Source organism: Nipponia nippon, unplaced genomic scaffold (genome assembly GCF_047370975.1).
Source record: "Nipponia nippon isolate SJK-2023a ecotype South Korea unplaced genomic scaffold, ASM4737097v1 scaffold_5, whole genome shotgun sequence".
NCBI classification, from domain to species: domain Eukaryota; kingdom Metazoa; phylum Chordata; class Aves; order Pelecaniformes; family Threskiornithidae; genus Nipponia; species Nipponia nippon.
The window spans coordinates 65,321,717-65,384,642 of NW_028262369.1; the positions used below are offsets into that span (position 1 = coordinate 65,321,717).

A 62,926-nucleotide genomic window follows, 5' to 3' on the forward strand; every position below is an offset into this window, starting at 1 on the left:
TCTATACGAAAACCTCAGAATTTATTTCTGTACAAATTCAAGCACACAGATTGATACTCCAATACCTATGGGAAATAGTAGGTGCCATGGATAAATATAGCTTCATAATCTAGTTAGACTCTGGTTTAATATCCAAGGGGAACATTCCAGAAATGTTCTTAGAACTTAAATTTTCCTTGAACAATCAGGTGACGTTCTGTAGAAATTGAAGGGCAGCGTTAGTGAAAATAAGGGAGTCATCAAGGGTGTTCTCTGTTTTTGAAAGGATAAACGTAAGAAATACAGAGAAATGTTTATTGTGGTCAAATAGGCTGAAAAATTTGTAGAATTCAATATGAAAGTGGCTTCAAGTCAAAGACCATGATCAAATTTCTCTTATTTTTTCCTTGGCTATTTAAATGTGAACACTTACCATGTAACATTTATTAAGTTTCATGTAAATTAAACAATTACTGTGATGAACATGTAGGCATTAATACAGAAAAGAGAGTGGCAATAAAAAAATTATCTGCGTGCGACTTTGGTAAACAGTTAATTTAGTTTAATTCTCATTCCATGGCTGAGAAGGGTTTGGATCCAGTGTTTGATCTGTTTCTACATTTCTGTTGAAGAGAGCCAGACAAATCAGTCCAGGTATTATTAGATATTGTGGTTCTAACTTATGTCCTGAGCATAACTTCCTGAGAAGAAAACCTTACAGGCCCGTGCATAAAAATTTGAAGCATTTTGTCTTAGGTTCTGGGATAGCACAACAGGAGGTGGTTGTCTGTTGATTGTAGCTACTTGAAGTTTATAAACCAAATAACCTAACCTGTTAAGTAATATGATACTGGATATGAAAACCCAAAACTGCGTGAAATAATTCTGCCATCCCAACACAGACACCGTGGAAAATTAGGGGTTATTTAATTCATGCACAAAAGTGGTGTGTAATTCCTTTGAAATGTATCAAGATGTTCATACCTTATGAGTGTATAAGACACAGAAGAGACCCTCAGGGTACGTAGAAAGTGGCATCAAATTATTTAAGATCTCTTCATGCTTGCTTCTACCTCTTCCACCTCAGGTGACCCCAGCAGAAGAGGGTCTTCCAGTTTAAGTGCAAATATATTTCAGACAAATTGGTTTTGAAATGAGGCCCGATACCTATTAGATTAAAAGGTAACCTCAAGCTGCTCTTATTTTGTTATGCATGCAGAGACATGGGTCCCTTTTTTGGGATGACAGCTCATGACGTTAGTGAATTATTGATAGGAGGGATAGTTCCGTGGGTCACTGTAATCTCAGCCACACTTAAGAACAAATGAATGAGCGCTCCTGCAGTTAATGATCTGGATCAAATTAATCAACTGAGAGTAGCAATTAGTTTGGTCATTGTTTTAGCAGAGATGCACACTGTAACAGCTTTCTGCATTCACTTTGGGGTCTCCCAAACTTGTACTTAAAGCTGCATTCCCAGCAAAACTACATTCATAACAAAACCTGCTTAAGCCGTCATATTTGGAAAATAAGTTTGTGTGTTCTGACCCTATTCTCAGTGAAGTTTTGCATGGTATAAAGAAAGAACTAGGCTTAAAAGGGATTAGTAGTCCCAAAATTTCTTTTTTTTTTGTCTGCTATACCTTCTTGTTTGAGGAGCAAACAGTAAAGAAGAAGGTCATACTTGTTCTGCATTCCTTTCAAATATTGTAATGACAGCATCGAACTGAATTATTTCAAAAGTTTTAGTTTGGGAGATTGGTGCTTCTGATTTGGGATCTTTTCTTCATGTTTTTTTTAATGTTTGCTTTCTCCCCAGGTCACACAAAATCATGGTGTGAGGCAGAGATGGTGAGAAAAGTGCTTGAACAGAAGTGTTGCAATTTTCAGGCCTTCCTTTCATTAACTCTGATTGCACATCAGCAGAAATACCCAGGTTTGCTCCTCCACTTCTGGGATTCTTTCAGTTTGTGCATCCACTTCAGGTACTTACCTTTTATCTTTGTTAGGGAGCACTAAGAATTAAAAATCCTCTTTGGGCTGTACCCATTGACTCCTAATTAACATGAAAAAATGCTTTACCACAGAGACTTTATCACAGGACTTCTTTTTTCATGTGCATATATCTCACATACAGCGCACACTAACTATTCATATACAGTCTCAGCATGCATTTCGTACACACACGAAAGTTCCAGATGTGCTGTGTATCTTGTTTAGTTGACTTTATTCTACTGTAAAGCCAAGAGAAATATTAATCATTCATTGACTGTTAGGGGATGGGTCTTCTTCTCATGTTTCAGTAAAGGGGGTGGAAAAGTAAAGTAAGCCAATTTTTTTCCTATTTAAGGCCAAAGCTGGGGAATGCTTGTGGCTGAGTTCTGTACATGGCCCGGTGCTGGAAGGGCAGGGAACAACCGATGTTGCTATTTTGAATAGATTTTTCTTCCCCCCCCATTTTTATTTTTGCACAGAGAGTCTCATGTCTAATATTTAGACATGATGAGCTTTGTGCAAAAAGTAACTTTGCTCATTCTTGCCGTGTTTCAACCCTCAGTTATTTTGGCACAACAAGACGGTGAGTAATTCAAGCTTCTTATGATTTAATGTTTTTATTTTATTTTTATTTTCACCAATGATTTTAATCGCTTGTAAGAAATGTGTATTCACAAATCTCACCAGAACACTTTTCCTTCACTAAATCAGCAGAGTCAGATATTTAATGCTGAAGCTGAAAGCTGCAGGCGTTTGCATTACCATCCCAAAGGTTTCTCTTAGCTTTGCTTGCTTCTGTGGTTAAAAGGACTGTACAGTGCTGTCTGCCTTAGCTGCATTTGTTCTTGTTCTTACTTGTTTTCTATTACAGACACCAGAGAGTTTTTAAACTATTTCTTTTAACTCTTGGAATAACATTTTAACTGTTAGCTCTGTGCTGCCTGGAAGTTGTCACAAGCAATAAGTCTTTGCTTCCAGCTTTTTTACTTGGAGTTCTCCTTTGTACTTGTGTGTTTTCCACTGGCAGCGTGGGGGTTTGTTTAAACAATTTGTGTGCAGAAAACAGCCTTAAAATTCTAACCAGTTTTGACGAAACGGTTTTTAAAACTGATATATGAAAATATGTCAGCTTATGGGATTTTTACTTTGACATAAAGCAAGAGGGTAAATTAATTCCCTCGGCTGAAACAGTTTGAATTGTGCATCTGCAGGCTGTTTCGGTCTCTCACGAGACTGATTCGCAGCTGGTGGTATCTGGGAGTCCATGCGAGTATGTGTGTGCATGTTTTCAGAGAGTGAGAACACTAAAAACCAAAGGAACATGGAATTTGGAGGGAAAAAAAATTACTTTGTATACAATAATTCAACTTAGAGCGAAGATAAGTGTGGTATGAGTATTTAAGTTAAACAGATGACATTCCACAAGTACAGCTGACCTTTTTTGGATGTGCTCTGTTCCTGCTTGCCAGACATTGTAAACCCGACCTTCCTTAAGATAAAACATGTTTCTTTCTTGTCAATATAAAAGATCTGCAAAGTATTTATTCCTGCATTGAGGCAATGAATAACTTTACAAATAACTTGATAAGCAGCAGCCAAATAAAATGTAGTGCAGTAAAGGAAAGCCAAATGCCTTTAAAACCACACCCCGCCCTAGTCTGTGTGATACAAATCATGAAAACGATGCCATTTCATGGCAAATCTGTCTGCCTCAGCAGACCTGGAAAGGCACCTCTGCCGTGGGGGTGACTGTGAGTCCACCAGCAGGCTGCTGGCAATGGAGCAGTTGAAGCTCAAGGGGCTCTGTGCATGAGCACATCAGGTAACATCATCTGCAACAGCAGCGTGCCCAAATACCAGCTTCCCTCACCAAGCACAGACACAGGCTGAGCCTTTTAAAGTAAAGTATCTGAAAAAAACCAATGCATATAAAGGTATTCTGTAGAGAGTAAACATAATATACTGTGAACTGATGCTTTTCTGTTTCTGCTTTTCTGGTATATAAACTGTCTCTTCAGTAATCCTCAGTGAAGAAAATATAAAATTTGAGCAAACATGTGCTGTGAGTTTTCCCTGCTTACAGCAGCAAATAATATACATATTGCATATATTTAATACGCAATATGTATATTTTTATATATATATACATTTATATATATATATATCTTCAGAGGGATAAGGACAAAGGCACTATCCCATATAAAAAGAAGGAACATCAGCTTTATTTCTCCCAACAAACAAATCCCCCCTGAGCGCCAGGTCTCTTTCCCTCACTCTGGTCATATCCCTGGACATTTCTGAGGTGCAATATATATTAGACTCAAGAAATGGTAAATTTCACGTGGAAGAACAGTATACGAACAAAGTGTGAGGGAGTATTCTCATTTCTCTGCCACATTCCTGTTTCATGGTGTAGTAACATTTCCTTACTGGGCTAACTTCCACACTGCTTACAGGGATGAGGTTACACAGAGAGACTGATAAAACACTAGTTATCCGTTAAAATATTGAGTTCTGTCCTCTCTTTGGAATGTTCCTCTCCACACATTTGAATATGCTTTTCTCAAAGAAAACAATAATTGAAGGAGTTGATTATTAGTATCACTAATTCATGTGCAGGGCAGTGATAGACTGGGAAGCCAAATTTTCCACGATTCAAAAGAGAATTTCCAGACATGCTAAAATGCTCTCTCTTGTCAAGAAAAACATTTATATGGTTAGTATCAAATGTAAGTCAATATAAAATTTTCCTTGGGAAAGCCTGCCAGGAGACAAAACTTGGCAAGATATAAAGGAAACTGCTCAGTATACACTAAGTTTAGGATAGTCAGAGGTACCTCTGGGCTATGTGTTTCTTTGTCTTGCTATAATAGCTAGGAATGGAGATTTGAGTACAGCCTCAGGTTGAGCCTCTTCAAAAGCTCCGGGTCTGGATATTGTGGAACAATAAGTTGTCTGTGACTTCCATGAATAAAAGCTGTATGTCCTGGTAACCCACTAGGATGCTTTTAGCCTGCAAATTAAATCATCTTGACACAATTCAGGTTTTCTGATGTATGTCAAGTTAATGTAAGGCGTTTGCAAGCCCTGACCATGTTCAAGATAAAATGCCTCCTGGTGCCTGACATGACATGAAGCTGGTGCTTCAGACATGACAGATGATTCAGATTCCAGCAATATATGTTCAGTTCCACCACTTGAAGGCACCTTTACATCCTGCATATTAAACTACCAAAAAGTGTAAGAACTTTACATGCTTCTTTAGGAAAGAAATCCATCCTCTACGCAGCCAGCACAATTTGGGCAAGCATTTGTTAGCCTTACAGCTTGCATTCATCCCATTTATCTTGAGTTTGTAGAGTCAATCAAGACAGCTACTTCCAGAAGACAGCATAAATTTTAGCTAGACAGACTGGAGGTATTCAGCACGTGCACAGCCCCGTTCACATCAGTGCCAAAAGGGAGGTCAGATGGATTTGGGCCTGTCTCAGCTGCATCTGAGATGGGTAAAGGACATCTCAGTCACCTGGAGCATGCCACTTCTCATATGTACACCCCATAGTCCTTGAGGAACTTCACTGAGGTCATCAGGAAAACTCTACTGCTCTAAAAACAGTGTGAGAGCAGAGCCAGAAACCCTTCATTATTATTCCAAATAATTTTTTGCTCTAATGTAGTCTAGTGTTTTCCTTGTAATGTAAGTATTATCTTGGATGTTTGGTCAGGAAGCTAATTTCTGAGGTAATGACTGAATCCTAAAATATCTCTGAGAAGACTTGTTGACCTTTCATATTACTTTCAGTCCCAAATTACAGTTTTAAAATGAAATATAACCATTACATGCAGGTTTCAGGAGGCAGCATGCAAAGAACCGTTTATGCTGAGCACCCACTTCTGATCCCCCAGAAAAGAAGGATGGTATTTTAGGAAAACTGATAAACAGCTTGGTTTAGCCATTTTTGCTTTCTTCTTTGATTAATTGGAAAGAATTAGATAGGTAATGAAGTAGATGGGTACTGCACAGATGCAGTATATTTGTGAGACTGCCAGACTGACATTTTTAACACTTACCTATATGCAACGTTGCACATATGCATTCTTTGTTGATAAATTAGCTAGTTTAAGGGTAAGGGTAATGCTAATGACAGTCAGAACTATCTTTCCTCAAAGGTTTTGGTAACACAGAAAAGTTGGCTGCCAGAGTTTTGAAGGTAAAACCAGATGACGCATGTCTGTGTGCCAACAGATAATTACACCATCATAAGTAACCTGGACTGTGTGAAGGTATGAAAGATCAGGGGCCTTTTGCTCTTCTTCCATTTTTCCTAATTGTTTTTTAGCAAGCACATGGCATGCAAGGTTATGCTTAGGAAAATTGAAACATTCCTTTCTGGTCTGGAAAATTCATGCTAAATGAAAGCCTGGGGAATCCACCCCCTCTAAACATTATATATAATGTTCTTGGAAATATGACAAATTTCATAAACACATTTTAGATCACACATCACTGGAAGACATTAGCCTTAGGAAAATGAGACCATTATATATCCCCTTCATTATTTTCCAGATTAGTTTTTGATTTGAGACCAAATCTATGTAGACTGATTTTTTAAAAGAGGAGGTGGAATCGGAAACATCCACTGCTTTATTACAGGGGGAAGAGGCAGAGGTAGAAGGGCGTTGTCTCTGGCATGAACATTACTGTTGATGCCTCAATCAGAGTCATTACATTTGCTCCCTTCTTAGTGCTGCAGATTACAAGCAGATCCTATTTTCTCTTCCAGCTTCTGTCAAAGTTTTGAGGGTTGCAATAGGCAGCCAGGTGTCACTTGCAAAATCTTAGCTGATGCCAGCCTTACACAACAGCTGGGTGTTAGTTTTAATTATTGCTATTCAAGAGTAAGAAAGGAATGAATTACTATCACTTTTTTGTTTCACAGACTGGCTGATAAACCAGACTGACATAGATCTATTAGTCATTGTCCCAGTTATGTGCTAATGTTGTTCAAATCTTGTTTTAATCAGAAATGTGCAGAAAATGGGACATACCTGGATTCAGAATTGGGAAGGTATGCTGTAGGTCAGTAACGGAAATGATGCAGACTGTCATTTAGCATTTTGGATTAAAAGCAATCTCTTCAGAGTTCAAAGATTCAGCCTACCAGTAGGGGGAAACAATAACGAGGCATGCTTTCCCAGGCTAGAAGGCACCGTGAAAACCATATAGCTCTTGATGTTTTTATGGTAAATTAGTAGTCTGGAGAAGAGCACAAGCCACAACTGCTCTAACAGTTGCAAGTTTTAATTTGTTGTTTTGAAGTTTTCATGGTTTAACCCCAGCCAGCAACTAAGCACCACACAGCCGCTCACTCACTCCCCCACGGTGGGATGGGGGAGAGAATCGGAAGGGTAAAAGTGAGAAAACTTGTGGGCTGAGATAAAGACAATTTAATAGGTAAAGCAAAAGCCGCACACGCAACCAAAGCAAAACAAGGAATTCATTCACTACTTCCCATCGGCAGGCAGGTGTTCAGCCATCTCCAGGAAAGCAGGGCTCCATCATGCATAATGGTTGCTTAAGACAAACACCATCACTCCAAACATCCCACCCTTTCTTCTTCTTCCCCCAGCTTTATATGCTGAGCATGATGTCATATGGTATGGAATAGCCCCTTGGTCAGTTCAGGTCAGCTGTCCCAGCTGTGCCCCTTCCCAGCTTCTTGTGCAGCCCCAGCCTACTCGCTGGTGGGGTGGGGTGAGAGGCAGAAAAGACCCCGACTCCGTCTAAGCACTGCTCAGCAATACCGAAAACATCACTGTATTATCAATGCTGTTTTCAGCACAAATCCAAAACATAGCCCCATACTAGCTACTGTGAAGAAAACTAACTCTATCTCAGCCAAAACCAGCACAGAAGTAATAATTTGTCATAACCCACAGAAGTGGAAATTAGTGTAATTGTCATGTCCATTAATACTCCAGATTATGCTGTCCTTTAGTCATGCTTGTTTAAGAAACTAGGCAAAAGATCTCAGCTAAGAAAAGGAAAACTGTTGGCCATGGTAAAGATATGTTGTTAACAAAATGAGTTTTCTTGGCCTTGAAGTAACTGGGTTAGATTCCCACATCATTGCAGAAGTTTGATGTGATGGAGCAAAATTCAATTTATTATTGGCAACACCCAAAAAAATAAAACTCAGACTTGAAAAGGGTATAATAAAATCTTTTTTGAGTCAACATGACAACTGTTAGCTCATTCTCCTTGTGGTAGCTTGGTAAATTGTAGATTGCGCAACTTTAACTTGGTTTAGAGTTCAGTACCTACTACCTGTACATCCACAGTTTTGAGATGTTCTGAGTTTGTTTTTGGCAGATGATAAATAACCTTCAACCCAAAATGGAACAAAAATTTTCGTGTCATCATTTTACCTGCTGCAATACTTTACCAGCCTACCCCTCCTTCGACACATCCATGATAATATACCCTGTACAGAAGGAGAACTAGGCACGGATGTGATTCCTTCTCCATGAGTGATGCACGAAGTGTTATTTTGCTTCTGTACCTTCAGGTCAGGCTGTGGAGAGGAGTGTGGATGGGTGCAGAAGAATGCTGCAGCCCCTGGCCCTAAGCATGCCGCCGATCTCCACCCCAGGGGATCCAGTGGATTCCTCCAGGGGAGAAGGCTGTTTGGGGCTGTGCTGCTCACGGTGATGTTATTTCTGTTACAGAGATGCCGTGTGGTGAGTCACTGCAGTTGGCTTCCCATGGCCATGCTGCTGCTAGATATGGGATCCAGTGCTCTCGCTTAGTTACTGCTGCAGGACAGCTACTCCTCTATGGATTTTCTTTCTTCCATTGAACATTTTGATGCACAGGGTTTGTGAAGCTTTGCTTTCTGTCCTCTCCATGGCTTACATGACAAGAGATGCTTTGTCCCTGGAAAAATCTATAAGGAATTCCCACAGAATTTCCTGGTCTTTCTCCATTCAGTACAGTCAGACACTTTGTGTTTCAGGGAAATAGGATTCCCATATTTATGTGTAGGGACCATGCCATTAATATTTCTCACATTGCTTTGAGACTGTATAACGATTTCAAAGATTAGCCCTTATGTTGCTCCTGGCTGTGGCTGATGAACTGATAATCTCTACAGGCAGTAAAATATTACAAGTTACAGGAGTCAGAAAGTCTCTTCTGTAAGTATAACAGAGATAGAGAGGTGTACTTACCCTACCTCAAATGCCGGAAGAGTGCAAGGAGGAATGAGTTCCATTGGTGACTGTGGAGCAATACATCTTTCACACCGAGGCATACTAAATTATATTTTGCATTTATAGTTTCAAGCAGTCATTATTTTTTCTCGTCTTGTATTTCATAGGAAAGGTTCCCTCCATTTTGCTTTGAGAAAGCCTACTTCCAACCACTGCTTTTATTTATTTATTTTCACTTCAGAGCCAATCTTCTTGTCTCTGAGTTTGCAAAGCTGAAGGCTCTGCCTGTTTCATGTCAAAATGACAATGGAAAACATGATATAACCCCCTCCAACAACAACCGTTTGTTGGCTTTAGTTTGGATAAACTTCAGCTCTGGGACTTCTGGCTTTGTTTAGTGAAAGTACAGCAAAAGAGATTCCTTTCAGATTAGCTAAGAGACTACTTCCATTTTCCCTCATTTACGTCAAACCCTTCATTTAAACATGAACTATCAGAATGAGAACGCTACCTCCTTTAACAATGTCTGCACATTTTTGTCTTGCTTTGATTCACACAAGTACTCCATGAAGAAATGTTTGCCAGGGAGGAGAAAGTATGCACAGGACATTGAACAGGAAGAATGTGATAATAATGGAAAGATATATATTTTAACGAATGTGTTTTGTTATTTTGAAAGCCTAGGCTTTCTCTTACAGCTAAAGGGGCACCCAAATGACTCTCAAGAAATGGGGGATGTGACTTGTAGATTTAAGACTTTAGCTGAGTTTGTACCAGAATGGCCTTCAGCATAACACCAAGCTATCCATGGCCACAGGAAACCCATCCCTTTCTGCTGCTCGTTTTCTCTTTCAGTCACTGTGCATCCCACTCTGGAGGGTGGCACAGACACCTCTGCTCTCCTGCCAGGCCGCAAAAGATTTCCTTCCATGTGCAAAACTTCTGTGGGCTGCTATGGTGGCTTCAGGCACCACTTTATTCCCAGCCCCAGCACTGTGAAGGGCAGCAGAATCACAGGAACACGCCGTGCAGATTTGCAGCAATTCAACACTGGCAGTTCTTGGAAAACTTCTGGACATAAGTAGTTCCCACTGAAATTCCCCGCAATTCATGCCCAGTGACCGATCAGTGCATTAGCAGACTGTCTGCTGCAAGCATCTCTTTACCTCTCTTTCCCTTTGTGCTTCTTCTCTCTCTTTTCTTCTGTCGTCTTCTCTCTCTTTTCCTTCTCTCCATTTTCTGTTAGGAAAAGAGGCAAGGGCAAAACTGCAGCTCCTTTTTCAAACAGACACAGGAGAAACAATTGCTCACCCGAACACAGCTAATGGAAAATATGGGAAGCATTGCTCATTGTTCCTTTGATGTTCAGTCTAATAGCCACGCTGAGAATCAAAAGAGAATGAACTACATCCCTATGCTTTCCTTTGGCTATAAGCAGCAAAAATAGAATTCATATTATCTTGGAAAACACTTCTATGTTCATTAGAGGCTCTTTTAAAAAAATTTATATTTTTTGTGTGTTTGGCTTTAAATCCACTGTATGGTGTTTGCTTGTTTCCCTGCAGAGCAGTAGTCATTCTGTGCCAGCTATTTAAGAGAAGAATGTCCTAGTGAAAGCAAACAATAGGCTGTGTAGTGGGAATTGCAAATCTTTGAAAAGAGTAATTGAAATCTGCTCAGACATTTCGAAGATTCTTTGCACAATATTCGAAGACTGTTGGTGGCTTAGTCATTAGCAGGGTGGTCCTCTTTGTAGATCTCTCTTTTTTGTATGAACAGAGTAGCATAAATATGGAGGGGGAAAAAAAAAAGAAAAAGGAAAGAAGAGAGGAGTTCAAGTTCAACTGATTCTTTTCCTGTTAGACCAGCTGAAGAGAGAAAGAGCATTGTAATTCAGTGAAGAATCAAAAAAAAGTACAGACCCTCTTCGTTTATCAGGTGTTCTCTGGCTCAGGCTCTTCCACTCATACCTTTTAAGGACTCTGGCAGATAAACTCTGGTAGGTCTGGCTGTGTCTGCTGAAGATGTTCTTGCCCTCCTCTGCTACGCGGCGCTGTTTATTCTCACCCTGTGCCAGCAGGCGTTGTTGCTGCACAGAGCAGGGAGAGCTAAATGTGTGCCAGGCTTCAGGCAGCCACTTCAGTAGCAATGCTTCTGACCTCTGATATTAATAAAAAGTCAGCTCTGTGCTTGCAGGCTCTTCACCACACCGAAAGTGTGGATTTTCACCTGACAAGGGAATTAGTTAGGAAGATCCTTAGGTCTTCATGCTTGAAAAATAGGCATAGAACTTGATACTTAAAAGTGGCCCCAAAATTAAGAAAGTTGTCTTTGGTACCCTGAGAAAACCCTCACAGTACTCACTTTAGTAGCCTTAGGAAGCTGACAATAAGAACGTTGTATCCAGTGTACAAATAGCCATTTAATATCCTCTATGAGGCAGATTAAGAAGAATTTCAAATACTGCCATCTGTATCCAACGAACTGTCCAAAATGGATGTGGGGTGAATTAGTACAAACTGGAATAAGGAGTGAATGAATACAAACTGTTTTGCAGATGCGACTAGGCTAACAATGCTCTGTGTATTCAGAATCCCCCCCCCAACTTTCTGAATTACAAATACCTTTAATTTATTGGCAGCCAAAGATACGATTCTTTTCTTTAGACAATACGCCAGCGTTCTTTAATCCATCACTGGAATATGAAATACAAGAACCAAACCCTTCATTTACTTCCAACTTCTGAAATTACAGGGAAATCAATAAAATTGTGCAGGGAGTTGTGTTAGTGTAGAATTTGACCCCCTGCTGCTTTACTCATCTCTGATGTAGATTCACTGTGGCCATGGAGTTATGTTGGGGCTGACTTTGTCCAACATATCTGAAAATATAAATGATATTACCACGTGTACTATACTGCATTGTAACATTTCCCGTCTGTTTCAGTCGCAGGAGAGAAGCATTGAATCAAGCTGATTTCTTCCAAGGCAAACCACAGAAATGCCATTGCATAAAATTGTTAGCCCTCTCACTGAGCTAAGGGGAAAGATAAGAGCATGTCCCACTTGAATCTTTAATCACCTGATAAAAATTGGTTTTAATTGCAAAGTTAGGTAATGAAAACCAAAAATCATACATTTTTTCCCCTCGCAGCCTTTGGGTTTTATCTTATGAGAAGCTTAAAGTATCCTGAATTAAGTAGTTATAGTTCAGTGGTTTACATGAGGTGCTATGTAGAGCAAGCTGTAACAATTATCAGTTTCAATGGTTCCTTTTCACTTAGTGGCTCAGAAGCTGAATCTCTCTTTCATGGTGCTTTGGATCTGTCAGACTGGTTGTACAGTCTGGGAAACCTGCTTGTACACAATGACTTTTCCAGTTTTTCTTTATTCTTGCCAGGACAAACCTACTGCAAGAAATGTGGCAAAGAACCCTCGAATGTTATAAACTATTCCTGGTCCTTGCTAAAATCAGAAATGCAGAAGTATGTCTTTGAGATATACCTTAGGGATATTTTTTTTTTTTAAGTTCTGACAAAATGTGCTGGATTTTGGTAAATTTTTCCACTTAATTGATCGTAATAATATTGACCATGAAGCTATTACTTTTCTTTAGAAATATGTTAGGCCGACTTCTTATGGAGTAAAATTGGCAGTGTTCATATGTTCAAGTGTTCAAAATTAAGATTACTTTGACACTTGGACTCTGGCTGTAGAAGTCTTCATTGACTGCCCAAGGAGTGGGCAGGATGTATGTTTAAAGAAACTAATAAATCCATAAAATCATCAGTAATCACATCAGACCTTGAATTTACGTCAGTTTCTGCTTGGTTTAAGACACAAGTCTTTGTGCCATTTGGCATCATTCATTCTGAAGACAAGAAGCACATTAAAATCAGGTTACTGCAGAGTAGTGAGAATTTATGCCAGTACTACAACTAAATAGCCACAAATAAAGTGATTGCAGCCTGCTGCTTATTTTTAGAGTGACACCAAATGGCACAAAAGGTGATGTGCCAAAAAATACTGTAATGTAAGAACAGAGGGAATGGAAAAATCTCATAGGTATTTTACCAATAATAGGAAGAGTGACTGAAAAATTATGCAATGGTCCCTCTAAAAGGCATTGAATGCACTGAATTAAGATTAAATACTTACTGTGTGTCCTGCTCTAATGCAAATGGTTACCCTTATTAAAAGGTTTGACCTGTCAGGCACTGAAGACCTTCAGTTCCCACCAGAATAATTAGAAGTTGATGTTCTTTAGGTCTGATCCAAAGCCCAGTAAAATCAAGGGAGGTTCTGATCAGGCAGTGTTTAACCTTCATCAGGAATAAATTATGCACATTCTGCAGATTATAGCAAAAGAGGTCTATCTCTACTAAAAAGACAGAAGTATAAATATAATTGACTGAGTTACAGAGTCAACCTGTTGAGAGAGGTCTTTGGAGAGGAAGACCCAGAATAACATCTCAATACAGATGGTCATTCAGGAATATCTTCCTCCCTTAAAAAAACAATTTAGGCCATGATGTTGCTGAGGAATAGCTAACAACAAAAGGAGTATAACCATCTCTTGCATCTATCAGATGTTTTTTCTCAAAATGACTTTTATAAGTTCAGAAACAGGTATAACAATTGTCTAGGCAACACCAAAAAAGAATCAAGGTGACAGACATACAGCAATCTGCTCTATCCTGCCCCTTGTATGACTCAGTTTGAAATGAAAGTTCTGCCAAAAACAACCCCCACCAACTAAACAAACGAAAAACCCCTTCTTGCACTTTGTTTTCCTATTAGCAATTTTGAAACAAGAAAACTCTTCTGCCATTGTTTTTCATGCTGGACACCAGCTGAAGCCAGTGGGGCTGTTGTGTAACATCGCTGATGGGATATCGCTGATCACTATTTCAAAGCAATGCTTATGTGGCAGGGTGACCTTTAGAAGCTGCGTGAAGAACATCATTCAAGGATGTCACCATGCGTGCCTGAATAGAGAAACATAAATGGTGAGACAGAACAATGTGACAGATTCAGCCACGTTACACCACATTACCTTTGAGAAGAACAATAGCCCTCTGAAGATAAAGGAGAAAAATTGACATAAATCACACTTTGAAAGATTAAAAAAAAGCCAATAATCTACAAGGAAAATAGAGGCATTTTGTGTTTTACTTGGTAGCAAATACGCTATAAGGATATTTTTTAATCCTGATATTTCTAAAATTTCTAAAAGCTGCAGAAAGGTTGCAGCATTTGGAGCTTATAAAGACGAATGAAGGGAACAAGCAATGATTTGTTTAAAATGCAAATACTTCTTTGTACCAGTGCAGGCCTGGAGTATTTTCCATTTTGTAATCTGAAAGACAGATTGAGTGAGTCTCAGAGCAAGGACAGTTTGGCTACATGGCATAATGATCCTTTGCCTGAGAATCCAGCCTCTTCAGTGAAACAGTGCATGTCTCCTTTCCACAATAACTCTGCCAGAGAAGTACAGTATTATGATTAAGTAGCATTCTTTCATGCTGCTTTCTCTTTCTTGCTCTGCATCTGAGTGAAGAGGAAAACGTCTGGGACTGGTGCAGTGGCAGAATTGTTCAAATGCCAGCTTTTTTGGCAGACGAGCATCCCTAGAAGTAAGAAAGCTTCGGTTTCAGTCTGAAAGCACAGGATGTAGCCATCCTTTTTGGTGTTAAACTTGGGAAATCTGCGAACCATTCATTCATACTCCTTTTCCATTCCACTCAATAGCAGTTCTTCCTCCTACAGGACATGGAGTAGAAAAGGATTTCTAAGATGGACCCACTCCGATTTTTCACAGCCTGCATTTAAGTGTTTTATCAATTGAGGTGTCAAGCCTTACAAAATATTACATCAGTGCCATTAAATCTGAAAATGTCCTAATAGGTAAGTATGCCCAAACTGGCCCTTGTGTCTTCATGCACCGTGTGAAATGGATTCAATTAATTAGCTGGTTGTTTTAAGACAATTCCAGCTGAAAGAATGTCTGTAGGCCTTGCAGTTGGAAAAAAATCTTGTTAAACCATTTCTTTTCTTACATTTTCACTTTTTTTTTCCCGACTCTTATGAAACAGACACTATTTCAGACTTTTCGAGTACTCAGCACTTACCTGAGAGAAGAACATGCGGACAAACCAGGTCATTCTGGCTCAGCAAGCCAATTACTTCATTATGAGAGTCCGTTTGTTTCCATTACTGTTCACAGGATGGAACGAGCATGTTTGATTTTCTTATAAACATCATCATAGTACCAGACAGGGAGCCCAAACCATTTGCTTCAAGGTAGACGCTGTGGCATTCTTTTCTGCTCAGTAAATGGAAAGCAGCAACGCTGCAGACACTGGGATGGATTCCTCCATCTACTCCAGCGTAAGGGAGAATTATAGCATTTCCATTGAAAATGAACAATAGATCTCCTTTCTACTTTGTCCTTTGGTTAAACAATGTATAAAACAGTGCTGGAATACACAATAAATACATGTATTTACTATAGAAGAAATGCAAAAACACTTTTTGAAGTAACCATCCTGTAAAGCAAATGACCAAAACCAGGTCAGAGTAAGAAAGCACAAGCTTTGTACAGTTAGAAATCCATAAAAAGCAACAGAAAGACCCTTCTTAGCTTCAGCAGACTTTGGATCCAGTCAAAGTTAGAGGCAAGGCCTCCTTCATCTCAGTGCTTTAGCCTTTACCAGATTCACTTTAAATAAGAGCAAAAACTGTTTGCTTGGCTCATTTTGTTTGTGATCAGATTCTCACAGATCAAAGCTCCTCAGTTTTGCTTCCCATGCCATCATCAAGCGGCTGCTGGAGGATTGTGAGTCACCTCTGTGTGGACTATTGCCCTTTCTGAGGCAGAACCAGACAAGTTCAAGATGTTCTTTAATTTCAAACCGTTTAGTCACATCTGCAAATGGGATATATGAGTCTGCTACTAATGGAATAGCTGGACATTTGCTTTGTCCAAAGTGGAAAAGCCTGTGGTTTTTGAGGATACTGTTAGGAGATTTTTTCCTTTTGCAATATAACTGTGATTAAGTCATGATCACAGTGCTTGCACAAATGCAAAGCCAAAAGCAACTGCAAAACAGGTCAGCTTCTCAACTCGATAACAAATTCCCATTCACCTCACTGGAATCGGGATTATGTCCCATATGACATCTGTCATCCTTCAGGCCCACAACAACCATATTTGTTTTCTCCTGTACACATTTGGGCTCTTTTATGTACCACACTTATAGGTCCTTTGAGACTAGATGGTGATTTTCCTTTCAGCTTTCCCTATTGGTCTGCTTACATACAGCTGCTAGTCTGCTTAGAAAATGGGAAATAATTCAAAACCAGCATATGACGAAGATTGTGTTGCCTTTTTTTCTTTTCTTCACTTTTTAGGCTGGCCCAGGGACATGCTGCTCACAGCAAAATCTTTAAAAATGTGAATGCTCAGTAAACAGCATAAATGCAAAGTTATTGAGGCTTTCAAATATTAAACTTTAATGTTTTGTACAATGAATTGGAGATTGACGCAGCTTCCAACAAACTATTGCAATAACTGCCATAGAAGTGAAGTGCTGTATAGCCACCATATTTAGGGCTTTGGGAAGAAGAATAAGATTTTGCATTGCCACAGGCAAATACTGTTGAGTTTTAATATTTTTTTAAATCTTAGGCTAATATATATGTTTAGGAATCAATAAGAAAAGCTGGCTAAGGCAAGTATGTGACTGTTTTACTGCAAGTCTAGAAATAGGCAAGTCAGCTTTTTTACAGCCTTATTATTCCTATATGTTACTTAGCACAAATCAGCTTTCCAAAGGATTTTGGAGCTAACAGTTAATCTTTATGAGCATTGCAAAATGCATTATGTCATAACATGCTGACACACAGATCTACATCTGAGCACAGAGGGGGTGTCTCAAACAGACTAAATCTTCCCAGATGTAAGTTTCCTTTGGAAGCCTATTTAATACTTTCATTCTGCCAAAGGCCGCAATGATTTTCATTGCAGCTCTCCTAGCTTATTTCTTAATTCATTTAACAATGTCCAGAAAGTTAGAATCAAATATGAGTGTCATTATATCCAGATGTCTGCAATTTTTTCTTTTCTTTCTGTTAAATGATGCCATCTACTGTAGAATAACTGAATGACAATCTTTAAAAATGCAGAGAAATCTGCTTTATTTTCTTATTACTGTAAAATTATGTCAGTCATTTTGTGACGCATTTTAAATTTCCATGATTTTCATCGATATTGTTGGCTAAAATGTGGAAAGGTGAGTATTCGCCATGTGAAAAATTGGTCACTGAGAAAAGCCTCTCCTTCAGAAAAGAACAGCTGTCTTGAAAACAGAATCTTTTCTAACCAGCAGTGCAAAAATATGGGAAAGGTGGCCCTTTTCTGTTCCCCATTTGAGCTGTCCTCTTCACTGTAAGGCAGCAGGAGCACATCTCTGGAAATAACAAAACAACAAAACAAATTAATGAAATGAAGCAAGGATGAAGAAAAAAATGATATATGAAAATGCAAATTCTTGGATATGAATTTCCTAGTGAATAAGAACCCTGCTGTCTTAAACACATAGTTAAAAAAAAAATTGTGGTTTTGAAAGGATAAGAGAGTGATACCGAGAGCTGAAACTCTGAATATTAAAAATAATCAAACACATCTTACAGGTACAGAAGTGTGTGTACACTATGCCTTTTTTATATGTGTATGCAATTCATATAACTGTACATTACATATGCACACAGTAACAGTATTAATTTTTTTATATCTGTATCATGGTACTTTTATAACAATTATGTATAAACTATGTTTTGCACTAAACTAAAGAAAAATCATCTCTTCCCATCCTCATTATGTTTGTAAATGAGAAGGACATTTTAACCTGTGGATCTGGGAAGTGCTTAAGCAGAGGGACAGCTGAGTACATCGCTCTCAGGTGAAGTGGACCTGTGCCCACCCATGCTCTCTAGGGTGTATCCAACCAGCTCCTTTTAAACGGATACCAAGCTCTAACCTCCTTGGTAGCTTTGATGGTCTTCTGCCTCCCACAGTATACTGCTTTCGAGGTCTTTGTGTACACAGCAAACCACTTGTACACTGAGCTACTCAGCTTTTGCCACTTTATAATTCAGGTTCTTTCATGAGTCATTAGAGAGACTATAAACAAGATTTTATTCATAACACTGCACTTCTCATTTTTAAAATACATTTCAGCCTTTTTGTTTGTCAGGAAACATTTGTCATTACTCTTGACAAGGCTGGGCAGTTTGGTTTTTTTCCTAAGTGCCTGGTTTGATAAAGGAGGAGAATGTTTCTTGCAGAAAAAGTCAGCAATTAATTAAGCAGAGAATCAGCTTATTTACCTTGGATCCACCGACATGATTCTGTGGTGTGAGAGCTGGGAAACCAAGCAACTTTTTTAGAAACTAAATCTACCTTGGCAGACTAAGAAGGGATGTCTAAATCCTCTTCAGAGGTGGTGGCTGTTAGGCGGTGTCCTTCGAAGCAGCATCTGATGTCATGACCCTGTGTCATGGTGGGTGTGAGGAAGATGCTGTCCTGGAAATAAGAAGTTCTTCTCCACCTCTCTTGTGCAGGATCTGAAGTTTCTGGTGAGGCCCAAAAGGTGGAGAAGCGAAGGGAAAAGGAAAAAGTGAATTTCTAAGTGATAGAAAATGTCTGAGGGGGATTAGTTTTCATATGCCACTGGAATGTTTTAGATTTTAAGATTTTTTGTGTTGTCAAAGAAAGGTAAAATACTAGCTCCCAGCCTGATATCAGGCACAGGAAAAAATGTTGGCTTGAAAGTGTCTGAAAAGGATTTTTGAAGCTTTTTGCATCTTGTTGTTGTTCTAATCAAGCTGGTGGTCAAAACCAACTCTTAACCATAAGTAATGTCAGCCTTGACAAGTCAACATTTTCCTGTTTGCTTCTTTTATAATTGACGTGCAGAAATAACACAAGTTGGTGTACACAGAAAGCCTGTAGTGGGGTTGGAATTGGGAAAAGAAGCCTCCTGTCCCATGCAGTGCCCTGCTCCGAGATCCCCACTCTGGTTCTCCACTCAGTGAGCCAGGAGGTCTTGGATGTCTTCCCCATTGCCCTGACAAAGCTCGTAGAAGGAGGTGATAAATTTCATGGATGACATAGAGGAAGAAGTTGGGTTAATATGGACAAGGAAAAGCATCTGAGTGAGACACTGGGAAGGGAACAGCGCCTGAAAAACTAAGCTCAGTTGAGTACATGGCAGGAAAGATGGTGAACTGTTCAGGTACAAAATACAAGAGGATTCAGGGGAGATGAAAAGGGACGTTATGTGTTATGGGAAAGATGAAACCAAATAGAGAAAAAAGGGACTGAAGCAGAAGCAGCATGAGAAAAGAGGAAACACATCCAAGTGTGTACCATGCTAAAGAGCATGGGTGTGGGTATGGAAACAGATACCCACAAATACAGAGAGAAAGAAAAACAAAGAATATAAAGAGCAAAAGAGACCAGTGTGCTAACGCAGTAGTGGAAAAGAGAAAAAATGGAGATGAAAGATGCCACATGTGAGACAAGAAAAAGGGACTGCATAACCCATAGGAATGGACTGCACTGTAAATTTGGACTCAGTCTTGTACTACATAGTTATGACAATTACAACAATTTGATGACATTCAGAATTTTCTTCCTGGAGCCAGTGGTAATTTTAATGTCAGAGCTTCGAATTACATCTTTTGGAATTTTTTTTTTCTTTTTGACAGGTGATGTGTAATAGGTAACTTATTCTGATATTAAAGATTTAAGGACGATGTAGGTACACAAATAGCTCTTTCTCTGGAATTTTTTATTTGTAAACCGAATTATTTTGAATTATTCATGGGAAAAAATCGTATTCCATTATTCAAGACATTCACTGATATTTATATTTGCAATCTGAGACTTCTAATAACTTCTACAAAACTTGCAAGGAGCTTGTCTAACTTTGTAGTGTTATTTTGCTATTGGTTGCTCAAATGACTGGGCTTTCTGGATCTTGTTTCTCTACGAAAATACAAATCCAAAATGTAATGTTTGAAGCTGGCTTTCATCAGTCTCTTCAAATTCATTATCTACAACAAATTTGATCAGTAGAATAGCTGTTGGAAGGAATTCACAAAGCCATGAATATTACAGATGAACAATGTTTTTTTCTGAAAATACAGACACTTGTGACATTTGAGCAGGCCAGATGACACATTAGTTGCAAACCATTTGGGCAATTAATGTGAACATTCTTTTAGATCTATTGCATACATTGGCTTTCAAAAAACGCTCTGAAAACACTTGGTGCTAGCTGTTAATGCAAGATGCTGGCAACAAGAGTTCATGCTGGACAGACGGCTTATTCCACATCCATGTGTAAGTGCTCATGTTGGCACATGGGAGCCAATGATACACTTGTTTGAGAGATTTGGCACAGTTGCTTTTTAGCTGCAGCAGAGAATTCAATTGCTAATTACAGAGTAACTCAGTCTGACACTAAAATTAGTCGAGACAGAAGATTATCACATATTTAATTGGGCTTTGGATCAGCTCCAGGAGGTTTCCACTGATGTCTATTTATAGATTCAGAGCAGACTCTGCAATTAATGTAACCAATCCTCCCAGTGTCTGAAGAGAAGTATTTAGTCTTTTACTTCACGTGCATAAACTATATTACAGTAGAAAACAAAACAGACTATCCAACAGCTTTCATGTTATTCATCTTTGATTTGGAAAACACATTTGAAATAATATTGAATACTATTTTGTCTTTCTTTCAGTCGCAGGATGTACCCATCTTGGGCAGGTTTATGCTGACAGGGATGTTTGGAAACCAGAGCCATGCCAAATCTGCGTGTGCGACTCGGGATCTGTTCTCTGCGATGACATCCTCTGTGACGATCAGGAGCTGGACTGTCCCAACCCAGAGATTCCCTTTGGAGAGTGCTGTCCAGTTTGTCCACAAATAACACCACAACCTACAACAGTAAGTTTGTTCTCAATGTTGTTACTTTGGTGTTGCTGTCTTCTTGGTCCATGTCAACCTCAATTCATTTTCTTTTAGGTGCTTTTAAACACTTGTTTTAATTGCTAAGCTTGTCACTTTCTGATGCTAGGCAAATACTTAGGATGGGCAAATTTTGCCAAATCAAATAAAAAAACAGCTCGAATTTTCACAGAGTTTTGTCTTTTTTTTTTGTGAAATTCAAGAATACTTCTGTATTCTGTCAGAGAATTGGTCCCAGATCTGATAAAATACTTGTTAGTCCTTTGGGCTATGCAGCCGAAAGCATGAAGTCCAGTTTTACATAGACAACAAGCACAGATAAATAGTACAAAGGGACAGAGGGCAGCAATTAGCCATTACATTTTTCATTTTACAGAGAAACATAGGAATAATGCAAACAGCTTATTTGTTGACTGCATGCTCCATCTGTATCCATGAAACTAATGCCAACACAGAGTTAAAGAAAGTTAGACAATTTTCACAGCATACTGCAAGTGTGCATTTCTTATCAACTCAATTACATATCATAACAGAGTAAATTTCCTTTTGCAGAGTTATTGCTGTCTTAATGCCGTGTAAAGGAAAGGTGACTCAAGCCCTATATCCTTAATTTATCACCATCTTGTTTATAGTCACCAACATTATCTAAACCAGTTGCAGCAACTTAACCTCAGGAAAATCAAGAATGTTAGTGCATGCCAAGTCCCCTGCCTAAACTGCTTCAGTGAGTGAGCCAGCTATGCTGAGCTTTAAGGTTATCTGAACATTTCATCTTTGTTCAAGATCCATGAGATTCTGTTAAAGTACACAGATTTCCACAGGCACATTGAAGATTCTTATCCAGAAGATAAGAGAGTGAGAGAGATGTGTATATGGAAAAGAAAGGGAGATGTACTTCTGCAGCTCTATGGTGTATCTGCTTAAACATGAAATGTCATATAGAAATACGTCACCTAGTTTTAGTTGCACCACGCTAGCACAACTGTATTGCTTCCAGGATTACCTGAGCTACTTCACTGGACAGTTTTAGAGGTGTAAACAAGTGATGCATACGAGCATGCTGGAGTTTTAAGCACAGCTCCCTTTCTTGTTGAGTCTAGAGACTTTTATCAGTTCTGTGGTTCCTGATAATAAACGACATGTCGACTACTTCCTCCATCCTCTGTCTTAGATATATAAGAGTTTGGTCAGCCCACTGAAAGCTGTCCTGCTGACCTTGGATGGTGTATAGGGAAACGCCACCTTGAAAGATCCAAGGTAATTTCAGCTTAATATTCTTTGCTGCCACTAGCAACTGAATACATAAAAACTGGTCTGAACTATAATTGAGAATCCAGATAGTAACATGTAACTGAATTATTATTTACAAAATAAATAAATTGGAGGAGTAAATCTGAGAAATTAAAATTAGCTACATTATCACACATGCTGGATTGAGAAGGATACAAGAAAACTGCCCCTTATAGCTTTCCACGGTGGACTTCTGTCTCCATTGTACTCAATGGCAAAGCTCTACTGACTTCATTAGTGCCATGTTTTTGCCTACAGGAGAGTTGTAGCTTTATGGATGAACCATGAAAATACAGATGAAAGACTGACCAAAATTCCCACAGCTTTTATATATACTGTATAAGAATAAATGGAATTCATTTGATAAAACTATATTTCAATGTTTAAATGTGCTTTCCTCCTGTTTATATATATATATATATATATTCAATTTTCAGTTTTATTTTGATTTTCTTTCTTAATTTAATTACTTTTCCTTTTTTTCTAGACTCCTTCAGTAGTTGCCCGAGGCCCCAAAGGAGACCCTGTAAGTACGGCTTTTTTTTTCCCAAGGAAACTAACCAAATCAAGAGCCAATTCCTATAGTGCTATATATCCCATTCAAGCTGCTGAGATATCCAACTTCCATTGATGTCTGCGCTGCCTGCAAGACTGTGCCATATAGTTATTTTCAAGTAGCCCTTTCGCTTCAACAAAACTCTCAGAAATTTAAACTGGAAAAACAGAGAGAGAGAGAGAGAGAATTTAGTCCAAACTGTATTACGTTTGTTATTTTTCTTCCCAGTAGGCAAAAAAAAAAAAAATATGGACTGCACTAGCAGTATTAATTTCAGATTCGGGAATTGACCTGTTTAATATTTCTAGTGTGTTCGATCAAATATCCGCTGCGATAAGGCTCCAGCAACTAAGAAGTATTTCCACGTGTGAATTTTGTCTACTGTCTATGCCTTGCCTGAATGTTCAGTTGTGGTCTTAGTTATGTTTAACAGAGAAAGTTTCTCATCACAATCACACAGACTTTGTTACAAATGGAAGGATTTGTCCTGCAATGCCCTTGCAGTTGGAGGAAAGTGCTGATGTCTGTATCTGCTCTGTTTGTGTCTTTGCAGGGTTCTCCTGGAGTTCCAGGCAGAAACGGTGCCCCTGGCCCTCCAGGACAGCCAGGTAGTCCTGGAGCTCCTGGCCCCCCTGGGATCTGCCAGTCGTGTCCCAGTATAAACGGAGGTGTAAGTCATCATTACGTTCAGCTTCTACCTTGTTGCTCATAAGCATACAAAGCAGAACTATAGGCACCTAGCCTTTGCACCTTCACACATGCTTTGCTTTCAGCGGCATCTGTCTCTCATTTGTGCGTTTGAAAAACACAGCTGAGTAGTAGGTGGGGTTTTGTTGTTGTTTTGGGGTTTTGTCCACAAAATTTGGCTGGAGTGCAATTAAATCTCTGCCTTATCTTATTTTTTAAAACTTTTGGAGCCAGATCTGATGAAGGACTTGGATAACTCAGAAATAATCTGACCAGAAAGGAAGTGTGCAGGAGGAAGTATGTCCCCTCAGGTCAATGGTTAGGGAGCTCTCTTGCTTTCCTATATTTTACCCAATGCATGTTTAATAAAGAAACATTCCCAGGAGACTAGATTGAAACACAGGTCCTCTGCTTGCAGGGAACTGCCATGGAAGTACTCTTTGTCATGCTTCCGCTTTATCTCTGGCCGACTGAATTGTGAATTCTCTTCTGAAGCGTTGGGCGGACTCAGCAAGAGAACTAATTTTAACTAAAGTTTCTGTGCAGTTGGATTTGTTAAGGGAGCTGAGCCACAGCTAGTGCTTAGAGATGGCATTGTCTCCCATGCAATCGAGCAAGCCTAGCTTTACAAGATGGGATTGCGTTAGCACAAAACTGTTAAAAATTCTATGTTAAAACAGTTGCTACTTTTGAACATAGGCCACTGTTTGAAGCTTCCATGTATGTTTCCCATGCCCAGGTAAGCCAAAAACTAAGGAAAGATGCCTTGGTCTTATTTAATGCTGAAAGGGAACTGCATCTGAAGGACTGAGCTTCTGGGAGAGGTACCCACGGATCAGTTAACCAGTCTCAATGGACATCACAATAACATACCAAGAGAGCTACTGGGTTTGGGTTTGCAGATGCAGACACAGGAGAGGATGACAGGCTGAATTAGTCACCCACTCCAACACTGTATCAAAGATGTGCTGTTGAATCCTGACGAGAGGATTGATACCAGTAGCACAGGAGTCTTCTGGTACCTGGTCAGCAAAGGAGCTGGGTCCAAGTGGCTTGGGTTATCAGGCAGAACACTGCATGTATTCGACCTTTCCTGCTCAACCACCTCTGTGCCATTAATGCATAAACTACATTAATGCCATGTTATTCAACTAAGTTTGCTAACATCTGCATAATAAAATCAACACATGCCAATTAAGAGGTTTACATGGGAATTCCTTGAAAAACTGACTTTTATAGTTTTCTTTTTTTTAAACAGCATTTTATGTAAATGTGTGTGTCAAAGAAGCTATCTGCTCTCAGAAAGGCCCACAGGACATGTTTTCACTCCATGCCTTGGACTGAGCTTCCATTTGTTTCAAGATAAATTATCAAAAGCATTGAGGCTTGGCTGCTTGGGCTCAAAAGTGATGATTGTATTTGAATTATTTGGAGTGACATAGTGAACGGGAAGGAAGAAAGGGAAAGATGGGAAATGGCATTAGGAAAAAAAATGTAACACTCAGTTTTCTGAGATGTGTAAGTTCCCATGCATGAGGTAAAAAAAAATTATTTGTAATTCAGGGAAGGACAGACTTATATGTCTTCTATGTAAGAGATTTTTTGCTATAAAATACTCTGAGACATTCATTAGTCACAGGTAAAAGAAATGAGGAGACTAATAATAAACTGTTAAACTGTTGCATTCTGAAATGAAGAACTGTGCAACAGAAAATATTTCATCAATTTCCTTGAGTGACAACTAAGGCCAACAGAAAAGAGGCTGATAAAGAAAATGGGGGGGGAAAGCTTAAAAGGAGTCAAACAAGAATGAAAAAAGGAGAGAGAAAGGCAATTTTTTGGCTCAGCTGAGGCCCAGCTGTCAAGATGAAAACTAGATGCACACAACATAGGGAGCTAACGTTACCATGACCATAAAAGAAAGATATTGGCTAGGCTTCTCTTATGGATGATTTAAAAATATGGCAGTTATGTGTCAAACAAGTAGTACTCAATAGATACAAATGAGTTATTTCCATACATTTGCCATACCAATGTAAGAAAAGACTTACTTGATTTGTAGCAATCACCTGTTTTTCTTTTTCTTTCTTTTTTCTTTTTTTTTTTTTCTTTCTGTTTTTCTCTATTTCTTTTACAGAGTTTTTCTCCACAGTATGACTCCTATGATGTGAAGGCCGGTCCAGGTGGTATCGCTTACCCACAGGCCATTGTAAGATGATATAGCCTTTTTTCTGTCCTTTCTTTTTTTTTAAAGAACAAATTTTCTGCTCGTAGATTATACCTTGGATGTGTATGTACCCTGATTTTAATTTAACAAGATAAGTTTTAATTTAATTGTTGCCTGCAAGTGGAATGAGATGTAAGGCAGCAGTTTACTTGGCAATATCATTCTAGAAAGTAACTAGAGATTATCTGGTTTTTTTGACTTTTCTCTTTCTTCCTTTTCTTACCTTCTTTCCTTTTCTTACCTTCTTTTTCCTAATCTCTCTCTACCTAAGCATTTATCCCTTTCTCCCTTCCATACCTGCTCATTTATCTGCTTTGGTATTCTGCTGCTAATTGCTTCCACCCCTTCCACCACTTCTTTACGTCTTCCACTGTCCCTAATCTTCCTTTATCCATTCAGCAGGATTCTGTCTTTACTCAGTATGATGCTCCATACTTGTTTACTTTTCCACAACTCAAATTTGCCTGATAACAAGGGGGTAAACCCCTCTTATAATCTTTTTTTCATCCCAGAAGCAGTGAAAAACTTTTCACTTTTTCTTTTTACAATTGTAATTTTTTTACCCACAGCTATTCAGACTGTGTACTAAGGATCCTGTATCTGCCTGCTAGGCCTGGCCCAAGCTTTTCACAGTTTTTTTAGTGAGATAAAGCATGGATTGCCTCAAAGAGTTATGCATGAGCTATGCTTCCTGTCCAAAATAAAGTTAAATGTTGCACTCATGATTTTCCTTTTAGGCACTAGGATTTAGAGAAATTCATCACCAATGACATGGAGTGTTCTTGATTCAGGCAATCTGCTATATAGAGGATGTGGTGAATTGCTATTATTTGAAATTGGCTGCTGCTTCATTAAGCGTAATCATTATTTTCAGTCCAACGCCGCATAACAAGGTCTGAGTATCATGCGTTGTAACATATCAAGGCAGTTCCAACCAAACGTGTTATTTCTCAGGGTTTCATCAGATCATCTTGTGAAATAAATTTTACTAATCATGACAGCTGTTTTTCCGGAAATACAGTTCATTATTTTCTCACCTTTATTTTCATTTGTTTATTTCTACCTTGTTCATTTGCTAATATGATCATCCATGCATTGGTCTTCTTCAACCATCTGTTTTTGTATTTCTTTATTCTTTTATTTGTTTTCAGCTCCTCACAGTTGTTGCCCACAGCTTATTACATCATCTATATTTTGCTACTTGGCGTCTTAATACGGGATGTGCTGAACCAGGCAGATAACCAAGATACCTTTCAGCTAACAAACATGGTTACTCCTCTCTGTTTTGGCATTTTTCCTTGAGGTGCTTAGTGATTTCTTGCGCTCTGATCCCTGGACTTGGGTTAAAAAAAATAATTTAATTGGGCACCCTAGAATGTTTTCAGCCAGAATTGTCTATATGCTTTCAGGTCATATGTTCTTTTATATTGCATCATGCAATGCATGACTGTAAAGCCAGTAGCAGAGCAGTTACAGGTGGATGTGACTAAACTCACTAGAACTAAATAATGTTTATCACTAACATTCCATAGATTAATTTATTTAGTAATTTATAAATTTAATTTATCAATTTTCAACTTAAACTTTCAATTTAAATAAATATCCAAACTGAAATAATTTGGAAGAATAATAAAATTTAAAACGCCAACTATAGCACCGCCATTTGTCCGTGGGTGGTTACCGTGCCTGGTATTTCCTCAGTCACGGATCTCTCCACTACTGTCTTCCCGGTGGCTTTCTGCTGCTTGTAGACTGATGTTGTACTTTACATCTCAGCTTCTCTTTACTTGCTCATATAATCTCCACACATTGTCTTTGTCTCTTTCCACCAGTGCACGTACTCTAACTAAAATATGCTCATTTGTTCACAGTCTGGAGATGCTGGCAGCAAGCAAATGCTATACCTAACTATCAGTTTATCTCCTCAGTGTGCACCTTGAAAAAAATAACATCTTGTTTGTTTATAGCCATAAGTCTAATCAATTGATTGCAATTGAGTTGATGGTTCCAATCCACGCTAAGTGCAAGCTTCTTTTGTACCAAATGAGTTCTAATAATTAACAGTGAGGGATTGCTCATGGTATTCACACATTGAAGGCAATCTGATTTACCCAGACACTAACTGCTCTGCCACTTGGTGTACTTCCTGTCTTAGAAAATAGCAAATATTACAATGATTCTCTTTTTTAGACAAAACACAATCTGTGAACTAATATTAATGTAGTATATGTGTAGTATAGTAGTATACTACATATAGCAGTATAGTATAGCTATACTATGAATCTTGTATTGTCAAAATTATGTTCCTGTAACATCTATAATACATGACCTATTCTGTCACCATATGACAATATCCCATGAAACACATCATGTGCAATATTAAGTGATGGAATATACTGCCAGTACTGCAGCACACAGTGATTCTCATGTAATTCATATATTGCAATTGTTTTGGCTATATCAAACCCATGAAGAGTTTAATTTAACAAAAGCTTTTTTTAAAGAACCACGTATAGCTGTAGTAAACCACTGTGCTAATTTTCAAATGTCTTCTGTTTTGCAGTATCAAATGCTTTTGTGCTTGTTGCTACAGGAAGTAGTAATATTAGCACTCTTGCCAAATTGAGAATTTTCTTAATATTTTACTACCTTTTTACCAATTAAAATAAGGAATAGTATTACTGATTTGAGTTGAAACATATGTATATTGAGATTTCATCCTCTGAGTCCTTTGGCTAGTCCAGACATCATTTATTTTTTATGGCTTAGTACTGTTAAAAGTTCGGAAAACGTTTCAGTGGTGAAAATGCTTGCCTTACTGACAAGTAACAAAAATATGGCCTTAATTCAGTATACCTGTAAGTCCTAAGATGTCAAGGGTCATAAACAGAGTTTATCATACAGAGTTCTTCTAGTGGGTTATATAAATATATGCAATACAGCTCCTGAAAGTAGATGAGAAATTTTAAAATTAGTTCTAAGAAGAAAAACCTGGCATCAATAGACTAGCAAGCAAGTTTATTAGTACACTTTGGCTCCACCACTGAAAATGTAGGGTTAGGCTAATAAAGCTCAGTTACATGGCAGAGAAGCTGAAGCTTATTTACACTGTTTAACAAATTAAGAGTTCCAGTTATCTATCCTGCCAGTTTAGGTAGCTGAAAAGCTAAGCTGCAAGCATACTTCTGGGGTCTAGAGAAGTGGAATAGTGACTCAAAAGAAAAAAATTACAGCTTTGAAAAGACCTTGTTCAGTATGTTAGCTAACGCTGCAAAGAGAAACCTTTTCTGAAGGGACTGTAGGTACCAGACAATGTTTTTAGGAATGTATATATACATACTGCTTTGTCTTTTTTACTGCACCAAGTGCACGTCACCATGGATTTTTCTCTGTACTAATACGTAAAAATTTATTTCACAGTTATTGGTGACTCTTGCAACTACATTAAGCTTTATAGCTGTATTACATTAATATAATGACTATTTTTTAATCTACACTATAGGCTGGCTTTCCAGGACCCCCTGGCCCCAGTGGCCCCCCTGGCCCACCTGGTCATCCAGGTCCCCCTGTAAGTAAAATTAATCTTTTCATTATCATCTCATTCTTTTATATGAGCCTCTCATTTTCTCTGTCATAAATATTAGGTACATTTTCAACTGATTAAATCTATGCTGAAGAATTTTATGGATAAATGTCATCTTCTGTTAATTGGACTGTATCATCTATGCACCACCAAGGCTCAATGGCTGAGTGCTACATACTGTGCTTGCTTAGGTTCCTGTGTTCCCCTGCACTTTTTGCAATTTTACGGGGTGTCAGCTAAGGTTGTCTTAAGACATGCCACTGCCCATCATCCTCTGTTAAAGTTCCCAAATGTTTATTCATACAAAAATTTTGCAGGAGATAAAGGAAAGTGGGAATCCTAGTCCATGTTCCATGAACACACAAAGGCTCTGAGTTTTTTGTTGTACATGTCCTTTTAAAGGAGTAGTTTTAATTCTGTTTTCATAGAGGTGTATTCTGCTTTGTTCTGCTAATTTCACCTTTGGTCATTTGGCGACAGTTCTGACTAACGCTTTCCTTATGATTATGAGATTATTACAAAATATACTAGCACCATGGAGTGATGCATGTAACTGTTCACATCTTAACTTTCTTTTTTTGCTGCATTATAGGGCTCTGCTGGATACCAAGGTTCCCCAGGAGAACCAGGACAGCCTGGCCCTGCTGTACGTATACATTACCTATCACTATATGTGCTAAAGGCATGATCTTACAAGTGTGAATCTGTGTCATCACTGGAGTGGACTGAAATTTTACAGTTCATCCTGTCTGTTTACTATCACATATGTCAAATGTACAAAAAGTATTTTATGACATCTAATGCATTTGTTATTTGAAAGAGACAAGATTTATTATTATAGTTAATATTAATTATTTTTCTACAGGGACCTCCAGGCCCTGTTGGAATGATAGGCCCAGTTGGTCCACCAGGAAAAGATGTAAGTTCACTATTATTCATCCAGTGATTAATAAATGGGAAAAAAGTTAGTTGATTAAATGGTAAGATAGCAGAGCACATTCATACCATTCCATAAGAATTTGTAACCTCTCCCTATTTCTCAATTTGACAGCATGACTGTGAGAAACTAGATTTGGCTTACATTAGGTTTAAATGTCCATTCCAAAAAAGTTTGAGTTTTAACAGGCAATTTGATTGACACAATTTCAAAATAAAAAGAAAACCTAAGCATGAAATACCCTCTTTTGATCTGGTGCAAAATGAGTTAGCAGTTATAAAGAAAAGCAGACAGTAGTGGTAGTTGTCTGCTCCCTTTGAGTCTTACTTTGAGAGTTAAGGCTGTTAAAACCATCTTTTGTGTCACAGCTGGGAGTCCTGAATAGGTATAGTACAAGGCAAGACAATCAGCTAAAGTTTTTGTCCATTTTGAGTGTTTCATCATGAAAAATAAGTTTTCTGTGATCATCTCTTCCTAAAAGTTGGCTTGAAATAATTCAATGTTAACCGAAATCCTGTTAAAAATTGAGTTTATAAATTCTGGCAACTGTTTTTCAGCAGGCAGTCATATACTGAACCATCACCCTGCTATAATACTCCCTATTGTATTTGGTAGAATTTTCACCTGCTTAGTCTGACTCGCCTTCATCTACTAGGAGTAATTCTTTGCCAGTAACTGAAGCAATAGCAAAGTAATCAAAAAAATTTACTTTCTTTTGATAGGGAGAACCAGGAAGACCAGGCAGAAATGGAGACCGTGGAATCCCTGGATTACCGGTATGAAATAAGCCCCCAATAACAATGGTCTTCTAATCAAAGGTTTTGTTTTCCTATTTTAAGTTAGCCAAGTGAACATGACACACAATAAACATTGGCTTGTGCCCTTCATACAGTAAGTATGGGATTTATTCATCTTCCTATATTTGTGTGTTTAGGGTCACAAGGGACACCCTGGAATGCCTGGGATGCCTGGGATGAAAGGTCAACGAGTAAGTACTGAGTATATTGAGTATACTGAGTCTGTTACTCTACTTGACTTACAGTGTTGCACTGTTGTGCTCTTTCAGTCATGAATTCCCAGCTAAAAAGACTGAATCATAGAATTAAAGATCAATTTCTGGACAATGTAATCTGACCTTCTGTAAGAAACACTGTTAAATTTTATCTTGTTGCCTCAATTGTAGAGCTCCATCCTGAATGCTGGGCTGAAGCATGCTTTCCAGAAAAGCATCGTCTCTTAACTAATGGCCATGGAGAGATGGAGGATTCAGAATTTTCTTTCAAAAAGTGTTCCAATAGATGATAGAATCGTTATTAAAAATATGCCCCTTTATATGGGTTTGTCATGAAGCTTCATATTTTGCCACGAGGAATCAAGTTTTCCAGAATGCAAAAGGAATACTATTCACAGATATGGTTTTCCTTTCCCACAGGGTTTTGATGGAAAAGATGGCGCCAAAGGTGACAGCGGTGCTCCTGGTCCAAAGGTAAAAAACTATAGTGTCATCTTTGTAATAGGAGAGTAATACCCTCCATCATTTTTTATATAGCTATGCCTTGCATATTATGCAATTATAAAAATCCATTAAGCATTAAAGAAACTCATTAAGTATCTTCTGAAAAGAATGAGAATCATTCCAAAGGTGTTAGACTTTCTGAACCACATCATGTCCTGATTTTCCAGCTGTAACAAAGATGAGATTCCAAAATGAAAGGACATGCCTGGGTCATCTGACTTTATTGTATAATATTAAAGTATTAAAGGACCGACTCTTCTGATTTTTTTTTTTCTATTTAAATATTTTGTTCTGGCACTTGTTTAGACTTCTCAGACCTGACAGACCTCAGTTCATGCTGAGGACAGTCAGCACCACACAGAAAGGGGCAGTAGATTGGGCTTTCTCATTTCTGTCTCTTCCCCTTGGATAAACCAAAAAATGTTCTCACCAAAGTTCATCCTGTCACTAGTGTTTTCTTTCCGTAACAGGGTGAAACTGGTCTTCCTGGAGCAAATGGATCACCGGGCCAACCGGTAAATATGTGTATCCTGTAGTATTTAAATGGAAGTGCCAATGGCACATCCCAGTTAAATGAGTTACTCATCTTTCTTTTAACTTTAATTACCCCACCACATGCATTGAATACTGAGATATGCAAATAAAAGCAGTGTCTCTTTGCTCGGCCATATTATTTTGGAAGCCATTTAACAGACTTGTTTTCTTATGTTTTCAAGGGACCAAGAGGTCCAGCTGGCGAAAGAGGAAGACCTGGGAATCCTGGTGGTCCTGTAAGTAGTTGCAGCTGTTGTTCTTATCCAGAAGCAGCACATATTTTGTTTCAATATATTGAGAATTCCCTACTTCATCGATTCACCTTAAAACAGTTGTAATGCAAAGGATTAGAAAACTATATAGCATCTGTAAAATCATACACAAAAACTTTTCAGTCCCGAATTAAAGACATACCATTAACTCACAAGATGTTCACCATCTTACTCTCTATTTCCTTTTTTTAAATGAATAGATAACACATTGAGAGAGAGTTCAGTGTTTCAGCATAAGCTCAGGTTCAGCAAAGAGGAACATGGAGGAGGAGTGGAAGCAAAGGGCAGCAGCAGAAGGCAGAGAGAGGAAAAACTGCAATCTCAGAAGTAACTTGCAAGAAAATGATAAAATTACTCTTTGACTGAGATTATGGGGTACATTCTTTGCTCTGAAGGAAGTCATCGTTCATAGTGTCCAACACAATCAACAAAGCATACCTAAAGTATAATAACCAGCAACTTTTTCGTACAAACACTATATAATCTGAGCAGCGGACCTGGTCTAACATGTCTACAAGACAGGCAACAGGATTTAAATCATACCACTGTTTGTTAGGCTTTTGGAGTGAAATGTTAGTCTTTTATGTGAATCAGAAGTAACTGTTACTTTGAAATATACATCTATTGCGATCTTATTTATTTAACATTAAGAACTCTCCACACAGATGATGCTTTATGACTGTTATTTCCTTAAGAAATAGAATAGGAATACATTTTTGCATCTTGCTGTCTCATCATTACAGTACAAGTCACGTAAAGTGTTGGATATTCCTTTGCAAAATATTTAGTTTATTATTATTTTAGAATTTCAGTTGAGGAATCCTTAAGTCTTGGTCGACTAAGTGGGAATGTGCAGACACACAAAGATGGTCTGTGAGTCATGGGCATTAAAGCATACGGGTTCTGTGTCCGGGGTAGTGCTCTGTACCCAACACCTCTCTTCTTTCTGTAGGGTGCCCATGGCAAAGACGGATCTCCAGGAGCAGCAGGCCCACCTGTAAGTCAACTTACAGATGTTTGACTTTACGTATTTGTATTGCTCAAGTCTAGTTACTTCTAGCTGGTGTTCTGCAGTGCCAGCAAAACCGAGACTGGTGGTGCACTGGTTTAAGAATGAGCATTTTATTTAATTATATTTCGTAACTGTGTTGGTTAAGATACTTGAAGCATACAGTGCAATAGGAGAGCTTTAACACTGTAAATCAGAAAATGCATAGGTCCAAAACCAGATTATTCTCAGAGAACATAGAGATGGATAGAATTGCTGTTCTCTATGCAGATCAAATTTTGAATGGTCTTGTCAAATATGTTATTTAGCTGTCTGAGTTGGGCAATTTTTTTTTTTTTCTCCTACACCTTTTTTATAATTAGAACAAATTTTGAATATTTTTTATAACAATCTCTTTAATGATAGCTTTCATGTTTTTTAAATTTACAACACAGAAATTTAGCTGAACATGTAAAAGTTGGGGTTACAAAGATGTAGGTGTGATATTTTAGGACTAGCCAAACTTCATCTTCTGCAGCATGATTTATATTTGCTGTTTTGCCAGGTGTTTCCTTACTCAGAGAAAAACCTCATAATCAGACATTTTTTTAACTTAAGATTAATTCCATATGGCTCTTACCTTTTGCATTAATAGTATTTCTTTCACTTTCAAGGGTCCCCCAGGTCCTCCTGGACCCACAGGATTTCCAGGCTCTCCAGGTTTTAAGGTATTCAGCTAAAGATGCATACTAATATAGGATTTGGTCCTTTAGTTAGCCAGCTTATGTCACTATAGAATCCTCATTTTTCTGGTTGCTATTACACTGTTTGCAAGCCTAGAACTGATGTGTTTTCATATGCAGCATGAGACAAACCCGATTCTCATTACCTTCATGAATATCCACCCCAAAACACCATTAAGTGATAGATCCAGTGCTTTATGTTGTGTTATGGGAGGGACTCAAGTGAACTTCCCACAGCTAGAGGAGCTGTGCAGTATGTGCTGGCTGGAGTGCATGGGTACCTTGTGCCTCAGCACTGGGGTCACCATGCTGATTTGGCTCTTGCACTCAGGTGATGATGGTGGTAACCTTCTTCCCAAATCATGCAAAGATGCCACAGTAGAGGAAGAAGCCATGAAGCTAATACTGATTGCCCTGGAGACAAGACTAAAATCCATTCATTTTTCTCCCTTTACTGTTTTTCCATAGGGTGAAGCTGGTCCTCCTGGTCCTGCTGGTTCTAGTGGTAGTCCTGGAGAGAGAGGAGAACCTGGTCCTCAGGGTCATGCTGGGCCACCCGGGCCTCAGGTGCGTAAATACCACATGGGAACTGAGAAGTGTTGTGCCACCAGCTCTTCACAAAGCCCTACGCATCCTTTGGTTTAGTGCTAGGTTAGCAGCATTGGTTATTTATACATTTATTTTTCAGGGCCCTCCTGGAAGAGCTGGAAGCCCTGGCAACAAGGGTGAAATGGTAGGTACTTTTCGTATCACTGCCTTTTGCTGCACTGTGTTGGTGAGGGTTGCTGTTTGGACTGGGTAGAGTCCAACAGTGTCGTGCTCTCTTTATCCCCATCTGCTGTTCACTCTCTACAGGGACCTTCTGGTATTCCCGGTGCTCCTGGTCTGCCAGGAGGCCGTGGTCTTCCTGGTCCTCCAGGTACAAGTGGAAGCCCTGGAGCAAAAGGCAGTCCAGTGAGTTACTAATATTCATTCTATTGGTTGTACAAACAAATATGCTGGAAGTAGTTCTGATACTGTTAAAAAAGCCCATTTAATTTGTCCTATTCACTTGAGATGGTCTAATAAATTATTTTATAATAACAACAGGCAATTATTTTTATAAATATATATTTATCTTCCACACATTTATATATTGCTACATATGAAAATTACACATGATAATATTTATTTGCTTTCCTAAATTATCTATCCATTCTGAAATACATAACAAAAAAATAGCTTCTCTAAAATGATATTAGACAAAATCTGTTGTTTTAAAATCTTAATTTCACCTATTTAAATTCCCATGGGCTGAGTCCACAGTCCACTACGCCTAGTGAGTTGTACCTACTCTTATACTGTCATTTACCCCAGCAGGCTCTTTCCTGACAGCCTTACACCACATGTACTTCTTTGTCAGAGAAAATACTCAGGGACTTCATGCAAAAGTCGCAATGATGTCTGAAATAGCTCAGAAACAGACATAAAATTTTACTCAGTGGTGTTTAAGATTGTATCACTTCTTTTCTTTACTGGATTTTTAAGGAGCCCCATGCATTCCACATCCAGGTTCAACTAGTGCATGCTAATTCCTTTGCAGAATGTAAAATAATAATGAGTCAATAATTTGAAAGATATCATGTATACTTGTTAGTATTTTAGTACATCTAGTAGCTCTAGAATACTACCCTGTTGCAATCCATAATTTTAATGGGATTTTCTCCTGTTTAGGGAGAACCTGGTAAGAATGGTGCAAAAGGAGATCCAGGCCCAAAAGGCGAACGTGTAAGTGATTTTAAAATGCATTCAGAGACTTCTTCCAAGGAAGTCCGAACCCTGAATCATTCCCCATACACAACCCAGGGGTTTGAGGTTTTTTTGGAGACTTCTGACTTCACTGGTGGGCGTTTTTGTTGCTGTTGCCAGGGTGAAAATGGCATCCCAGGTGCTCCTGGACCTCCTGGTGAGGAAGGCAAAAGAGGTGCAAATGGTGAACCCGGCCAGAATGGCGTACCTGGTACACCTGGAGAAAGGGTAAGCTGCTGTAGATGACCATGCACACGAAGTACATTCTGAGTTAATACAGAGACAGCAAAATCTGATGTTCAGAATACTTTGAGGAGAAATTTGGCTCCATATCTGTTATCAGCAAATTCTGGATGTGAAACTGGGTTACGAAACTGGGGAGAATTCTTATCTGGTTCCTCATCAGAATTTCAGCACTTGGATCTATCTCAGTCTGAAATAAATGAATTTATTTCTTTTTTTTTTTTATATTGAAGAAGCAGTGATCTTATATACCTGGAAGCTGTATTGAAAGATTTGTGCTGAAAAGGAACCATAAATTGTGAAAACTATACGGGAAAAAAAAAATACAATTTCAAAATTACTTCCCCATTAACAAAAATGAACAATCACAAAATTTCAGCTCTGGAAAGTGAAATTAATGCAAACTCTTCTACATTCAGGATATATGCTTATGTCAACATCTTGATTGTCAATAGATCTTAAATGTCAATAATGTCAATAACAAAGATGCTGTCAGGATATCTTCTATGTTATATTGTTATTGCCAACAGGTTTTTTGGCTAGTAGATTTGATAACTTTCCAAAAAGCATTCTCACAAATGAATTCCTGAATTGATTTATTCAAGAAAATAAATGGCAACACCCTTACAAATTTTAGATTTCTGTTCCCATCTGAACCAAAGGAAATTGTGCCAATCTGCTTATAACTCCTAATTGATTGCAGTATTTGCTGAACCTATAAGGAAACCAAAGATTCACAGTGAACAAATTAATCATATTAAATATATAATCGGGGCTGCAAATTGAATTTTATAATTCAAATTTCTTGTAAGCAATGAAGATAGTAGTAAATATAAATATTGAAACAATACAATAGAGATCTTTTCACTGTTGAATTAGAAGAAAATAATTGTTCAAGAATGCATGTGTTGTTTTATTTTTTATATGAATTTAGAAAACTCATGAATAAAGTAACTAATGCAGGGCTGGTTAAAAATAATGGAGGATGGGCTATGATTTCAACTGGAGGGTTATATCCAAAGAGAAGATAGTTCCGTAAACTTTCTTGCTACAGTGAAATGTCATTTCCATCTATTTCTTTCATTAATTTTGATAATAATATGTCTAATGATAAATAATTTAGGAAAAAAACCAGTTGCCATTGCCTAAGTCATATTGCCTGTGATCCATATTTTGTTCTTTTGCTTGGCAGGGCTCCCCTGGTTTCCGTGGTTTACCCGGTAGCAATGGACTTCCAGGTGAAAAGGTATAAGTCTTCCTCTAAAAAAACCCCCAAACTTCTGGAGAATCCATGTGAATTTGAATGGACAATTTCAGATTCAATATGATGCTGATTTCCTTGCTGTGAATTTCAACATCTCTTTTTTAGGGTCCTGCTGGTGAACGTGGTAGCCCAGGTCCTCCTGGCCCCAGTGGACCAGCAGGAGAGCGTGGACAAGATGGAGGCCCAGGTCTTCCTGGAATGAGAGTAAGACAGGATGTCTCCAAGAAAATGAGATCAACTCTATTAGAGATACCTCATCTCAGCTGATACAATAGAGGAGTCCAATTTGAAACATTATCTATTAATTCCTTTAAGTAGAGTACTTATATCCATAGTGCAGTAGATAACCATGAAGATACAGGGGGCATTCAGAGAACATCTGTCACAAGTGAATGAGGAAGCTTATATGAAGCTGAACATGCTCCCCAGTTCTCAGAGTATGCCATGCCCTATCATGAGATATGGCTTTAATGTGAATTAGTGTTGGATGATTTTCTATATTGTCTGTTTACATCTTAGCAAATTTTATAATTTATTATAAAGCACATTATGTTTATTATACTTAATAGGTATTTGGATTACTGCATTTAAATGTATTTATATTTAAATTACAATTTAAATAGGCTTAAATTTATCATTTAAATAACACATAAATAAATAATTTAACATTTAAATAATAAGCATTTAATTATTTAAATATACATTAATTTAAATATTTCAATATACTTACGTATTTAACTTATTGATTAATTGCAATTAAAGCAAATAAGTTGTTGGTCAGATTTTCATAGCACATATCAAGAATATTTTCAGAGATAACCTATTGTGTAATATGTACAGAATGTAACAACATTCTGTGAGCTGTACTAAGAATGAGCAGCTGCTGACAACAAATACATTGACATTCAAAAGTCAGCCCGACTGCAGGCTTCTGGGAGCTAAACAAGATTTTATTGGAAATGAAAATGAATTATTTAAAATATAACAAAAATAATATTTAAACATATAAAACAAGTTAACTGCAATATGTTATAAATTGTGCTGCTTTTAAGTAGAGGTACATAGTCAAAATTGTTTCATTCCTTGATTTTTACAGTCTGAAATTAGTTTTCTTCCCAAATAATGAAAGAATACAATTTTTGTCCACATTGATTAATGCCCGATGCCTTGATTATATACAATGACTCTCAGAGAAATCGATAAACTCCTAACAAAAGAATTTGTTAGCTTTCTCCAAGTTTTCCCTTTAACAGGATGGGAGGAAATGGGAGGAGTTTTAATCTTTATTAAAGAGGTTAAAATCAAGCAAGTAGTTTAAAATTTGTTTTTATATGTTTATATTTATGTATTGTAACTTAATACTACACATTTTAAACTGAAGAATAACACACTTTTTTCTTCAATTGCAGGGTTTGCCCGGAATTCCAGGAAGCCCTGGAAGCGATGGGAAACCTGGCCCTCCAGTATGTACATTATGCAAATATTTTATACTAGTCTTCCTACTGACCTTACCCCCACCCCACAGTATCTCCATGACAGGCTGTTATCACAGTCAGATTAATTGTCTCTGGTTGTTTTAATTACCAGAGCACTTTATATGCTGTCTCATTGTAATAACATTCTGTAAATCTTGTCATTTAATACTATTTAAAATACAGAGTATACTGAAGCTTAGTTGAAATACAAAACACATAATAAATTTTGAATGACAATGTCTCTAGCCTGATCTCACCCTCCCTCACTGTTTAATAAGTCATGGATATTCATTTATTTCACCTAACAAATGCCATGTCTTCATTTCTTTTTTGCTTATCCCAGGGTAATCAAGGTGAAACTGGCCGTGCTGGTCCACCTGGCCCCGCAGGTCCACGTGGTCAGCCAGGTGTAATGGGTTTCCCTGGTCCTAAGGGCAATGAGGTCAGTGGGATTTCTCCACTTCTGTGCTTGTGCTTGATCAGTCAACTATTATGTTGCTCCATAGTGGGGCTGTCTGGTGCTGCAGCTTTAAGTTATTGTATGCTGACCAGATCTTTCTCTTTTGCTAGGGTGCACCAGGTAAAAACGGAGAAAGAGGCCCTGGTGGACCACCTGGAACACCTGTAAGTTTCATTAACATTTTGTTTAATTATATAATAATTTAATAATGACATAATACTAATAAATAATAATTTTGTGACTCTTGTAAAAATGATAGCAACCCATAACCATAGCCTAATTTTTTATTTGTATAGGGTCCTGCTGGGAAAAATGGTGACGTTGGCCTCCCAGGTCCTCCTGGACCTACTGTAAGTATGGCAGTCCCATAAGAGGCAATTATCAGTTATTGCCAAGGTGGTCTGGCATCTACAGATAGACACTGTGAATTTAGGGGAAAGAAAATATTTTTAATGATATAAAGAAATCTCCTTTTATGAAGACAAAGAAAAGAACTCTTCTTTGCCATTATTTTAATAAATTAATACTCAAAACTTTGTCAGGAGAAACCTGAGTCGGGTATACCTGGTATAAGTTGAAATGAAAAGTCAAATTTAGAGCTCTTGGGTATCTACCACCTTTTCAAATTCAAGTCTATTATTGCTCCCTTTAATGTTTATCAGAGCTAGCATTTCAGACTAGTATCAAGTATAAATGTGTCTGCTGAATTACATCTAACAGTTGGAATGAAAAGAGCAAATACCAGAACACCGAGAAAGATTAGTCTTTGGGATTGTGCAACGTCATCATCAGATCATGATAAGGAGGCATGGATTAGAGGTGGTGTGGAGGTGTTTATAGGTTGAAATGTTCTCAGACAATTTCATTTTTTTTCTCTTTTGTTTGATTCTAGGGTGCTTCTGGAGAGAGAGGAGAACCAGGACCAGCAGGTCCACCTGGCCTCCAGGTGCTGTGTGTTAATTGTTTCATGGTTTCTGATTCTTTTTAATAGACTAACGCGCACACACACACACACCACCCCAAAAAAAAGAAGAAAAAAAAAGAAAAAAAAAAAAGAAAAAAAGAAAAGAAAAAAAAAAAGAAAAAAGGAGGCATCTAAACATTTTCATTACAGTGCATGTCATCATATTTTGAAGTAAGACAGATCAATCACTTGATAAAAGTTATTGCTTAGTATTTCATAATTGCAAAGCAGATGGCTAGCTCAGTAGATTATATCACATAAAACCTCTAGCTATCAAATTAGCACCTCCTACTTTGTAAAGGGTTGGAATGAGTTGGGTACACATCTTCATGTCAAAAAATTTTGCTAGATAGGAAAATGCATAATTTATCTGTGTAACAGAAATGATAATACTGTTCCTTCATATAGGGATTGCCTGGTGGACCAGGACCAGCTGGAGAGAATGGAAAGCCTGGAGAACCAGTAAGCAGTAGTTCCTTCTTTTTAAAACAACAAAAAATATATGAAAAGCTATTCCTACATTACGCTTCCAAATTCAGACAGCTATCAGCACTCTGCAGAGCAGAGAAGTCTGTTTTAAGGGATAATAGGCAAGAGAAACGGGGTGCCAACCGCAATGCTGATTTAGTAAGTAAAGTGCAGGGATAACTTGCATTTATCTTCTCATAAACAGGGGCCAAAAGGTGAAATTGGAGGACCCGGATTCCCAGGCCCTAAGGTAAATCATACAGCAATGGTTCTATAATTACGTTAAGGAATTAACTAACTATGAGCCTGACAACAAAGAATAACACATGTCTTTGTCACAGGGTGAAAATGGTATCCCAGGTGAACGTGGTGCACAGGGTCCTCCAGGACCTCCTGGAACAAGAGGTGGGCCAGGTCCTGCTGGCTCAGAAGGTGCCAAGGTACCCACAGACTTGCTTGCTTCCTGCTGTTATGTGCAACATTCAGGTTCATATTCTTTTTTTTTAATCTTTTCTAATTATTTTTTGTTACTCTTCAGGGTCCTCCTGGACCCCCTGGTGCTCCTGGAGGCACGGGGCTGCCTGGCTTACAGGGAATGCCAGGAGAAAGAGGAGCTTCTGGAAGTCCTGGACCAAAAGGGGATAAGGTAACACACCCATCCACATGCTCTGCCAATGCCAGCTCAGTGTTAGCTTCCCAAAAGGCACTGGGTTTGTTCACATCTTCACTTTTGGCCTGATTTCAGAGGTACCGACTGAGTAGCAGTACTGTTGATTTAGCAGTGTGATATGGGTTCTATATGTTAAAAAATATACAATTTTTCACCTGGTTTAATATATGCTAGATATTTTGCTGTTAGAACTCTTGGGGGAGGGGTACGTCGAAACAGTTCTAATGGAGCTAATAAACAGTGGGAATAGTTCATACCATGGGCAAAGAGTTTGGCATAGACTTCATTTTGATCAATTTGGGGTTTCTTCCATCAAAGTATTCAGTATCTGATGCTGAATACTGGGCAGAATGTCATCCCCAATTTTAGATTTGTAGGATCACAATAAGGAAATCTGGTTATTGAGATACCCTCAGTATGAGATCCTCTCCTCGGTCATGTTTTAATTCTTCTTCTTCCCCCCCCCCCCCTTATGCTTGTCTTACGCTTGCTTTTTGCTTATGCTTTTTATGTCTTATGCTTGCTAGGGAGAACCTGGTGGCAAAGGTGCTGATGGCATTCCTGGTGCAAGAGGAGAGAGAGTGAGTAGTCCTTCAACATTTAACAGTTTCTGAATTAGCTTCACACAGTCTACACTTAGAGCATGAGTAAACTTACTGTGAATAAATACTGTCTAGGAGAGGTAAAGTAGTAATCCCATTGTATTTCATTCCGGCAGTGCAAATCTGGTTTTGTAAACTAAATTAGACTTAATACAAGTTTTTGTGATTACAGCTGCTTGGGTAGATATAATAGAATTTTTTGTGAGCAGAAGGTTACAATTAATTGGGACAATGTTTTAGAGGGAAAGCACCAATACAAAAGTAGAGAAAATGTTACTAGCTTCCTAAATTTAGCTGACTGATGAGGAAAATGCTGGTTTTAATGAAGCACAAAAAGACTTCATAATGATAAGTATTCTCATACAGAACACTTCTACAGGTTACTATATATGACATATTTATACATCTATATAGCACGTACAGATAAAACAGACATTTGAAATACATACTTATATCTAATGACCACATGCAAGCATATATACATCAAAATAATGAGGGATAACAAATACAAAAATGCAGCTTGTATGAGTTGGAGAAAATAGAAAAAAGTGTATTTCAAACCATCAGGTACGCATTAAGTTCTCAAGAAAGAAAAAAGTCAGGAAGCTAGTCAAGAGATGTTGAACATATACAGAAGAAATATGGATCAATTATCTATATGAAAAGTTAGGGCAATGGGTAACTTTTATTTTCTACCATTGAAAGAGACCCATTAAATTCAGGTGATTTTGGATTAGGTTTACATGGTGGAAAAAAAGAGGATAAATCAATTGTAGATCTCTCACATCGCAAAATGGTGTGATCTCAGGGTGTCACTCCAAAACGTAGTGTGCAACAACACACTGGCATTGTAGACTTACTTCCATTTAAATGTCTTTAACAGCCTATTTACACTGAAACATAAATGCTATTGATCAAAATAGAGGGATTAACATTGTCATATTTTGATACAAAATATATTGTTTTCTAATTTTTAGGGTAATGTAGGTCCCATCGGTCCTCCTGGTCCTGCCGGCCCACCTGGAGATAAGGTAAAGCATCCTCCGTAATGACATTGGATACTGTAAACAGTCCCACCGGTGGATGTCTCATGGGAAGAAGAAAAACACCTAGTAATTGTTCTTGTTCCTTACAGGGAGAGACTGGTCCAGCAGGTGCCCCAGGTCCAATGGGTTCCCGTGGTGGTCCTGTAAGTGGTAGTACTTTTCTTCCACTATAACTTCACCATGGCTCCTCTAGCCTAGTATAGATATCAGTGTTGCACCTACCCTATAAGGAACGCATGTGGCTTGAGTTCAAAATGAACTAAGCACATTCGAGTCCTGTTGACTCTTGGGATTTATAGGTGCCAAGGACTTCAGAAAATCAGTGCTTTTAACCCTGTAAAGGGGTCGGAGGGCTGTGGTGACAGGTCAGGGCAAGAGTGTGAGCAATAGTTGTTTCCATTTTGTCTTACACTTCAGTAAACTTTTAAAAATACTCTTGTTCCTATCTTTGTATTCTACATTGATAAAACAACACATTTGCATCTCAGTTGGATCTGGGGAACACCATGGATTGTGCTCAGGGCTTATGCATGCGTAACTGAGATCAGTTTGTCACACTTCAGATAATTATCAGATAATTCCTCAACAGTTGTTTTTAGAGCTCAGGAGCAGCCGTTGTTTTGGGTTTGTTTTTTTTTTTTTTTCCTCCAAAGGCTGATAAGACAAAGAAACTTAGAGCGGTATTCATGGGAGTGTTCTCTAACTTGTAAAGTGAAGCCTATCTTTCTAACATCTTTGATTCCTGACATGTTGTTTTCTACAGGGTGAACGAGGAGAACAAGGTCTTCCTGGACCTGCTGGCTTCCCTGGAGCTCCAGTAAGTATAAATACTTAAAAGCAATTGAATGTGATTATCAGTTTTTAATTTCTCTAAGTTCATCCACATCTCAGAAAGGCTTGCTGTAACCACTTTAATATACATACCTGCTACATACATTTGATTTGTTCCATACTCAGTCACACATAGAGCAACATTTCTTTATCCCTCCCTTCCTGTACTGGGAGACCAATAGAGTTCAACTGCATTCACGTTTAATTTAATATTTAAATTCCCTTCAGAAGAGTATCTGGCTAGGGTTTCTTATCACAGTGATATCTGCATTTTTTGAGTCATAATATAACAATATAATTTTTCTACAGGGCCAAAATGGGGAACCTGGTGGGAAAGGAGAAAGAGGCCCACCTGGTCTAAGAGGAGAGGCTGGACCCCCTGGAGCTGCAGGTCCACAAGGTGGTCCTGGTGCACCAGTAAGTTTTTGCTGTTCCTTATTGCTGCAAAGAGAGGTTTCTTCAGTTCTCCCCCAGCCTCAAGGTGGCTGGGCCCAAGTGCAAGCATTTGAACTGCCTGAAACTTAATGACACTTCCTCTAATTTTAATTTCTTTATCAAATCATTTGCTTTATCTGTTTCCTTCCATGTAGGGTCCACCTGGTCCCCAAGGAATAAAAGGAGATCGTGGATCTCCTGGAGGCCCTGTGAGTATCTCTTTGACTTAGTCACTGACAAATGACTAACTACTACTACAACAAACGTGATGTAAATGAAAAACAAGACCTTCAATGACTTTAATATCTGCAGTTCAAGAATAATTAAAGTGTTCCAGAAGGAGTAATTAAAGTTGGGGTGTTTAGTGATCTGGATTACATTGATTTTAATCTAAGTAAAGTGCCAAAATAGCTTTTGGCACAATGACCCAAAGCTATAAAATGGCTTATCTCAACAGTTATTAGATTTACATGCCATCTTTGCCAAGTTTGTCAGAACCCATTAGTTCACCTTTGAGGAACATATGGGACCTTCCCTTAAAAAAAAAAAATGTCTTCTTCAGTTCCAGGACATTTAATTCAGGTTTTAGGCAAAACAGCTAAATATAATTCAAAGTCAGCTGTTGTATAAAAATCAATTTGTTCATCTTTTTCCAATCTTAGAAAATGACAACTAAAAGTATTGATGTCTTACAGGGTGCTGCTGGTTTCCCTGGTGCTCGTGGTCTGCCTGGTCCCCCTGGTAACACTGTAAGTTATCTTATCCCCCTTTTCTTTTATTCTTACCTCGTGGATATATTGGACATATATTAATGTATTAAACTATATTAAGCTGTATGTACCTTGACAGTAATATAACATGAACAAAAGCATCCTGAATATGGTATTTGGACTTACGGAAAAACTTCTGCAAACGAGACTTTACTCTCCTCTTATTTCATATGGAATAGCAATTCATTCACTTACTGTCTTGATACTTCTTCTTCTATTATGGTTTGCTTTCCAAAGCCCATCAGAGTTAGGGGAGTCCTTCTCCTGGATCAGGTCCTTGAGTATTTCTGTTAGTGGCAGACAGCCCGTCTTCTCTCTTGCTCTTTTATGATGCAAGAAATATTCAATTCAGGATCATGAATTGGTATGCATTTTCAAAACTATATTTTGTATTTCACTGTTGAGAATTTTTTTTTCGTTGCCTGTAGAATGGAATGGCATAAGATTATAATTAAATATAATAAAAAAGATAATTACTTGGGACAGAGGAGTTTGGAAAGACTCTTGTGGCACATTTTGTCTCTTATAATATGGCCTACATCTGAAGTTTAATCTACCAGTCTGCAGTGTCCTGTTATAGAAATGCACACCAATGCATCAGTTAATTCCAATATTTTATATAATATCTGTGTGTGAAGAAAAGCTGTTTCATAATATCCTTACACGTTCAACATGCACCTACTTTTGACTCACAAAATAGATTCTGATTTTTGATTCTTTAAAAATTAAGAAAACACGAAGAATACAATGGATTTATCCATTTTAAAATCAAAATTATATGTTATGCTTTGTTGTATGGTAACTGAGATATAAAGTAAGAAAACTTTTATATTTGAATAAACAGTTGTTTATTTTCTGTCTTATAGTTACAGAGAGATGCAAATTAGAATATTGCTGAATAAAAAGTAAAAGTAGGATTTTATTTAAAGTACTATTAAAGTCAACGTAATCCTTTCCATTGATTGTCTAAGCTAAGAGTTTTAATGAAAGACACTTCATTCTGCATGTGTCCAAGACACCACCTTAAAGGTATCTGGCATGAGTGATTCAAGAAATCAGTGGGGTCTGCAACTATTTCAAATTTCTGTGGCAGAGCCCTGGGTAAGGAACGTGTATCCCATGTTGGATGCATTACAAACACTGGGCATCCAAACTGTGCAGGTGTTGTATCATGCAAACCGTATGCCCGGACAGTAGGGAGGAAAAAATCAGGTTTGAAAGTGGTAGGCAAAAGGATTCTCTTTATAAGACCAGATCAGATTTGGGTGCGTAGAGGTTGGACCCTAAATCCACCTTCAGGCAGTGAATCAACTCTGGTTGGCCTTCATGAGGAAAGATCAACACCAGTAAATGTGTGCTACTGTTTTGCATATGCAGCTCACACTCTTATCTTTAAAATTCCTTTTAGGGTAGCGCGGGTCCCCCTGGTAACGCAGGGCCTGCAGGCAAGGATGGGCCTCCCGGACCCCCTGGTAGCGCTGGTGCTCCTGGCAGTCCAGGACCTGCTGGAACAAGAGGTGAGCCCGGCCCACCAGGCGAAAGAGGGGCACCAGGAGCACGAGGAGAAAGGGTAAGTACATATCCAGCCAGGGACCGTTATACTAATTGACAGGGATTATGTTTGTCAAGAATAAGAAGCTACCTATTGAATGTTGACAATCCTCAGTATTGACTGATCTGACCTTTTCCTAAACAGGGGGGACCAGGAGAACCAGGTCCTCAAGGCATCGTTGGCGGCCGGGGTAGCACAGGTTTGCCAGGTCTGCGTGGCCCGAGCGGTCCACCCGGTATGGCGGGTGCCAAGGTGAGAGTGCTTTAACTGCAGCAATAGCCTCTAAGCTAACGCAACAACTGTAATCCAGCTGCTAAAAAATGGCTTTGTGTTACCAAAAGCAATGAATGTATTTTTAGTCCAGAGACTACAGAATTTACAGTTATTTTTGTTTACATCTGTAAGATCAGGCTTTAAAATGTCTGGTAACAAGCAACTGTGGGATGCGAGATTGTCTTCAATCTCTATTACCAAGAGTCCTGGATCAGATTATATATAACCAGCTTCACCCACTGAAGGAGGGCAATGGGCTATAAACTCTCCTTGAGACACGAACTGAGTCATAGTTTCACCTACCACAAGTTGTTTATCTTTGCTTAATTCTCAGTATGTTTCTTGCTTAAAAATTATGACCCAAACAGGAAAATACTTTCACCTTCCTCCAGAAAAAGCTGTGTGAGCCTTGGTTTGTATTTTATTGCTAAGGTTGTGATAGACCAGCATTTTTTGTTAACTGCTTTGGCTATTGTTTTTTGGGCACATAAGAAGAGACACTCGTTTATTATTTCTTAGTTGACAAAACAATAAGGAAAGTTCCTTGGGTTCAGTGGCCTTGCATGAATTTACTAGTGATGAAAAGAAACAAGTTTGGCCAAGTTTTTATCTTTCTTTATTTTGAGTATTCACAATACCAAAGTCACACTGGCCCTTCACTTTATTAGTTCTTCTTCATAATCACTGCCTATTTAATTAAAGATGTATAATACGATGGTATTTCATAAGTACATTACCCGCAATGAAATCTTTTCCCTTTTTGTTCAGGGTGAAGATGGTAAACCAGGCACCAACGGTATCCCAGGAGAACGCGGTGCTCCTGGTCCACAAGGTCCTATTGGACAAAGAGGCTTACCTGGAGAGCCTGGCAGAGATGTGAGTGGATGTGTTAGACCTTCCTGCTAGATTGTGAGTTACAAACAGGAGACTCGGGGACTAAATATGCTGTAAGGTTCACAAAGTCTCCCTCAAGTGCCTGATGCACAGGGTCCTGGGCTGATTTCATCCTCATGTATGGTGGTGTAGCCTGCTGTCTCTGCTATACCTTTTACTACCCGTGGACCACGTCTCTGTCTCACTTGGAACTGAACAAGAGACTGTGCTGCCTGTACACCTACAAAATAATGCAAGTCCGATAGATCTTTTATGAGCCCCTCCGCCTCCATGAACTCTTCCTTCTTGAAAACTTTCTCTTTCTTTGATGAGCGCTTTTTAAGCTTACTGGAAAACAAGCTGTCTATTCATCATCCAGCTTATGAACAACCTGTACCACTCTTTTTTTTCCAGGGTAACCCTGGCTCAGATGGCTTGCCTGGACGTGATGGATCCCCAGGAGGCAAAGTAAGGAATCATCAATATCTTTAGATCGCTAAACAAATGTTATGTAGAGATGACAATATACATAGCTAGTTCTGTGCTATGCAACTTGTTCCTTGAATCTCTTAGGCTCCACTGAATATACTCTTTACATTGTAGTTCCGTAAAACATTAAATTTCTTACCCTGTCAACTGTGACTATCTATCTGCAGGGTGACCGTGGTGAAAGTGGCTCTCCTGGCCCTCCAGGACCTCCTGGTCACCCTGGACCTGCAGGTAGCAATGGTGAACCTGGAAAAGCTGGTGAAAGAGGATTTCAGGTAAGACCAAAGTAAATAGCTTACTGCTCATTTACATACCTTCCCTATGCAAAGTCCAGTTCATGCTGTAATAAAGTGGAAGTCTGGAAGAGTCATACATTTGTTACTGTCATAGTTTCTTGGCATTGAGGACCTCTTTTATAAGACTATCAAGGGGAAAGACATCCCGGTTTATGTTCCTGATAGCTGCATATAAATTAAGCTCAAAATCCACGTACTCTTTAGGATGCCAAAAAGCACATCATCCCACCAGGCCCTATCTTAATTTCCATCCCATCTGGTGCTCATGCAGCACAAGCAATGTTATTTATTTAAACTACGGGAGTAACTTTGGAAGTCTTCAAGTTATTTCTGAGAAGTGCTGACACCAGCACAGCTTGAGCACTGAGCACCTCACAAAATGAAGAAGGGGTCTAGTGCATGTGGTATGTATCAGTGCCTACAAGCAGCTGAGTAAGACTAACGTTGGTAGAAAAAGGAACTGACCAAAACTCCTGCTGATTATATAGTGTGTGCGGAGCTTCCCCTTTTTTCCAAACAGCTGCTGGCTTTGAACATACTGCTTATCTGGAAATAAAAAGGCAGTCTAGTCAATTCCAAATGATCCATGTCATCTTACTCTTATTGTGTCACAGGGTCCACCTGGTCCTCCTGGCTCTGCTGGTCCTGCTGGTGCTCGAGGTCCTGCTGTAAGTCATATTTAAAGTATTTGTGATATCATACATTCACTATTTCCTGTTACTTGGGCATTTTTCTTATTTCTTTTATTGCAAATCTACTCTTAAAGGGTCCTCAAGGTCCTCGTGGTGATAAAGGTGAAACTGGTGAAAGAGGCAGCACTGGCATAAAGGGCCACAGAGGATTTCCCGGTACCCCCGGTCTCCCTGGTCCTCCTGTGAGTATTTTGCATTGGATTGGGAATTACAGCTGTTCTTAGTCCCTGTGGTTTGGGTCCCAGGCAACAAGTTAGCCTTAACTAATTTACTGTGGAAAGAAAAAAAAGTATAAAGAACTTGTGTAATTTGATTGTCAAACGTGTTCAAAAGTCCAGATTCCCTGAATCAGCCTGAAATAAGTGTTAATGAAGAACTGGAAGCTGCTAGGAGCTAAAGCTGGGTTTGCTAAAATCCCTTTCAGCTACATGTCTGCCTTTGTCTGGAACAAACACTTCTGCCATTCATTTATATAGGCTATTCTGGATTAAATTGTAAAAGGTAGAATAGGTGTTGAAATATTTGTCTGTTAGAACTCTGTGCTAGACAGACATCTAAATCCATGAAAAAGCTACTCAGAATCCAAATACCTCTCTTCTGTCATGCATCTTTTGCAGTCATTAATATTAGGGCAAAATAGGCACGAAATTGTAAACTGTAAACTGCTGAATTGTAAACATGCATGACCGTTTAGACCAGTTCTTAATGGCTAAAAGAACTGAAGGGTAATAGGCAGGCATGCCTTAGGTATTTATGACAAGTAAACATTTTAAGAGGGATTTATATTGGAAAGAACTATTAATAGCACTTATGATACAAGTGAGAATCAAGGAACCAAAATTCACCTAGTTAAGCTACCAATGACGGCAAAAAGATGGAAGCGTTAACTATAAATGCCACCAATACCAACCTATTTAACAACACAATATAATCCGTTGTCTCGCTTATAACAGGAGTAAAAAGTCTGATAAATTCTCATTTACCCTATGACAGCGAGATGACTAATCATTTTTAAACATATAGCTTAGTTCTTTGTAGTGCATACATAGAGCAATTTTTTTTTAATGCACTTGAAAACCTGAGTGTTTGTCAAATTATTTAAATAGCTTTACTGGTGATGTGGTTTTATGGTAGTATGCAGCATTTTGAGCCTATAGCTATGTATTCTTATGAATACAAGATCTCATCCAAAGCTCGTTGATGGCTGTTAGCTTTCTTGCATTTTGGATGATATTGCATCACTAATATTTTTTCTTATAGGGAGCATTTGATAATTTTTTCTGGTTAAAGAATGGCAACCATTCTGTCTCATATCTGATGCAGGCTTTTTATAAGGATGTGTTTCATATCATCTTAAAGATGTTTCAATGTCTCTATTTAAGGTACATCCAGCTAGATACAAAATAGTACTGGGAGGTGTATGACTTGTTTACCTTTTCTTCATAGGGTCCCCTGGGTCCACAAGGCGCAATTGGAAGTCCAGGAGCTTCAGGTGCAAGGGTAAGAAAAACTCCTTACTTAGGGTAACTGGAAGGAAGATTCAGACTGTTTAAAAAAAAAAAACAAACATTTTTTTAATTGGCAGTCTTAACAGGCAACAGCTGAAGAAAGACACCTGATAGATCTTACAGAAATGTTTGAAATCTCTCACCGAGTATTTCCGAATTTGAGATTATCTGGTAAACTATTTTGACCATATTATTTGTGTTCAACATTGTTCTAGGGTCCCCCAGGACCATCTGGGCCGCCTGGAAAAGATGGTAAAAGTGGCTATCCAGGTCCAATTGGTCCTCCTGGCCCTCGTGGTAACAGAGGTGACAGCGGCCCTGCAGTAAGTAAATTGTACACACTCAAACAAACAAATCTTCAGGGATTATTCATGAAACGTAGGGTGCTCTCCCATTTAAATATCTCCCTCAGAAAATCCTGTACTTCATTGACAGAGTTTGTGGTAGGAGGTATCCAGCTATCAAGGTTAAATCCAAAAAAATACAGATCATCTGTAGTTCAGTGGGCGTTGTGTTAGTCTCAGATAATCATTGACTTTTCTGTGGACAACGGGAAGGCGGGGTCTCCACTTCAAAGCACAGATGCCCTTTGTGTCTTGGACACTATGAAGCGGATTTCCTAGACTTCTCTAGAGAGGCCAGCACTGCAAACGTCACTGGCATAGTCACTTCTCCAAAAGCCAAGAAATGGTTATTCTCTGGATTTTGGTGGAAAGGGCTCCTTCTCCTTCTCAAAGCCTAGGTAGAAGAAGGGCAGTCACAGCTTGACAACATTAGGAAAAGAAAATTCCAATTTTAGGAAAATAAAGGCCTGGAAAGTTTAACAGATGTTTACACATAGCAAATGCCATTATTTAATGAATAAGTAAATTAAATGTTTATGTGAGAATTCTCATTTTTTAAGATTAGGGCCCACGCAGACTTTCAGTTTTAACCTGTGATCTCTACTCAGTGCTATGTTCACTATTTTTTTTTAGGGTCCACCAGGCCAGCCTGGTCTTCCTGGTCCTGCTGGTCCTCCTGGTCCATGTTGTGGTGGTATGGCTGGCCTCGGTGTTGGTGAAAAAGGTCCAGTGGGCTATGGGTATGAATATCGAGATGAGCCAAAAGAAAATGATATCAATCTGGGTGACATCATATCTTCAATGAAATCAATTAACAACCAGATTGAAAACATCATTAGTCCTGATGGGTCACGGAAGAATCCAGCTCGTAACTGCAGAGATCTGAAATTCTGCCATCCTGAACTCAAGAGTGGTATGTTAGGTTTTTATTTTCACCAATGGTAGCAGATCTTAAGGGTTTTTTTTTTCATGAATGCTATTGTCTTTGAGTATTTAAATGGAGAGATCTGCTATAAAAATTTGATTTTCTTAAACAAATGTCATGATAAAGATGATAAATGTAGTAATAATTTTAAATTTTAATTTACTATGCATTTACACAGTATATACACTGACTTCAACTCCACTCCTTACATGCTTATAAATGAACATTTGTTTGAAAAATTTTATGGAAAGGCAAACATGAAAAGTATAAGTTCGATATTTACTTCAAATGTCAGTCATATTACAGTATTCACATGATTCAACGTATTTTTATATCATCTTATTTTCTGTGGCATCTCTTCTGTCAAAATTAATATGCTTCCTAATTTGGCTCAGAAATCTGGCATAGAAATAAGCTTCACCATCATGCAGTCAGATTCTTCTCCAAATATATTAAGCCCCTTAACATTTTTTTTTTAACCACTAGGAGAGTACTGGATTGATCCTAACCAAGGCTGCAAGATGGATGCTATTAAAGTATACTGTAACATGGAAACTGGCGAGACATGCATCAGTGCTAACCCCAGCACTGTGCCAAGGAAGAACTGGTGGACCAGTGAAAGCAGTGGAAACAAACACGTTTGGTTTGGAGAATCTATGGATGGAGGCTTCCAGGTAAGAAATTACCACAGTTAACAGCCCAAAAGGTAGTACACATATTGTACTCATGTACATCACGACAACATACTAATAAATAATCCTGCAATTAAACTAAGCTAAACTTTTAGTGTGTGAAATAATAACTATTTGGACTGTCCCTAGACATGATTAAACAAAAACTGTTGCTTATGTGTTGTACTCTGCAGTTCAGCTATGGAGATCCTGAGCTTCCAGAGGATGTCTCGGAAGTTCAGCTGGCCTTCCTCCGCATCCTCTCCAGCCGTGCCTCCCAGAACATCACCTACCATTGCAAGAACAGCATTGCCTACATGGATCAAGCCAGTGGAAATGTTAAAAAAGCTCTGAAACTGATGAGCTCTATGGAAAGTGAGATCAAGGCTGAAGGAAACAGCAAGTTCACGTATGCTGTTCTGGAAGACGGCTGTACTGTAAGTAAACAAGACTTTAGTAGGGTAGTTTCATAAATAATTCCTTCTAGAGGACTAGACCCATAATAAAGGAAGAGAGAGCTTTGCATGACCTGGGTCAGCAAAGGACACAGTTACACCTAACTGGGGAAATTTAGATTCTGTACACCAGAAGCGTCACTCCTGTAGCAACTGTAGAAAATGAGGTGCACTCCCATTCAAATCTGTGCTTTACAGGTGCTTTCTCCTCGCTTTAGAGGCAGAGTCAGTGAAGTCACAGTGACCATGTTTTGATCCATCCCATGTCAACTCTAAAACTAAGAGTAGTAGGAGTCATCTTAGTCATAGAAAAAAGTCAAGGCTAGGTGATTCAAGCCATGTGCTATAATGGGAAGGGGCAAAGAGAGTCACTTCACAGATGCAACGTTGCTTCACGGTGCCTTGCTCACTGCAGCAGAAAGTACTGGAGAGGAGCAGTAACATCGATGAGCATGCTGGGCTCTCAGCATCTGCAGCCTTTTCAGTAACAAATACAGAACACCGTAACACTATCCACAATTTCTCCCTCCTGCTGTTTAAGGTCCCAAAAGCACAACAAACACTGACACACATGGCAGACCTGCCGTTTAAGGATGCATGAATGCATCTACTTCGCAGCCACTTTGTGACCAGTTCTTTAACATGAACATGAAAAGCTACCTCATTACTGCTGTGACTTTTTCCTGAGGCCAAAACCACTTTCCAAACAGAGTAGCCATTTGCACCCAAATGTACATCTCCCAGCATGCAGAGCACATTTCAGTCCTAAGTCAGGGTGCTGGCACTGCTCCAGAGCGAGTACTGTCCATCAGGGATCCCATCCCTTCTGAGCCGCAAGGTCTACAACCCCACAGGACCTCACCTAAAAGGTCCAGAAATTAAGAATGTCTATCTACGTGTTCGTTTCTACAGAGACTGCAACCAGTTCTCATGGTGTTGGGGGACACGTTAATATGGAAAGGGAAAATATGAAATCCAGTAAACCGTGGGATAACTTTCACATAGCGCAACACTGATTTCTCTAACATATTGTGTTTCATTTGTTTGTTTTTTTCTTTTTAACTTCACAGAAACACACTGGTGAATGGGGTAAAACAGTCTTTGAATACAGAACACGCAAGACAATGAGGTTGCCTGTGGTTGATATTGCACCCATAGATATTGGTGGTCCTGATCAGGAATTTGGCGTGGACGTTGGCCCGGTCTGCTTCTTATAAATCAAAGATCCTGCTCTTTCCGAAACCCCAGCAAACAGATTCACACTCCAACTGTGCTCCTTTGTTTCAGCCTTGTCATCTAGTACAGGTGACCATCTGTATCCCAGTTATTTATTAACAAAATTTCTGGGGGAAAAAATCAATTCGATATCAAGGGTTATTTTTTTCGCTATTACACAAAGTACAGTAAAAATGCTTTTTTGCTCTATTTTTGTTACCAAATTCCGTCTTCAAAACATGTCTCCGTGGTGCTATAATACAACTTCAACACTTAATAAAACAACACTGTGTTCTATTAGTTGAATGTTAGCCAATTTACAAAGCACTGATTGCTCCCAGTACCAAAGTTTACCCTTCTTTCTAAGATGCAGTCCATAAAGCTAGAAAGACCTCCCTGTTTCAACTACCTCAACATGGACAGAAACTGGGATGTGTCTGATGAGTCAAACCAAAAATCAGTCAAACAAATCAATCAAAACACATTGGACCCGTTGGTCAATTCAGTGGAATCACTTGGTACAAAATTGTCTATTTCTGTATTGATTAGCTGTGATAAAAGTCCAGTGCATTTTAAGAGTTTAATACCTTAATGGCAGTAGTCACCATAATTTTATTGTTGGATTGTATTCTGTTATCAAAGGTGCTTCTCTACTTTCCTGTCATTGCTGGTCAAGACCACTAAAATTAGGGAAGTGTAAAAGACTAATATGATGGTGCTAATGTATTTTTCACTCCTAACTCTGCAAGTCAGGGTTATTGACTTGCTTAGAGGGAAAAAAAAAAAAAAAGGTAAAGGATTTAAAGCAATTGTAAATGTCTCCTGTCAAAGATCGTCATTGGCATGTAATAGTTGAGAACTTTCTCCCTTCACTCTGTAAAAGTCAATAAAGATGCAAAATTGTGAACTACTTCTGTCACGTTAACACATTTATAGTGTTGAAGGTTAACCATCTTTGTAAGCTTTCATACGGTCGTTGGTCTATTCCTTACAGAGACACATAATAAAATATCCTAATAAAACTCCTTGTTGTTTCATAAAACCGACTTTTTAAAATTTTATTTTACTATTTGTATCTCTTTCTTCAAACGAATAAGGCAGGACACAACTCTGGTACCACTTTAACTGATTTTTCTAAGATCATTGCTTTGAAGGAAAACTTGGTAATCCTAAGGGATGCAGTTTATGGCATCATACTATGAAATTTTCTGTCTTACTTTTTCCACCCCTCTCCATCCAGTGGCTCATTTTTTCGAGCATGGTGAGCTTCTCTGACTATCAGCATGGATTCAGCTCTGACAGCACGATCCAACACAGCGCCCATGCGCCTAGGCTGATCAGTTTGGAGGAAATGTAAGAGCTTAATCCTCCCTCCCCCCCAAAAAAACCTGCCTCAGTCTAAATAAATAGGCTGCCGTCCCTTCAGATGGCAGCTTAAATAAATGGCCTAAGGGTCTCCTACAGTGCAGGCTAGAGGCACCAGCACTTTGATGAACCTGACAATCTAAGCATCTTGATATTTTTTTACGGCCATTGGAGCTGCACAACTAAGTCATCCCCAGAGCTTAGCAAAAAATTGAGGAGGTGCAACTACCACAGTAGTTTGGTGGTGCCTGAGCTTCAGGCCAAAAGAAGGAAATGAGCCGCAAACCAGAATCCAGGCCATGAAACCTCTCCCAGAGGTAGATGCTGATAGATGCTACTCAGTCTTTCCCATCAGGGAAGATACAGAGCCGGCCCCCACATCATTACCGCACCGCCACGTGCTGCTTCACAGCCCGGGGTCATTCAAGACCCTCTACAACACGGTCAGACAACAAACATTTGGGAGAAAAAAATTGAGATTCTTAAAGGTTCTCAGTGATGATTATGGATCATGCATCCCCTGAGAATACTTTCTGGATTGGACCAAGCTGGAAAACTGGGCAGAGAAATGTTGTTTTCTTAAGAAACCTCACCAGATTTGAGCCCGAGCCAAGACGCTGCCCTGCTCTGGCATCACAGATGCGCAGAACAGTGAGGGTCTGGGGAGACCTTAGCAGCACAATGCAGTATCAACACAGGCACGGCCGTACTTAATGCAACATAAAAGAATAGTGCCAACAATTCATAAAAACTATTGGCTTTTGTGGGAAACATCCTCATTTTACGGTGAAATTAGCTACCGGTTATGGAAGATGAGAGTTACATGTACGTAATAATATTAATCTGACATAAATTACATAGTAGGAAGTCTTTTGACTGGTGTTGAAATTTTAGGAAAGCAGCTGGTATGAACGCTGGCTGGTGGAAAAAAATGCATTGGAAAAACCTGTTCTTAAGCCACACGGCGCAAAAAAAAATAAAATAGCCTCTGCAATCTCCAGTACTACTGTGGCTGAGTGAATGACTGGTAGCAATTACTCAACCTTAAAACTAATGGTTTGGGGGATTTTTTTTCTAAAGAAAACATAGTCATCAAGTCTTTGATTAATAATTTCTACTAATGAAAAGTGATTACTGGAACATTTGCAGAAAACACAAAGAAATAGCCAAGACCACCATAAAATATTTTACTTGGCCCAAATACCTTCATTTTTTTTCAGAGGGTCACCATGATTCTGATACTTCTGTACTTTTATAAAATAGTCTTTGAGATAATAGAAATATGAAAGAGAACAGGTTCATAAACAAGAATTAACTCAGAAAATAAGGCTAGCCTTTGGAAGATTTAGATTCTAATCCTATTTTTTTTACTCTGATTTACTGTGTCAGCCTGCAAAAGGCTCTTGCTTTTATTTTACATGGGAAATACAAAAAAAAAAAAAGTCTGACTTGACACTTTCAGGCTAGCAGCACCATTACTCAGCAGCACATCAAGTTCATGGACTACAGTGCTTCTGGGAATAACCCCCTTTTGCACAGGTAACTAACAGAGGTCTTTCGAGGCTGTATGGAAACACCCACACCTGCTTTCAAGCTCTAAGATAAGTTGATTTCTAGGCACGTATTCAAGTGCATCTTCCTTTGGCATATAAATTTGAAGTTGTATCGGAGAAAAGAAAAAAAATGATACCGTAGTCTACATAGCTGAAAGGGAGGCATGAAGTTGAAAGAGAGGCACGAACAAGCAAGGAAGGAAGTTCCCCACGCAGTAATAAGATTGATATAAGAAATTTCTCATTCTGGTCTACAGTTTCTTCTTCAGCCCTATGTTACACCAGTTGATATTCATACACTTCATAGCACCACCTTACTGTGGCTCTTTGGGGAAAACAGGAAAAGAAACAAAACAAAAACCCCCTGCTTCAAAGAGTTTCCCGGATCATAACAACAGCTTTAAGATATCACTAATCTAGGTTTTAATATTTCCTTGGAACTTCACCTTTCCAATTAATTGCAGGTTATCACCTGAAGGTGTAGCTCTTTTGCAGGACAACAGAGCTTTTCTTCTGATGAACATGGATTCCCTGACTATTGTCTGCAGCACAGGGACTATTTCAACACCTACTTTCTGCATTCTTTATGGAAATGATGTTTAAAAAAAACCCAGAACACAACAACAAACCAGCAAACCTCTCTAACAGAAAAACTTGATGACCTGATTAGGCCCTAATTTTAAACAACTTATAAACACCTGTGAATCACTTACTTACCCAGCCTTACCTCCCTTTGGGCAATAGGTATTCTCCATGGCCATCATATCTAGCAGCTGTGTGGCTCCAGGCACCACTTTAAAAACCCCACAAGCACCCATTTCACAATCCTGGGTGGGTGCAGTGTGGGAAATCACTACAGGAGTAGCTTGGCTTCAGCAGGTCTCCCCATTGGAGGTGATCACCTAGGGACAGCTACTGGCAAGAGGTGAGCCGCTCAATGAGTTTGTGTCTCTGCAGCGCTTCCCCTCAGTGGTAAGTTTGCAGCTAGAACCAGGCTATGGCAAACAATTGCTTATAAGGGGGTTGTGATGGTTTCTCAATTTGAATAGCTGCTAGGAATTTCTTCTGGAAGCTGGCTAATTATCAACAACTTTCCTTGCTAAAAAAAGGAAGCTAGACATTTAAATAAGCAGCAGGGGAATTTGTAGCCTTCACTTTGTTGTGACATCAGCTAAGCAGTCTTAAGCCTCTACCTGCAGGCAGTAACTTGGAGGAAGAGCTGCCTACAAGAATTTTGAATTCATGAAGGGTAATGATCTTCCCAACACACGCTTTGCTGTGCTATGGCTGTCCTCATAGCTTTAGTAGAGAAATCTCATTTCTAGTGTTCCTTGTCAGCTACACGTTATTTATATAAGCTGGGAAATGTGTTATTTTGGAGGTCTGGTTATTATTTATGATGGTAATACAGCTTCCTTGCAGTCACCAAAATTAGAATATATTTGTTATTACAGATAACATACCCATTTCAACCAAGACTGAAACCTTACTTGCTCTTTCAAAAAATCATATCCATTTCTTGTCACTAGGAAAGAAGTCAGGTCTGGCAGGCTCTGATTTTTTTAAATGAAGTGCCTCTCTTCTGGAAATGTGAGTAATGAGGTACTTGTTGCACAAAAACTACAGTAATGTATGAAATACTTTCGTTATGATTTAGCATTTTAATTCAACATGTGCTTGTAATCAGATGTCCTTGATCATATCTTGTTATGCTCTTAAAGAAAAGCTGTAGAAACCTAGATTTAAAGTATTAGAAGAGAAAGATACTTTGCAGGAGGCTTTAGGATTTGGGAGACGAAGAGGTGCTTACTGTGTTTCTGCTTATCCGTTTACTGGGAGGAGGCAAGACATAGCTCACCCAACACTGAGGGACTGCTGTTCCAGGATGAATGAAGTCCACCAGAACAAAATCCTGGTGGTCTTGTCTTCCCAGCTGTTCTTTGTCTTGCAGTAGCTTCAGCCTCGAGGATGCCTTCTGGAAGCACTGCCTGTAACCCATACTGCTACTTTCCTATCACAGCAGCCTCTCCTGTTTGTGATATCTCCTTCCAAGAAGGCTACTGGTCATCATCTTTTCTTTTTCTGCCATAAGCTGTCCCTGGCAAAGCTATGCCTACCCAAAATTTCTCTCTGCCAGAGGACGTTCATGAGAGAAACCACATGACCACCTTTCAGTATACCACGGACATCTCTGGATTAAGGGTCAAAACTTAAGTTTTGTTGCTGAATCCACGCTGGATCCATGTCCACATCCACTGAGAACACAGACATTAAAAGATCGCTCTGGGAGGCAGCGGAGATGTGCGGTTTTATGAACGTTCCTATCATAGCGCATATTTCAGCTTTACTGCCTTTGCTATAGTAACTCCAAGATACCTGGAAAAGTCTACTCATTCCTCCTTTCAGTTTGGTAGCATCTGCGAAGCAGAGATTAAGATTCCTGTTGGGAAATGGCTGAGTGGATATGGCATTTTTGGGAAATGCTTTTGATACTCTGATTTTTGCATGGAATCACACAGCAGAGGCTCCTAAATTAAAATGGCAGCTCCTACAATTGTCACAATCTTCTGTCAACGTCATGTTTCTTTGTCGCAGGGAAGATTGCTCCCTACCAAACATGTGAAAATATTTTTGCTGAAGTGTCTAGAATTGTAATAATGTTCTTGTTATAATTGGTTGGGTTTGTACCAGATTTTTCACTCGGTTGACTCAGGCCAAAAAGCAATTCTGTGATGCTTTGTCAGACATGAACTTGCATGGGTTTTTTCCTGTACAAACACTCCTAGATAAGGCTGCAGTCTTCTCTGGAGCATGGATAGTCATTCCTCAATTGAGGAACTAATTTTGCTGTAGAAACTTTTGGTAGTGCACCATTCTCTGATCTGGAGAACACAACAGATCATAATGATTATGAAATACTATTTAGAGAAACCTTAAGCCAGAGCTTATAGAAAGATGGTTTCTTACTCTAACAGCAAGGAAATAAAAATGTGCAGGAAATTAACGTGTGGGGGATGGAGGGAAAAATTGACTCTTCTAGCATCTGGCTCGAACTGGTGTTGCCTGATACCTTAATACCTTTCCAGACCTTCTGCCAACAAATGATCAAACATATAATGCTCATAGCACAATAGATACACAACATCAGAGAGAACTCGGGGAGCTTAATTGCTAATGTACCTCTATAAAGCATTTCAGTTTTAATTTTTGCATCACTCTGCTCAGGGCCTCCTCAACACTGTCCAATCCATTGACTCTACTGTGTCCTTTCTTCAGCTGGTGGAAAAAGCAGATTTTCTTTTACTGTTCCTAAAGATATTGGCCAATAATCACCTCATAGGAATGAGCAGCAACTTTACAAGAAAGCTGGATGGTTTTTTTACATATTCACAATGGTTCTCATGATCCCTATTTGATACATTAAAAAGCATTACCTCTGATTTTAACACTAGCTAAATTTCAGAATAGTATGACAGCAGGTAAAATAGGCTGGCTAAAAACATTCTACCTTTTAAGAAACTTGAATCGAACTCTCTGGTATCCATCTAGCAATTTTGCTCAAGACGACTCCTTTACAGATATTCTGAACTCTGCAGAATGTGCTTGAAATCACACCTTTCAAAATCTTGAAACTCCTAGTAAGCAAATTGTGATGTACTGGACATAATAATCCAGAATCAAAAAGATTTTTTTTCTGTAGCATAAACACTCAGTTCAGCCAACTGGGTCTATGGGTCTGCAGTATCTTTGGCATTTCTATTTCAGCTACTGAACTGCTGATTCTGTTTTACCTTTTGTCGTGAAATTTTTTTTATGACAATACCATCATTTTCTAACACTATAATTTTTACCTTGTTTTCTCTACGGCATTTGCCTACTTGCAGGAAATCTTTCTTTTCTTCCATTACCATTTCTGCATTTCCATTTAGTTCTGTTTTTCCTTTTGCAATTGGTTTACTTTCTGTCTTCCTGGAATCCTATTCTTTTTATAAATATCCTCTCTCAGCAAGACCAACTGCCTAGCAAGCATTAAACCTCTGGTATAGCCTTCATTTCCTGAAAAAATAATAAAAAAATCCATAATTATGAGGGTGCTTACCAGTCCAATAACTACTTTGCTCAATCTCAGGCAGCTACAGGAGAGAAAAGAAACCTAGGGGCTCTTACCCTACAGTAATAAGAAAAATAATGCTTTTTGGTCTTAACCCATTTTTAGACTACTTGCCTTCATAGAGAACAAAAATCTTCCTCATTTTTCTCTAGTTCCTCGCTATGTTCTGTAGACTTTGGTTGTGTTGTTTCTACCTATAACACTGTGACACTTTCTTACATTTCTGTGTTGCTTGATGCATTCTTCTACTGCATGTAGTACTCCTGGTACTCTACAGAAACTTTTTAGTATTAAAAACTCGAGCTGAGTACTTATGATAGCTACAAGGAAGCTAACAGATAGGCAAGAAAGGAGTTTGGGGGGGAGAGGCTGTGAGGTTTGAAGTTATGCTCTCATGCACCTAGAGACAACAGAACAACCACTGAGCTAGAGGGGAGTACCAAAATGGAAGAGAAAGAAGGTCTGTATGGAAGGCAGGTGGAGGAGATGCATCTTAAGCTGCTCCACCAGTGTTTTCCAAGAGCAAACATTCAGCCCAAATGTCAACTCTTCATAGTCCCTCTCAAACTGAGGTGCATAAATCCAAAACTGTGATTCAAAAAAACCCCTCTTGTTCAGGGAGGACTTAAACCATCGATTCCTTGTTTGCCTTACATTTTAAGCATCCAGAACTATACGGTATGAAGAGCTCTCTGCAAGGAGGCTCTGATCGCATTTGACGTATGCATTCAGAGCTGGGCTCCTCTAGGAAATATGAAAGGAGCAAGAACTCTTTTTTTTTTTTTTTTAAATAATATTAATATTCTTAATTATACAGCATATAAAGCAATGTTAATGCTGCCCAGTTAAACCAGCAGGCATGTTAACTGACATATCCAATAAACTGTAGCACTGTTGTCAGTTCTGTCCTCTGTACGTCTTTCTGCTCAAAATAAATTAAGAGAAGATGTCAAGCAGGAATAAGAGAAAAAGCCTTGGAGAAGGCATTATTAAACTCTTTACAAAATATAATATATGTTTATTATTAAA

At 38.7% G+C, this 62,926-nt stretch overlaps 1 protein-coding gene and 1 long non-coding RNA gene across 2 annotated transcripts; both read left to right on the forward strand.

The window, feature by feature from the left end:
- Nucleotides 1-2,345: 2,345 nt before the first annotated feature.
- COL3A1 (collagen type III alpha 1 chain) lies at nucleotides 2,346-55,910 on the forward strand. Its single transcript, XM_087733064.1, has 51 exons — nucleotides 2,346-2,557; nucleotides 21,000-21,205; nucleotides 23,004-23,042; nucleotides 23,626-23,742; nucleotides 25,897-25,968; nucleotides 29,489-29,554; nucleotides 30,162-30,215; nucleotides 30,435-30,488; nucleotides 31,229-31,282; nucleotides 31,441-31,494; nucleotides 31,939-31,992; nucleotides 32,493-32,537; nucleotides 32,739-32,792; nucleotides 33,781-33,825; nucleotides 34,491-34,544; nucleotides 35,028-35,126; nucleotides 35,248-35,292; nucleotides 35,415-35,513; nucleotides 36,273-36,326; nucleotides 36,468-36,575; nucleotides 37,783-37,836; nucleotides 37,960-38,058; nucleotides 39,264-39,317; nucleotides 39,673-39,771; nucleotides 39,900-39,953; nucleotides 40,086-40,139; nucleotides 40,682-40,735; nucleotides 41,162-41,215; nucleotides 41,427-41,471; nucleotides 41,563-41,661; nucleotides 41,760-41,867; nucleotides 42,419-42,472; nucleotides 43,471-43,524; nucleotides 43,629-43,682; nucleotides 44,303-44,356; nucleotides 44,680-44,787; nucleotides 44,961-45,014; nucleotides 45,501-45,554; nucleotides 46,984-47,145; nucleotides 47,272-47,379; nucleotides 48,169-48,276; nucleotides 48,688-48,741; nucleotides 48,930-49,037; nucleotides 49,673-49,726; nucleotides 49,825-49,932; nucleotides 51,197-51,250; nucleotides 51,474-51,581; nucleotides 52,236-52,515; nucleotides 53,014-53,201; nucleotides 53,393-53,635; nucleotides 54,724-55,910. The coding sequence occupies exons 1-51, from the start codon at nucleotides 2,479-2,481 to the stop codon at nucleotides 54,868-54,870; spliced, it is 4,380 nt and encodes a 1,459-aa protein (XP_087589190.1). The 5' UTR covers nucleotides 2,346-2,478; the 3' UTR covers nucleotides 54,871-55,910.
- A 2,714-nt stretch (nucleotides 55,911-58,624) lies between these two features.
- LOC148052295 (uncharacterized) lies at nucleotides 58,625-60,165 on the forward strand. Its single transcript, XR_015699314.1, has 3 exons — nucleotides 58,625-58,758; nucleotides 59,316-59,376; nucleotides 59,738-60,165. It is a non-coding gene; the product is annotated as an uncharacterized LOC148052295 (long non-coding RNA).
- The last annotated feature ends 2,761 nt before the right edge of the window (nucleotides 60,166-62,926 follow it).

Excerpts from the sequence above, each read along its gene's own strand:
- COL3A1 (XM_087733064.1), top strand. The coding sequence starts at position 2,479 with ATGATGAGCTTTGTGCAAAAAGTAACTTTGCTCATTCTTGCCGTGTTT. Across the intron at positions 35,293-35,414 it reads CTGGCAACAAGGGTGAAATG|GGACCTTCTGGTATTCCCGG; the intron begins GTAGGTACTTTT and ends CACTCTCTACAG. Across the intron at positions 47,146-47,271 it reads CAGGAGCACGAGGAGAAAGG|GGGGGACCAGGAGAACCAGG; the intron begins GTAAGTACATAT and ends TTTCCTAAACAG.